General features: G+C 48.6%; 1 protein-coding gene and 2 long non-coding RNA genes across 3 annotated transcripts; 1 reads left to right on the top strand and 2 right to left on the bottom strand.

The window, feature by feature from the left end:
- Positions 1-55,093: 55,093 nt before the first annotated feature.
- LOC123107180 (strigolactone esterase D14) lies at positions 55,094-56,415 on the bottom strand. Its single transcript, XM_044529212.1, has 2 exons — positions 55,852-56,415; positions 55,094-55,727 (listed from the first exon to the last, which is right to left on the bottom strand). Exons 1-2 carry the CDS (start codon positions 56,193-56,195, stop codon positions 55,280-55,282), a joined length of 792 nt encoding a protein of 263 aa, XP_044385147.1. The 5' UTR covers positions 56,196-56,415; the 3' UTR covers positions 55,094-55,279.
- A 1,757-nt stretch (positions 56,416-58,172) lies between these two features.
- LOC123040740 (uncharacterized) lies at positions 58,173-64,911 on the bottom strand. The gene is made up of 3 exons (XR_006418251.1): positions 64,383-64,911; positions 61,865-64,291; positions 58,173-58,642 (listed from the first exon to the last, which is right to left on the bottom strand). It is a non-coding gene; the product is annotated as an uncharacterized lncRNA (long non-coding RNA).
- Positions 58,639-61,249, top strand: LOC123040732 (uncharacterized). The gene is made up of 2 exons (XR_006418248.1): positions 58,639-60,123; positions 60,201-61,249. It is a non-coding gene; the product is annotated as an uncharacterized lncRNA (long non-coding RNA).
- Positions 64,912-72,089: the final 7,178 nt, after the last annotated feature.

The following is a 72,089-nucleotide window of genomic DNA, read 5'->3' as shown; positions in this document are numbered from 1 at the left end:
TTCATCCTCCGTGTGGTGGCTCCACTGAACTTTGCAAAACTTGATAACCTTGCTACGGGTTACTCGGCTGGCATACTCAAGAATCTTAACTGGTTTCTCCTCATAGGTCAAATCACTGTCCAACTGAATCGCTTCCAGCGGCACTGTATCTCTCAGCGGTATATCAGCCATCTCCGCGTGGCACTTCTTTAACTGGGAAACATGGAACACATCGTGAACTCCTGACAATCCTTCGGGCAACTCCAACTTATAAGCTACTTCTCCCATATGCTCCAGAACCTTGAATGGTCCTACAAAACGTGGCGCTAACTTACCCTTAACTCCAAAGCGCTTAACTCCTCGAAGTGGAGATACTCGAAGATAAACTCGGTCTCCGACTTCGTAAACTGTCTCCTTGCGTTTAGAATCTGCGTAGCTCTTCTACATGGACTGGGCTACCTTGAGCCTATCGCGAATCAATTTCACCTTCTATTCAGACTCCTTAATCAGATCCAGTCCAAACAACTGTCGGCCTCCAACTTCATCCCATGACAACGGGGTTCTGCACCTCCTTCCGTACAAGGCTTCAAAAGGGGCCATCTTTAGACTTGATTGATAACTGTTGTTGTAAGAGAACTCTGCATATGGAAAATTTTCGTCCCAACTAGATCCATAATCTAGCGCAGAAGCTCTCGGCATATCCTCCAAAATCTGATTGACTCTCTCGGTCTGTCCATCTGTCTGTGGATGGAAAGCTGTACTGAATTCTAGCCTGGTACCCAAAGTTTTGTGCAACTGATTCCAGAACTTTGAGGTAAACTGGGTTCCTCTATCTGATACAATGCTCCTTGGAACTCCATGCAGACATATGATCCTGGTCATGTATATCTTTGCCAACTTGGCACTAGTATAGGTAGTCTTCACTGGGATGAAATGAGCTACCTTTGTCAAACGATCGACTACTACCCAAATCGAGTCATAGCCTGTACGATTTCTGGGCAAACCTGTAATAAAGTACATGCCTAGCTTATCCCACTTCCATTCGGGTATTGGCAATGGTTGTAGCAATCCGGCTAGCTTCTGATGCTCTGCCTTTACTCTCTGACATACATCACAAACTGCTACATACTCCACAATATCCTTCTTCATTCCGGTCCACCAGAAAATATCCTTCAAATCCAGATACATCTTGGTATTTCCTGGGTGAATCGAATATGGTGAATCATGGGCCTCTTGCAGAATCAACTTCCTAATCTCCGGGTCATTGGGCACATAAACACGGTCTTCAAACCATAGGGTATCGTGCTCATCCTCACGGAATCCTTTAGCTTTTCCTTTGCTCATTTTCTCCTTAATAGAAGAAATCTCCTTGTCAATCTTCTGGTCTTCTCTGATCTTATCCATCAAAGTAGACTGAATCTCCAATGCTGCTACATAGCCTCTCGGAACTATCTCCAAACATAGCTCACGAAGATTCTTGGCTAACTCTCTTGGTAAACCTCCCGTCATTAAGGTATTGACATGACTTTTACGGCTCAACGCGTCAGCTACTATGTTAGCCTTTCTAGGGTGATAATGCAATCTCATATCATAATCCTTGATGAGCTCCAACCATCTCCTTTGCCTGAGATTTAACTCCTTCTACGTGAAGATGTACTTCAAACTCTTGTGATCCGTGTAGACCTCACAATGGTTTCCAATGAAAAAATGTCTCCAAGTCTTCAACGCATGCACTACAGCTGCTAACTCCAAATCATGTGTGGCATAATTCAACTCATGAGGCTTAAGTTGTCGTGAGGCATATGAAACAACTCTTCCTTCCTGCATAAGCACTGCTCCAAGTCTAGCGCCGCAATACACCTCATAATCCTTGGTCTGATCTGGCAAAATCAACACTGGTGATGTAACCAAACGTTTCTTCAATTCCTAGAAACTAGCCTCACATTCTTCAGTCCATTTGAACTTCGTATCTTTCTTCAACAATTTCTTCATAGGCTTCGCAATCCTGGAGAAATTTTCAATGAATCTCCGGTGCGAGTCCAAGAAAACTCCGAATCTCTCCAACTGTTGTTGGGACTTCCCAATTTGTCATAGTGTCAACCTTGGTGGGATCTACTTCTATACCTTCTCCAGATATAACGTGTCCGAGGAATCCAACTTCCTTCAACCAAAACTCACATTTGCTAAACTTGGCGTCTAACAGATGTTCTCTGAGCTTTCCAAGTACCAAACGCAAATGCTCCTTATGCCCCTCTTCATTCTTCAAGTAAACTAGGATATCATCAATGAACACTACGACAAACTTATCCAAAAACTCCATAAACACTCTGTTCATCATGTTCATAAAATATGCAGGTGCGTTAGTCAGACCAAATGACATAATGGTATACTCATACAGCCCATACCTGGTGGTAAATGTCGTCTTAGGTATATCCTGTTCTCGAGTCTTCAGCTGATGGTATCTTGATCGCAGATCGATCTTGGAAAATACCTTAGCTCCTTGCAATCGATCAAACAGATCATTGATCATCGGTAGTGGGTACTTATTCTTGATGGTTACTTCATTCAATCCTCGATAATCGACAACAATCCTTAATGATCCATCCTTCTTCTCCACTAGAAGTACCGGCGATCCCCAAGGTGAAGAACTTGGGCGAATATAACCCTTATCCAATAACTCTTTAATCTGCTTCTTAATCTCTTCCAAATCCTTTGTGGGCATCCTATATGGTCTCTTAGATATTGGCCCTGTGCCTGGCAAAAGCTCAATCAAAACTCAATATCTCTATCCGGTGGCATGCCTGGCAACTCCGTCGGAAATACATCAGGGAAATCATTTACTACTGGTACTTCCTTCTGCACAACTCCTGTTAAGGAATTTACTTGAGTCCTCTTTGGCACATGCCGTGATACATACTTGATCCTTCTTCCTTCTGGCGTTGTAAGCAAAATTGACTTACTGGCGCATTCAATATTCGCTTCATACTTCGATAACCAATCCATGCCTAATATCACATACAATCCTTGACATTCCAATACTATTAGGTCTGAGGGAAATACGTAGTTACCAATCCTTAATGGTAACCGATCACACCATAGACTAGCCATATACTCTGCTCCAGGGGAGGTTACTAACATGGGTGACCTAAGGGCTTGGGTTGACAGTTTATACTTATCCACAAATCCCCTTGAGATGTATGAATGCGATGCACCAGTATCAAAAAGAACGAGTGAAGTAAATGACTTAACCAAAAACTTACCGATTACTGCATCCGGCTACTCTTCAACCTCCTCCACGTTAACGTGGTTCACCTGTCCCCTATTGAAAGGGTTCGGCTTCTTCCCAGAGCTTCCATTGCCATTTAGATTCTGGGATTCAGGAAATTCATTAGCATAATGCTAATGTCCGGTCTTCTGGCACTTAAAACAAGTGACTTGGCTCAGGTCTCTCTTGGCTGGGGTTGATGGGTTGGTGCGGTTCTGGCCGTTGCTTCCTCCATTCCCATTACCATTCTTGGGGCCATTATGATTGTGCGAGCTACCTCCTCCATGGGTATGCTGAAAGTGTCCTCCCGGTCTAGGGGTAAAACGTGGCTTCTGCTGAGCTCCAGAATTGTACTTCCCTTGTCCATACTTCCTCTTGCGGTTATCAATTTGCTGTTGCTTCCCTTCAATCATAAGAGCACGATCTACCAACTCCTGGTAGTTGTTGAAGGTTGCTACCGTCAACTGCATGCTCAACTCATCATTCAGTCCTTCCAGAAACTTCTCCTGTTTAGCTGCATCCGTAGCAACATCATCTGGGGCATAACGTTCTAGCTTACTAAAGTCCTCCACATACTGGCCAACTGTCCGCCCTCCTTGGCACAAGTTGCGAAACTCACGCTTCTTCATGGCCATAGCTCGTGCTGAAACATGGGCAGTATGGAAAGCCTGCTGAAACTGGTCCCATGTGACAGTGTCGATAGGGAAAGTGGCTGTGAAATTCTCCCACCATGATGTTGCGGGTCCTTCAAGATGATGTGTGCGAAACTTCACCTTTTCCGCATCTATGCATCCTGCCGTGGTCAACTCCCTAGCTGTCTTGCGGAGCCAATCATCTGCTACTATCGGCTCGGTGCTACTAGAGAACACCGGCGGATTTAGCCTAAGAAAACGGGCTAGGTGATCAATAGGTGGTGGTGGGTTGTTGTTGTTCCCCTGATTCTGATTCTGGACTAGCAACTGCATCAATGTGTTCTGCTGTTGGATCAACTGAGTGAGCTCCGGTGGGAAGGTAAATCCGGGGTCACGTCTTGGAGGCATCTGGGGGTTTAGAAAAGATGAGATTAAGAATAGAGGGGGTCTAGAGATAAAACACTACCCATATGCACATGAGGCAAAAGCAAACAATTTACTTCATTCAATCAAATAAGGGCATACAATCGATCCAACTATCGCAAAAGTGCTTGGACTACTATATTTACATGGTGGACTACTACTGATGAGGTGGTCTACTAGAAATATTCTTCGGTTGCACTCCATGATATCTGCTCCAGCTTCATCAACATAGTCATCATCACTATCATCTAGATCTGAGTCGGTGTCATCGATGATGATGTAGTCTTCAGGGTGAATTTCCTTGGGTTCTTTGTCTTCTTCTACTGGTGTAGGGCCTCCCATAAATATTCCGATCTTCTTGATCAGGTCATCATTCTTCTCCACTAGTACTTCGATTTCCTCTTCATAATCTTCACGCGTAGCCTTGAGTTCTTCCTCCAGTTCCTTGATTCTTGTTCTTGCCTTCTTTAGATCTATCATGTCGGCACACATCTGGTTCTCCTGACGTCGAATGTGCTGATTCAACTCATGTCGGCGCACAACTAGTAAGGTTGAAATTTTTTCCATTTTTTCCCTCTAGATCTTAAAAGCCCCGTAACTTTTTTTTGTTAGATTTTTGGGGATTTTGAAAATGTTTAACGGGGTTCCCCCGGCTAAATTCGGATGTAACTTTTCGAGTAGATGATTTTTCATATAAAAAACTTTTTAATCCGTGTTCGTATGCAAAAGTTATGCCTATTTTACAAATTCGAGAGAGATTTTGCAAATAAAGTCGAAATTCATATTTGTAAATTTTCCCAACAAGTAGACCACATATCACATGGGAAACTTATATTATTTTATTTTTTGACATTTCCTTCATTTTCTTTTATTTATTTTTAAACTGAAAAGGCGGTCCACAGGGGGGGTGCATTCGGTGGAATTTTTAGGCCAAGTTAGTAATGGCGCACTGTGGGAGTGGTGCGCCATTACTAGTTTTGAAAAAAATATTAAAAATGATTTTTTTTGAAAAAACTTAGTAATAGCGCACCAGTGGACAGTGCACCATTACTAGTTTTAACTAGTAATGGCGCACTATCCCGTGGTGCGGCATTACTAACATTTTTTTATTTTTTTCAAAACTACTAATGGCGCACGGTGGGTGTGGTGCGCCATTACTATGTCAACTAGTAATGGCGCACTATCCCACGGTGCGCCATTAGTAACAATTTTTTTTAATTTTTTTCCAAAACTACTAATGGCGCACCACACACCTGGTGCGCCATTAGTAATATATTACTAATGGCGCACCTGTATGTGGTGCGCCATTAGTGTCCATATTATCTGTAGCCCTTTTCCTAGTAGTGCAACCTACCGGGTCCACGTGCCATACCGGAATACAGTGCAGAGCAGCCGGGGTGAAGCACCCCAGTCATGGCACCGGCGTAGTAATGAGCAATGAGGCGTCAAATCACAAAGCTGCACCTTTCCTGCAGTTAAGTTGGAGGGACGAAGCAACCATCATTTCACTCGTTGCTGAATCCGCTTCTCCCTCATCTTCTTCAACTTAACCACGTGTTGCTTCTGCCGTTGTTCTGCCTCATGTGGGACGCGGATTAGCTTGGTAAAGCACTGACACATGGGACCGCATGTTAGCAAACCGCCACGACAACGTCCTCCGAAAATAAGAAGCCTAATCCTGGACTTACAAAGGGCTACGTAGCTGCTACGTATACTTTCCATCTAATTCATATATGCCCCCTGATTTTCAGGTGGGGTGGGCCTAATCCTCTCCTTTAATCCAATCAAATAGTCCCACATCACATCAGTTCGTAACTTTATGAAAACCATTACGTGGATGTAGCATTGCTCAAATAAGAAACCTCCCGCGCCATCTGCGCAGCAAAATCACCTCCTTTTTACTAATCTTGATTCTATAATTTTTTAGATGAATATAATTGAAATTTGTATAGATAGCACACAGGAGCAAAACCAAGTGGTACGGTTAAGGGCATCCACAATGTGTAGCCAAATATGAAAATAGCTTTTGGCGTCATGGGAACCATTGTGGACGGTGTTGCCAAAGCCAAAAAGATGGAACCGAAGCTCCCTGATTGATTGATTGATTGAAGGAATAGAAAAATGCAACGTCTCTCCTCTTTCTCCCATGCTTGGACGCATGTAGTACAGTATAGAGCACAGAGCCTACTCCCCTGTCCCTTCTATCACAAATCACAAAGTAGTGAGGCGTCAAATCACAAAAGCACGAACAAAGCAACCATCATTTCACTCTTCGCTGACTCCGCTTCTCCATCGTCTTCTTGGGGAAACCATCTCACCGCACTAGTACTCCTAGTAGTACTAGTAAAGGACTTCCTGGATGCAAATAAGGCGGTTTTCTCGGCGTGCAGGCGGCACTTGCGAACGACTTACCATGGTCTCCCTCAATGGTGTTCTCTGTCGGACGCACTTCGCCAAACCACCAAAAAAAAGATATCGTCGACGTCACCGCAATGGGGAAGGAAGTCAAATATAGTTACTACCTCCATTTTTTTGTACACAAGGCTAGTATATCAAAATTACAATTTGCAAAGGGCCACTAACACTAATCGAGGCCAAATTGATGGGGTTAGCAACCAAGGACATTAATATCCCCTGCATGCATGTAGAAGTGAGAAGGTTGGTTTGCATGGCGCTGCATTAATCAAGCGATGAGGAGTGAGATGGTTAGCTCTTTGGTCTTTGGAGAGAAAAATACGCATTAATTGACACGTGAAACGAGGATTTGTATCGATTAAATCCCGCGAAAGAAAACCCCGCCTTTCTTTTTTAACACTAGTACTCCTAGTACGTACGTACTTATCCCGTTTGGGTCTAGGCCTTGCATTGCCAAACTTCGCCACACATTTTTGCCAAGATTGCCTAAAGTTTTGAAAATGAGAAGGAGGTACACTTGCGCACGGATGTCGCGGTCGCACCGCACCCTCACACGGTCGCTCCTGCACGCAGCGGTCGCACCGCACCCTCACACAATCGCTCCTGCACGCTGCAAACCCAACCAAGGGAACGCACCCTCACTGACACGTGTTGTCGCATGTGAACAAACCAAACTCAGCCATCCTATCGCGGACACATAATTTTCGTTCATAGAGTATGTTTATCCAACCGCATGTTGGGGAGTATCCGTACGGCCCATGCGGTGGTCTGTTGGGGAAGAAGAAGAGGTGAGGAAGAAGGAAAGAAGGGTTAGGAGACGTAGGATATTCATCCAACTGCCTGAAATGGTAGACTGGCCCAAGTCAGGTGACTTGCATAACAAATATATGTTTTTACACAGCAAAAGATCCATAAAAACAACAACTTAAAGAAAAACTATCACTGCTCGCGGAAAGAGACGACCTCGTCATCTTTGGCTGCCGGCGCGAACCAGCCATCGCTGCCAACGTGTGTCTCCGCACCGTGGTTGTCCTCGGCCTCCAGCTACTCGTTCAAGCGGAGCATGCGAGCGCTCTGCACGGACGAGAGCACAGCCCGGTTCAAGTCGAGGACATCCGGTTCCGCCTGCAGGAGGGCCTCGATGGCAGCGGCATCCGCGCGCTCCGCGTCAAGTCGAGCCTCCGCCGCCTGGTTCAAGTCTAGGACGTCCGGTTCCGCCTGCAGGAGGGTGTCGATGAGAGCGGCATCCGCGTGCTATGCGTTGAGTCGAGCCTCTCCCGCCCAGTTCAAGTCCAGGACGTCTGGTTCCGCCTGCATGAGGGCCTCGATGGCAGCAGCATCTGCGCGCTCCGCCTCAAGTTGAGCCTCCGCCGCCCGATTCACATCCATGACATCCGGTTCCGCCTGTAGGAGAGCCTCGACGGCAGCGGCATGCGCACGCTCCGCGTCGAGTTGAGCCTCTGCCTCCCGGTCCTCCTTTAGTATCGCCATGTTGAACCGCTGGTTCACCTGCACCATGGGGGACTCGGACGCCGGCACGAAATCGACGTCCATCGTCTCATACCCATCGGGGGCCTTCTGCGCCGCGACCTCTGCCATGAACATTGGATTGGCTTCCTCCTCCTCGTAGCTTGGCTCCAGAGAACTCGGGGATTGGCCCACCGCAAAGCGAGCTTGGGAACGGAGGTCTGTGGCGCCGACCGCCGCCACGATTTCTGCGCGGCGCTCCGGCGTCAGCATCTTGTAGTAAGTGATCTTGCGACGCACCATGGATTTCCGGCTTACTAGGGGACACTTCATGCGGGATAGGGGATCGAAAGGTGGGGGAATGGGCTGGAGATTTGGTGTGGTTTTAGGGCAGTGGCTGGCGTAGGCCGAGCAGCGAAGGTTCTGGTGTGAATAGTGGTTCCGGTGATGACCGGTCAATCGGTTTTGACTGTACATCACTCTTATCGCGTTCGCGTTGCAGCCCGGCACGCTGGACCCTCCACGTCGCTCACCAAATGGAACGCACTTCGTCTTGCGTTTCGCTCGCTTGTGGGACCGCAGTTGAGAGCAAACCGACGTCTCTCCCCCTCCCCGCCCGCATCATTTATTATACCACCGCTCCCTCCTTTTTATGTAGAGTAAATAAAAACAGAGGGAGTATACTACGGATGAGGATCCCCTAACGTGGCCGAACCTATTGAGTAACTGACATGCGGGGCCTAGCAAGCATGGGGTCCGCCAGTAAGTGACCGAAAGGGAGGGTAAGGCAGGGATACCTACGTGAGAGGATCCACTTCCACTATACTACTTTCACCAAATGTTAGAGTAATAATATATGACATGCAACTTACACAAATGTTAGAGTAATAATATATGACATGCAACTTACACAAAGCATACAGGGTCTAATGTGTTTTTCGAGGCTAACTTTGACCAAATGTTAGAGTAATAATATATGAAATGCAACTTACACAAAGCATACAGTCAAATTCGTATGTGAAAGGAGTTTCCAATGATATAATTTTCACATTATACATCTCATGTACTATTAATCTTGTCAATAGTCAAATTGGAAACCATCTCGAGTACAAATCTAGGAGTACGTATGAATCTAACAATATTGATTGGGCGTTGTTGAATGTTGATACCTTTTTGATCAAAGTAGAGATACTTTGACTACACATAAAACTTATATGTAAACTAGAAAGGATACGAAGGAGTATATTGTACGTTCAAAAATGAAATGAACATTGAATACCCTTTATATATGATTTGCGGATGCTATGATCACCGGTTCAAAATTTTGAATCCGCCTTAGGTATCACGTGCCCCCACTCGTTCCCTCTCGATTTCATCTCGGGGTCCGGAGATCTATTGTAAGAGGACTAGGGTGGGTACATGCGAATGATACTCGGCGGAATGTTCAAATGAGGCATGCGGGAGGATGGACTCGACTGGAGGGTGACATGATCGATGGAGAAGAGGGTTGGAGAGGAATGAGAAATAAGCAAATGCCACATGATTATACTTGAATGTCTCAAATAAGCAATAAGTTGTCTCGCTTGGCCTACATAGTGAAAGGCCTAATGCGCAACACGGAGCACTGACGCTCGAATATTGCCGGGAAAACAGGGAAACCGACATGTGGGGCTCACCTGTCAGGACGACGTAGCGCAGACTAGTCCAATGGAGGAGCTGGCCCACGACCTCCTCGCCACCGACAACCGTTCATGTGGGTCATTGGGCCCAACAACGGGGCGCAGCTCCAGCACCACCTCTAGACACGGCGACCGCGGTGAGTGACACGCTCATATCGTCGCTAGACACGGTCGGTTTCAGTGTGCCGAGGGTGGCGTTAGTGCTGTGGCACGACCAACGGTATGTTTGGTTTGTGCCCAAGGTTGCCCGATCAAAGCATTGGGTAGACAAAATTTTAGTTGAGGTATTGGTTGCCCATGATTTGGTCTATATTGGCAAGAAAAATGAACTAGAGTTGGCTAGAGTTCATTGGCATGTCAAAGAAATGGCAACCATCCAAACAAAGACCAATCTTTGGGTCATGACCAAAATTTTGGTTGAGGTATTGGTTGCCCATGATTTGGCCGTGGCAAGAAAAATGAACTAGAGTTGGCTAGAGTTCATTGGCATGCCCAGAAAAATGGCAACCATCCAAACAAAGACCAATCTTTGGGTCATGACCAAAATTTTGGTAAGGTGCACTTTGGCCACAATCCAAACACACCCCAACACCCGGATCATCGAGGATGTACGGGGCGCTGTGACGCGTTCGCGGAGTGGTGTAGCGCGGCCAACTGCATCCTCTGGACCTGAGACCATGCCGGGTCATCTTGCTTTTTCAATGACATGCGGGGATCGCATGTGAGCAAAGGGAATCTCCAACGTTGCCACGACCGCAGCTGACTACCCTGGCACACCAAAACCCTCGTCCCTCACGCCGTCACGCGGTGCGTTCCCAGCCGACGCCTGTCGGATTTCGGGTTCCGGCAGACCCTTGAGGTTCGAACACTAGGGTGCGCGCGGAGATTTCGCCTTCTACCTACCTGCACCCATCCGCCTCGCTAAGATCTAGGCTATGGAAAGAACAACACAAGAGATACAGAGTTTATACTGGTTCGGGCCACCGTTGTGGTGTAATACCCTACTCCAGTGTGTTGTGTGGTGGATTGCCTCTTGGGCTGATGATGATGAGCAATACAAGGAAGAACAGCCTCGCGAGGGTCTGTTCTTGGTTGGGGGGTGAACTGCTAGGAGGAGTTCAGTCACCCTTCTCTCTCTCTCTCTCTCTCGCTCTCTCTCTCTCTCTCTCTCTCTCTCTTCTCGATTCTTTCTCCGACTTTGATCTTAGCTTGTTTCAGGGTTGGCCGATCCTAGATCCCCGATCCTCGGTGCCCGATGCCCCCTACCCTGGGGGTGGCTAGTCCTATTTATAGGCAATGGCCCTGGGCCTCTTCCCAAATATTGAGCGGGAAGGGCGCCAACAATTGGCCATTTTGAAGGGGAACATCTGGTACACTTATCCTGACTAAAGTTGGTCCCCGCCTGCCAAAGACTCTAGTGGTGACGCTAGCTTGGGCTCCACAATGACTTCCTCCCTGCCGTTGGACTGGTCTTGGTCTCGTTGCACCGAAACGGGCGCCTTTGCTTGATGCTCCTGCCTGCGCTTGCTTCCTTTGCACCAAAGAGGAAAGGAGGACACTGCGCAGGCTGGCGCCCGCCTGGCGCCCTTGGTCGTCATGGCTTGCGTCATGGGCACCTCGTGAGGTACCCCGCCTTGATCTCTCCACCTCCTCGCGAGCCAGCCTGATGAGGCTGTGCCTGAGGAAGCTCCGTGTCGTCCGCCCCGCGAGGCTTGGCCCCTCGCGAGGGTCTTGAGTCTGTGTTGATGAAGATGGGTCGTGCTGGGCCCCCTTTGAGCCACGCCGCAGGCAGGAAAGTCTAGGGACCCCCGTTCCCAGAACACCGACAGTAGCCCCCGGGCCCAAGGCGCGCCCGGACTCGGCCGTGCAGGGAGGCGAAAGGGCAAGGGCGAAGCGCCGCGGGCCCTAACAGCCTGCGGCCTCGGGCGCCACGTGGCGGTTGATTGGGCGTGGGCGGCACTGTTCCCCCACACCCCCTTATTTTGCGCCATGCTAGGCGGACTCGTAGTCGTACACAGCCGCTCCCCTTTCTGTTGCTCGAGCGCCCTCTGTCCTTCCTCCTCTCGAACTCCAGCTTCTATTTTCAACCCAATCTCGAACCTTCCTCCCCTTCCCATCGCCGTGGCTCCGACAAAGAAGGGAAGAGGGAAGAAACCCATGCCTCCGCCTTGCTCGCCGCCGTTGGTGGCCCCCGCCGAGGGCTTGGGCAAGGTCAGCTCTGCTCTGGCCACTATCTTCAACGAATGCGAGAGGACGACGGCCTGGCCCGCGTCCCACTTCTCCATCGACAGGATAGTCACCGAGGTCCCGTATTTTGCCGACGCCCTGTGGGAGGGTCTGGTTCCCCCCTTTTCTGATTTCTTCAATGTCGTGCTTTCCCACTATCAGATCCACATGATGCATATGGGTCCTGAATCCATCACCCTCCTTTGGGTCTTCGCCTTTGTTTGCGAGGCAATGATGGGCATCCTTCCTTCGGTTGCCTTGCTGCGCCACTTCTTCTCTCTGCGCCTTGTCGAACCTACCCAATGTTGGGCGTGCGTGAGCTTCGTTGCCGCGTCTGAGATAGCGGCCTTAGGGATTGACTTCAGGCTCCCTCTGCCCGCGGCTGGGTTCCGCGAGCGGTGGCTGTATGTGGATGTGGGGGTGCCCAGCCCCCTGATATCGGAGCCAACTTCGCCTGCTGTCCCCAATTCGGGCTGGGGCCAGGAGACGCTTGAGAGCCCCTGGCTCGTCTTCGTCTGGCACCGCTTCGCGTTCTTGAGGTCGCTTGGCGTGACAGCGCCCAAGGTGGTGAAGGAGTTCCAGCTACGCCGCGTTGCTCCTCTCCAACACCACTCCCACCGGATGTGGGCCTTCAGCGGGCGTGATGATTGTATGAGGCTCTAGGAAGAGGACCTAATGCCTGAAGTGCTGAGGACAGCGCTCTTGATCCTGACTGGGGACCCCAACCCTGGCAGCATCCAGCAGGGAGGGGCCTTGATGTACCTCTGCCAGAACAGGGGCGATTTTGTGAAGCAGATGCCTATCTTTGATGAGTGGGGGTCGTGCCCCGCCAGCCTCCAGGGGCCTCGCGAGAACCCAGTGATGGTGAATGCCCTTCCAGTCGGCCAAGGCGACTCTTCCTCAAGTGGCGGAGCAGGGAGGCATGAGGCGCCATAGGCCGAGGGGGCTCCCGGCGGGGCGACAGCGTCGGGCGATGCTCATGAGGGAGCAGCTCTTGGGGCCCATGCCGCTGAGGCTGAGGGTGACAAGCAGCTGCCCTCAGCGCCTGCGACTGAGGCCCCTGAGGCTCCAACTGATTCTCTTGGCGAGGCGATTGGCAGCGTGCATCAGGCAGGCGCCCCTGACGCAGATCGCCTTGACGCTCCATCTTCGTCGCAGGTTGATCCCTGCGCTCAACTCTTGGGCCGCTTCCGCGTGGACTTTGAGGCCCTCTGGAAGAGAAGGGAGGCCCTGGGCGACGATTACCCTTGTCGCCTGCTGAAGCGTAGGAAGTACTTCGCCACTGGTGAGTAAGCCTTCTCCTTTCCCAGCTCCCGATCCTTCTGTTGCTTTTACTGACCCTTGCTCCACAGGCCCCTTCCAGCCGAGCTCGCGGAGACGGCTAAGGTGCCGTCCCCCTTGGCTTCTCCCCCTCCACCGTCCTCAAGCGCTCCGAGCAGCAGAGCCCTTGTGGTGAGGGCGATCTGAGAGGTGAACCTCCCGAGGCGCATCGTGGCCCTGCGCACCTCGCGGTCCTCCTTCGCGGGCCTTCTCGTGGCATAGCCAGCCTACCGTGGGCTTCTCGCCTGGTCGTGGACTGCGATTGGCTGAGGCGCTTCCTGCGCTCTTCATCTGGGGACGGGCTGGCTCCAGGCGGGCTTCTGGTGTGGCGTGCCCGGCCGTCGCGAGGGTGCCAGCCCCCTGCCCGGAGGGGGAGTGCTGATTCGTGGCCCCTGGCGCTTGCTTGGGGCAGATGATGGTGTGGAAGACATGCTCGAGCGCGCCCGGGAGCGTCGCGCTCTCCGCCAAGGATTCCTTTGAAGGGCGGCTGATGCGGTGAGCCTTCTTGGTGAGGAGCTTGCTGATGAATATGCGCGCCTTGAGGCCGAGGGCCTGCACCTAGCTGCGGAGAGGCGCGAGATGGAGGGCGCCATCGCCCTTGCGCGCCGTCAGCATGATCTTGACGACTTAGAGGCCAAGGCGTCGCTGGTAGCCTCTCGGGAGGCCCGGTCTTGGGCTGCTGAGGAGGCCCGGGAAGCTGACCGGCGGCGAAAGGCGGCGGAGGAGCGGGCTCGGGAGCTCTTGGCCTGGTGCCACTCACCGGAGGAGCAAGTGGAGCTGCGCGAGGCAGCCCTCGCGTCGATGAAGGTGGCCTCTGGCGACTCAGCAGAGCTCCAGAAGCGTGAGGAGGCGCTAATGCTGGAAGCCGCCGAACGTACCCGTGAGTACGAGCGTCTGGAGACGAGGGAACGCTTGGTGACGCAGGCGGAGGATGATGTCGGTGCACAGGAAGCCCGTGTCCTGGAGGAGGTCGGACATCGGGTGGCGATGGCACTTTTTTAACCTCGAGCACAAGTTCGAGGAGAAGCTGGGGTTGATCCGGGCCGAGGCTGAAGGCAGGACTGCTGGCTTGAGGGCCAAGCTGGAGGAAGCGACACGGAGGGCTGATGCTTTCCGGGCCGCCCTTGAGGTGGCGCAAGGTGAGTTAACCACCTCCCAAGCTGAGGTGCTCCTTCTTCGCCAGCGGGTGGAGGAGGCTGAGGTCGTCGTGCGCCAGAATGCGGACGAGATACGTCAGCGGCGGATCCTGGAGCATGAGCACGGCCCCATGCTCACCACGCTCCGGGAGAGAGCCAACACAGCCTTGGGCAACATCTGTGAGGCGGCTGTTGGCGAGCCGCGTGCAGTCAACTACGCCGGCAACCTTCAGTTCTTCACCGACGTGGTGACGCAGCTGGAGGCGCGGTTGGTCCGGGCTGACAGGTTGGTGGAGGAGAGGAGCCGCGCCCTGCTCGGGCGCGCCTTTTCTCGCGTCTTCAGCCATCTCCGAAACATGGATCCCCACTTTGATTTCGACGCCGCCATCGCCCCAGTCCCCCAGGCCGTCCGAGATGACCTGGCGCACTAGGTGGAAGACAATGTGGATGCTCTTGTCAGGGCCTTTGCTTCAGACAACAACGGCGTGATCGTGGCTGCCGACGAGGGCGGTGTGGTGAACGGTCCTGACGCTGCTGGCAGCGACGCGGACAGTGATGGCGAGTTTAGGGATGCCAGCAACGGTTCGGGTGGTGCTCCTGAGGACGCATTGGGGGATTTATCCGACTAATTATGCGTCGTTCCTGCTTCCTTACCCTGCATGAATAGAACTCAGGTTTTGGCCTGATGGCTGTGAGAGCATTTTGGAGGGGGAGCCCCTCATGTAAAACTTGTGTTCATCGTATTAGTAGACGCTACATTGCCCATGCGCCCGCGCCAAGTGGTTGGCTTAAGCGATGCGCTGATCGGCTAGTTTACCTTTTTCCCGTGCGGGCCCTGAGGTAGCCTGTGGGAGGTTGTGGTGTCCCGAGTGTTCCCTGATCGAATCCGTAGGATCTGCAGTAAAAAAACCTCCTGAGAGGACGCGGCAGCGGCAGTCTGGGCTGCGCGCAAGCTAGGCCTGACCCGGCTCGCGAGGGGCTCACGAGGGGAGGCAGCTGAGGCGAAGTGGTAAGCAAAACGCGAGAAATTGCTCGAAAGAGACTAAGCACCCCTTCCCCGAACACACGCAAATCTCAAATTCGAATCCAACTTGAATCCAGCGGGGGAAAGTGACAACCAAAGGGAAAAGCAATGAAAGCAGACAAAAGGCCGCGTCCGGCACCTAATCTAGTCTTGGACGTCTTCTCACCAGCGTGGAGCTAAGTGCTGCCACTGGGCGTGGGAGGGAGCCCCAGGGCCTGAGGCCGGCACCCCTAAGACTCCGGGGCGTGTACAGCCCCACTCATTATTACGTGAGAGTGTCACAGGGCGGCGAGCTTCACAGGCACTGGGCCTTCTTCACAGGTACCGGCCTTGCTTCATATCGCCAGACGAGGGCCCCACCTTGCGCCACACTCTAGTGCCATCAACGACGACCGGAAACCAGGACGCCGCTGATGGGGTAGAGCGGTCGCCAGCGGTTCCCCCGACGACCATGAGTCCTCTGCCAGGGGCAGGCCCTGAGGCACCTCCCCAGCAGAGGGCCTACCTCCTGAGAACACCTTGCTCCGAACGCCGTGGTGGTGATGTCAGATCTCGGCCCCTCTCCTGCAGCCCCCTGCGCCCTCCTCCCGAGGGGTAGGGGACTGTGGGAGCGGGGCAGCTGCTCGCTGTGGCGACCTGCACCTCCTGCGATCCATGATTAGTGTATGCCTGCTCCTGAGGAATTAGCAGTACCTGATAATCGTTGCCTCCAGCGTGGCCAGTGGGACCGTCCCGGGGCTCCTGGAAGGGCTCAGCTTCTGGCGCCTCGTCCCCCCAGCTTGGGCTGAGGAGCGAGCCTTGTTCACCCTCGTGAGGGTGTCCTTGGTCCATCATGAGGGGCATGTATTCTTCTGGCGCCGTCATCCCGAAGGCCACGCCGTAGTGCTCCGCGTGCCACGCGGTCCTGCCTGACGCGCCCACCGTGGGGTGGTAGCGCGGCTGTCCACTGGGGCCGCGGGTCGCGTCGAGTCCTTCTTCTTTGCGGACCGGGAGCGGGAGCAGCGCCGCCGCCGGTCCGGTGCTGACAGCTTCGCTGGCGTTGGAGTAGCCTTGAGCCCACGGGCGCGTGCGGAGCCCCCGCGCGGGCCGCCCTGGGCTTCAGATGGGAGCTGGGTGCAGAAGGGGTGAGCCCCTGAGGCGGCGAAGCCCAGGAGCTCTGTCACCCGCTCCAGCAGCACATCGCGGCCGCCCTCCAGCAGCCTACACCGCAGCAGCTCTCGGGCCACCGTGAGCGCGGCCCTCGAGTTCGCCTGCTCCCGGTGGGTGTACGGTGTCGTGGTCGCGGCCTGATTGGAGGCCCTTGCTGCCGACCGTGCCTGCCGCGGTGTGAGAGCTGTCGAAGCATGTCCGCGTCGCCCGCGGCCCGCTGCGCCCTGCGGACCGCGAGCTTCCTGGGGCACGGGGTCGCCCGAGGCGAGCGGCTCTGCGTGGGCGGGCCACGCCGCCCATGGATCTGGGTTGCCCACCCGGTCGCCGGACATGGTGATGGCGACGCGACGGGACACGAAGCGGTAGAAGGTGGACTCCGGCACACCCCTACCTGGCGTGCCAAATGTCGGATTTCGGGTTCCGGCAGACCCTTGAGGTTCGAACACTAGGGTGCGCGCGGAGATTTTGCCTTCTACCTACCTGCACCCCTCCACCTCGCTAAGATCTAGGCTATGGAAAGAACAACACAAGAGATACAGGGTTTATACTGGTTCGGGCCACCGTTGTGGTGTAATACCCTACTCCAGTGTGTGGTGTGGTGGATTGCCTCTTGGGCTGATGATGATGAGCAATACAAGGAAGAACAGCCTCGCGAGGGTCTATTCTTGGCTGGGGGATGAACTGCTAGGAGGAGTTCAGTCACCCTTCTCTCTCTCTCTCTCTTCTCGATTCTTTCTCCGATTTCGGTCTTAGCTTGTTTCAGGGTTGGCTGATCCTAGATCCCCGATCCTCGGTGCCCGATGCCCCCTACCCTGGGGGAGGCTAGTCCTATTTATAGGCAATGGCCCTGGGCCTCTTGTCACATCCCTAGTTCTGACAATGCCTAATGCATGCATTAGAGTGTTGCTTCATGTTTAAATTTCATTTAAACCTGAAATGGGGATTGACTAAACCCTAGCACCAAATGAATTCAACTAGGGTCAAAATAAAATCTTTTTCATTAAACCCAAAATGCCCTCTAAAAATGTTCAACATTTCTAGTTTGAGGTGAAAGCATCTTCCAAAAATGATTTATATTTTTGCAGGACATATTGGGCTCTGAATTAAACCATATTGTATTTGACTTTGGGCATTTAAATACTATAAATAATTTAAATGTTCAAATAAATGTTGGAAAATTGTTAGGGGTCACTGAAATAATTCAGAAAACACCCATAACTGTTTCCAGGATTTTATAAAATGATTTGATATTTAAATCAAATCAAAAACAAATTGCAGAAAATAGAAAAGATAAAACAGAACAGAATTATAAAAGACAGAGAGAGAAGGGAATTACCTGGCGCCACTTACCTGGCCCAGCTGGCCCAGCCCCCCCCCCCCCAGCCGGCCCAGCCCACCTCCCTCCTTGTCCTCTTCTTCCTCTGCCAGTAGGCAGAGGCGAGGCGTGGCGCGCGCCCGAAGAGCGCCGGCCACCTCCTGCTTCGCCGTGGCAGCCTCCCTGCCTCCCTCCTCGACGCCCGGAGACGCCACGCCACCCCCTCGGACCCTCTCACTCTTCCTCGAGGCCCCGCCCCTCTGCTCTTTCTCTCTCGCCCGAACCCGAACACAGCCGTCGCCGCCGACTAGAACCACCGCGGCCACAGGCCCTCCCCCGCCTCGCCGACGTGTTCATGGCCTCCGTTTCAACCTCCTCGTCCTCCCCGTCGACTCACTCGACGCCGGATGCCTCAAAACACCGTCACCGGCCTCTTCTTCATCGCCGGCCGCCGCGGATCCCCATCATCGACTCGTCGCCGTCCGGCCTTCCCCGAGCCTGCTTCGGCGTCCGCTGCAACCGCCGTGAGCCACCGAACCTTTTCCCCTTCTCCGTTTCCTCTCTGGCACGCCGTAGCCGCCTCGCCCCTTTCGCCCGACTGCGTCGCCGCCTGCACTCACCGCCGACACGACTCCGGCGACCATTTGGTCCGGGCGTCGTGTCCAACATGTTCGCTGCCTCGCGTAGCTGCTGTAGGTGCCACGAACGCGATACCACGGCCGCAGCAGCCCCGTAGCCAGAAACAACCGAACGCCGGCGCCGCCTCGAGCTCGTTTCCGGCGAGCTCCGGCCGTCCCCGCTGCTGCCGCAAGCCTCCCTGGATGCGGGCGAGCCCCAGCTCCCCGCGCGTGCACTTGGCCGGCCGTTTGGTCACCGGAGACGCAAACCCGAGGCTCGCCACCGCGGCTGGCCTCGCCGGCGTCAAGCCGCCGGTGGGGTTGACCACTTGACCCCGACGGGACCCTCCCCTGTGTCCATGACAGGTGGGGCCGGCCTGTTAAATAGGTTAGGATTAGTGTTAACTAAAATTAGTTAGACTAACAGACACTGACAGTGGGCCCCGTAGCGGGTCAAAGCCCGAGTCAACGCGGGATTAGCCCCTGTGTCACTGACGTGTGGACCCCACACGTCAGGTTTGACCCTGACCGGCCCCTGTTGACTTGCTGACGTCATGCCGACGTCATGCTGACGCAGTAAAGTATTTCTGGAATTAAATAAATTAGGAAATGATTTATAATTCCAGAAAATTGTATAAACTTCAATAAATCATAGAAAATTAACCGTAACTCCAAATTAAATAATTTATATATGAAAAATTATCAGAAAAATTCAAGGAATCCATCTGTACCATTTTCATGCATGTTAGAACAACTTATAGCTGCTGTTTAGCACAAATCATATAAAGGGCATTTATTTAATCACATATGGAGTTTGAATTTGAATTTTATATTCAAACCAACTTCATTTAATCTGTTGCTAGTTGCATTAGCTCAAAACACATTCATATTGCCATGTCATGAGCATGCATCATATTGTGCATTGCATTGATTGTGTTCCTTTCTGTGTTGCCGGTATTTGTCCCCTCTCGATAGACGTGATACCGATGATGTGATCGTTGACACTGATGAAGACTCAATGTTATCTTCAGAAGTGCCAGGCAAGCAAAACCCCCTTGTTCATTCCGATACAATCCTACTCTCTCGCTCCTGCTCTCTTTTACTGCATTAGGACAACAACGATTCAACTGTTACTTGCTGCGGTAGCTGAACCCCTTTATCCTTTGCATGACCTGTCATTGCCACAGTAAATAGATGAAACCCACTAGCATGAGTAGGAGTTGTTTGAGCCCTGTTGTGCCTACTCATTCATGCTTGTTTGTCATGCCTGCTACTGCTTAGAGTTGAGTCAGGTCTGATTCATCGGGGATGAATCAGAGGCGTGTGAACATGTCCTACTGTGTGTGAGCTAAGTGTGTGAACACGATTTGGTAAAGGTAGCGGTGAGAGGCCATGTAGGAGTACATGGTGGGTTGTCTCATTGCAGCCGTCCTCAGGAACTGAGTTCTGTGTTTGTGATCCATGATCAGTTACTACCACACATTGGGCTCCGGGCGCTCCAAGCTCTCTCGACTTATTAATCAACATGATCTCTGTCCAGGAGTTGCAACTAGTTTCTGGTGTTTGTAGGTAGTGTTAGTAGTCTACCAAGTGGCACCCGGTACAGGTGGGCTTGGGACAGACTAGGCACAGTGGCCCGGTGTACCAAGTGGCACCCGGTTGGTGGGCTTGGGAACCCTGCACACATCGTTTGGGGCCGTAAGCGACACCCCGGCCGGATCTCCTTGCGGATGGAACCCGAATAGGCGATAAACCTGGACTAGAGACTTGTTCGGTTAGTCAGGTCGTGGCTGACTCCCTCGCCCGGCTTCCGCTTGAAGGTTGCCGAGGTACATGACGTGTACAGGGCGATAAGTGGCGAAAGCGTGTGTGAAGAAGTACACCCCTGCAGGGTTATCATTATCTATTCGAATAGCCGGATTCCTCGGATATGGAAACGTGGACCCCTTGTACAGTTCATAGACAAGTGAAAGTGGATACTCTAAAATTCGCAAGATAAGCGTGAGTGCTATGGATGGCGTTCTCGTAGGGAGACGGGAGCGGATCCATAGTGGTGTATTGATATGGTGGATATGTGGACTCGTGTGCGCCACCTCAAAAGAGTTACTTGCAGTCGTAGTTCAGGTTAGCCACCGAGTCAAAGCTGGCTTGCTGCAGTTAAACTCCACCACCCCCCTTGTTGATAATGATGCATGTGTAGATAGATCTGATGTAAGTCTTGCTGGGTACATTTGTACTCACGTTTGCCCATTTTATGTTTTGCAGAGAGACTTCAGTCTCACTAGTAGTTCCGCGTGGACTTCGACGTTTAGCTTGATACCTCAGCTACGATCTTGTGCCCTCGGCAGGATCTGATAGATAGTCAGGCTTTTCAGCCTTTTTCATTTATAGACGTCTGTACTCAGACATGATAGCTTCCGCTTGTGCTTTGACTTGTATGCTCTGAGTGTTGGGTCATGAGACCCCTGTTTGTAATATCTCGCTCCTCGGAGCCTATTGATTAAAATATTTGAGTCGTAGAGTCATGTTGTGATGCCATGTTGTATTTGCACATATCGAGCATATTGTGTGTATGTTATTGAAATGCTTGGTATGTGTGGGATCTGACTATCTAGTTGTTTATCTTTAGTAGCCTCTCTTACCGGGAAATGTCTCCTAGTGTTACCGCTGAGCCATGGTAGCTTGCTACTGCTCTGGAACACTTAGGCTGGCCGGCATGTGTCCTTCTTCGTTCCTGTGTCTGTCCCTTCGGGGAAATGTCACGCTTTGAGTACCGGAGTCCTGTTAGCCCGCTACAGCCCGGTTTACCGGAGTCCTGCTAGCCCAGTGCTACAGCCCGGACCCACTTGCTGATGACCGACACGTTCGAAGCTGGGTCATGAATGCCTGTCCCTGTAAGTCTGTGCCACTTTGGGTTTACGACTAGTCATGTCAGCCCGGGCTCCTTATCATATGGATGCTAGCGACACTATCATATACGTGAGCCAAAAGGCGCAAACGGTCCCGGGCAAAGGTAAGGCGACACCCGTGGGATACCGTGCGTGAGGCCGCAAAGTGATATGAGGTGTTACCGGCTAGATCGATGTGACATCGAGTCGGGGTCCTGACAGCGTTGGTATCAGAGCTTGACTGCCTGTAGGATTACCAAGCCAAACTGGTCGAAGTTGAGTCTAGAAATTCTTTAGTTATATAAGGGAATTGATTGTGGGATGGAACGTAAGGCTCTTTTTACTCCTTATACCTCATGGCCTTCTGATCTGAGTCATCATCTTCTCTTCTACGGGGATTAAGAACTAGGCTATCTCTTCTTTCCATCAGGATCACGTGTTACTAATCCGTAGACTTATAGATTGTTGGACTTAAGCCTCGTTTCAATTCCTACTACTTTTGTATGATTATTGTTGATCTCGAAACCTTGATATTGTGCTTCTGAGTGGTTATGCCACCATTTTTGTGAATGTCTCAAATCTTTTCTGAGCATTTACAGCCGTTATGCTGTCCGAGTCATCCAAGGTTTCTAAGTAGTCTGATGCATTTGCAAATCCTTTCTTCCCGTTTCAATGTTCCCATGGGCCAGCTCAATCACACTAATTGTTGAGTTGAGGTATTCTATTGCCTTGACATTATGTTGAAGTTACTATTATGACCTTAGGTGTCTCAGGGGATCATCTAGTAGCCTAGCCATGATTTATGCTCCAGTGTGATGACTCTGGCCGTCATTATCGAAAGCATCCCGTGATGCCATTTAGTAGTAGGTATTCTATCCCTGGGTTTTGAACCCGAGATTCACCCTACTTGCTTCATGTTGATAGTTTTGCTCGTTCCTTTAGGTTATTAGTAACCTTTGCATTAGTCCTCGATGTTCGTGGTATTCCTTTCTTCCAAATACTATGAACCGCTTATGGCAGATGTTCCTCGCTGATCGAAAGATCACAATCAGAGTGCTCTCGATGGGTTCTCGATTCTACATTGTGACTCTGCCAGTTCTACCTTTCTGCATGGGTTTTCCGGAAGAAATCGGTGGAATTCGTTCGACATGCTAAACCATGCAACCACAACTCAGAAAATTATATGTTCCTTGAGTTGTTCCTCTTTAGTTGTCTTCTGACCCTCGTCTATCAATTGATAGTCAAGATTATGTGTGCATTCGTTCATCGATGCCTATTACTCTTGTGGTCCGTCAAGCCATTCTATCGCGGAATGACTAGGAGAAACAAACTCCAGTACCTCTTCCATATCTAGGATTGGGTCAAAGCAATTGTGCTCCGCAGATCAAAATGCCAGCCCAGCTTTTGATTCTGTTCTACCCTGAAGTATTACCGTCTTTATGTCAGGATTTTCATGAGAATTGCACCGGCTCTTGTGAATTCTTGATGTAGTGATACTTCTCGCCATTATTATTCATCCCTCGGTTCCGTGTTGTCGCAACCGGGATGCCGACAAGTGAATCGTGATGTGTGAATTCAATACTCCTAGCAACCTTGTTGCTTGGTAGTTAATGGGAAATAATTTCATTCTTAGCGTGCTGGTTTTGAATCATCATTCTAAGGTTGATCATGCTACCTAGTCCTTGTTCTCGGTGCACTCCTCGATCGATGAGTTAGGATTATTCAAATCTTCGCTCTATTGATCATATCGTCTTGCCTCAAAAAGCAAGATTGTTCTCGAGCTTAACAACATATCGGTGGTTCGTGAATTTCCGAAGATCTTCTCAGAAGTATTACCAAGTTGTCACCCGACCGCTATGTTGAGTTCGTGATCAAGTTGGTTTATTCCTGTAAACCACCCTTTCTCCAAGAATCCGTGTTGGATACCCTGAGCTAGTTGAGTAAGCTAAACAACAACTTGGAGAGTTGGAAGATAAAAGCTTGTCCGACTTAGTTCGTTCCAAAGGGATATTCTTGTGTAGTGTGTGTTGAAGAAAGATGTTATCTTCATCGATTGGTCCCTTGTGATCAGTTGCTGGACCTATTGTCTTATCAATCCTTTGATTTGAGTGTGGGCTATCGTCAAATCAAATCAGTACCAACGATGCTCGTAATGTTGTCTTATTCGTGGTGGATCCCTCGAGCATACACCATTACGTCTTTGGTCTGACCAATTCTATCACCTTGATCACATAGTTATGGAATTCCATCTCCATGGGAATCTGGATGAATTGTTGCTGAACCCATTGGCAACATCCTTATCTCCTCCATGATGTTGCTGAACATTAAGCTAGTGTTGGAAACTTTTGAAAGCATTTTCTTCATGCTAGCTCATGAAGTATTTGTTTGATGAAAGGAGTGACTTCCTCTTATACACGTGCATTTGGTGAAAGTTGCCGCCGTGAATTTGAGAAAGATCGTTATGTTTCCTTTGGAATCATCCCAAATCAGTCATGCACACGTGCGAAGTATTCTGTAGTCTGGAGACTTGCAACCTTCATTCTATATGTGTCCCTAGCACACCAAGCCACTGATTGACTTGTTCAAGGAAAAGAAGTCTATGCTTGGGATCTAATCCATGGACTTGCGTAAAGACTTCGATATCCTCGATGATGGTTCCCCACCTGAACTCGGTAGTGTTTAATTATAAGACTACTACATGGCCATGCTTGTCTGGGACAACGTGTTTCACATGTTTGTAGCAGAACCAGCTCATGTTTTGGAGCTTGCTATCGTAGTTCATTTCCTGAGAATCTCGCAACGTCATCTCGTCGATTTGTGTTGCAAACTTTCATTTTTCTTCCTAGACTCGATGAGTCTGGAATATCCTGACACCAACCAGATCTGAGTCTCAGGCAAATATGATGGTTGGAATATTTCCCAAGAACTATAATATTGGTTCCTCGATAACCGGTAAAGTGGATGTCGTGGCCAACACACCCAGCCGGAAGACTTATTATTGTAGTATCTTGTTTGAGGAAGTTGGCCACCTTCCCATAAGGATTTCGTAGGATTTACCTCTGTAACTGTTCCTTATGGATTCTATTGCTCCCGAAGTCCGACCTTTACTTGATGTTCTAGTTATCAAACCATATCTATGAATAGGTTACACTAGCACGTCAAGGAGAACATTAGAAGCGGAGTGCTAAATGTCTCTCGGTCGATCATCCAGATTTTGTTTCCTTGGCCTCGCTAGGGTGAAACCTGAGTTGATGTTATCTTCCTTTGCATCTGCATCTTCCATCACCATTCATCATGGTAGTAAGTTGTGTTACCGGACCCTTGACACGGATGTTGGTAAAACCTTGATGATTATGGAATTGCTCAAGTTCTTGAGAGCACGCACAAGCGCTACGTGTTATCATCGGCACTAACCGGGATTGCTTCTAGTCTCGTCGGTTATGCTATGACCTATTCAAACAGTGAATTCACTCACTATTGTTGGGTTCTTCCCTAGTTACCAGAATCATTCCCATCGTTTGCATTTTGTTCCCAGCTTGCACCGCCAATGTGCCATTCTACCATGGGTCTCTTCCATTTCCGGTGATGAGCAAACTCATCCATTACGTTGTCTTCAACAAGGTAATCCACATCATCCAAGTCCGAGTATGCCATTCTACCGACCCCCTCCAAACGATCGCTCGAGAATTGTCTTAGGCTGGTTTAAAGAGTTTCAATGATCTCTGAATCAAAAGTAATTCTTTTGCCACTTAAGGAAATATCTCTACGAGTCACCTTCCCTAAGGTGTATCGTTATGGTATTAAGGCAACTCAACTCCTCGCTACGTGGACAATCGTTCACACCTTCCTAGGTGTGGAATTGTTGTCTACCTAGTGAACCTTCATCATCTGCCTCACTCCATTCTTATGGATGTGTGCTTCGTCCCTCAGCTCGAGAGATGTTGCTATGTCTCATTCCGTGAGGTAATCCTGAGTTGTTCGACCTCCGAGAAGAACGATTCTTTTAGGGTCTTTCCTTTCCTCTCGTTGTCATGTTAGTTGGAGTTCTCAGAGCAAGACTTCGAGAAAATGATGGTGAACAAATCAACGTTCAGTTGAAGTGCAACCTGGATCGTGAAGATTATACTAGTTGCGTTTACCTTTCACCTTACCCTACGCTTGAATCTCGAGACGAGATTCTTGTTTAGTGGGGGTGAGTTGTCACATCCCTAGTTCTGACAATGCCTAGTGCATGCATTAGAGTGTTGCTTCATGTTTAAATTTCATTTAAACCTGAAATGGGGATTGACTAAACCCTAGCACCAAATGAATTCAACTAGGGTCAAAATAAAATCTTTTTCATTAAACCCAAAATGCCCTCTAAAAATGTTCAACATTTCTGGTTTGAGGTGAAAGCATCTTCCAAAAATGATTTATATTTTTGCAGGACATATTGGGCTCTGAATTAAACCATATTGTATTTGACTTTGGGCATTTAAATACTATAAATAATTCAAATGTTCAAATAAATGTTGGAAAATTGTTAGGGGTCACTGAAATAATTCAGAAAACACCCATAACTGTTTCCAGGATTTTATAAAATGATTTGATATTTAAATCAAATCAAAAACAAATTGCAGAAAATAGAAAAGATAAAACAGAACAGAATTATAAAAGACAGAGAGAGAAGGGAATTACCTGGCGCCACTTACCTGGCCCAGCTGGCCCAGCCCCCCCCCCCAGCCGGCCCAGCCCACCTCCCTCCTTGTCCTCTTCTTCCTCTGCCAGTAGGCAGAGGCGAGGCGTGGCGCGCGCCCGAAGAGCGCCGGCCACCTCCTGCTTCGTCGTGGCAGCCTCCCTGCCTCCCTCCTCGACGCCCGGAGACGCCATGCCACCCCCTCGGACCCTCTCACTCTTCCTCGAGGCCCCGCCCCTCTGCTCTTTCTCTCTCGCCTGAACCCGAACACAGCCGTCGCCGCCGACTAGAACCACCGCGGCCACAGGCCCTCCCCCGCCTCGCCGACGTGTTCATGGCCTCCGTTTCAACCTCCTCGTCCTCCCCGTTGACTCACTCGACGCCGGATGCCTCAAAACACCGTCACCGGCCTCTTCTTCATCGCCGGCCGCCGCGGATCCCCATCATCGACTCGTCGCCGTCCGGCCTTCCCCGAGCCTGCTTCGGCGTCCGCTGCAACCGCCGTGAGCCACCGAACCTTTTCCCCTTCTCCGTTTCCTCTCTGGCACGCCGTAGCCGCCTCGCCCCTTTCGCCCGACTGCGTCGCCGCCTGCACTCACCGCCGACACGACTCCGGCGACCATTTGGTCCGGGCGTCGTGTCCAACATGTTCGCTGCCTCGCGTAGCTGCTGTAGGTGCCACGAACGCGATACCACGGCCGCAGCAGCCCCGTAGCCAGAAACAACCGAACGCCGGCGCCGCCTCGAGCTCGTTTCCGGCGAGCTCCGGCCGTCCCCGCTGCTGCCGCAAGCCTCCCTGGATGCGGGCGAGCCCCAGCTCCCCGCGCGTGCACTTGGCCGGCCGTTTGGTCACCGGAGACGCAAACCCGAGGCTCGCCACCGCGGCTGGCCTCGCCGGCGTCAAGCCGCCGGTGGGGTTGACCACTTGACCCCGACGGGACCCTCCCCTGTGTCCATGACAGGTGGGGCCGGCCTGTTAAATAGGTTAGGATTAGTGTTAACTAAAATTAGTTAGACTAACAGACACTGACAGTGGGCCCCGTAGCGGGTCAAAGCCCGAGTCAACGCGGGATTAGCCCCTGTGTCACTGACGTGTGGACCCCACACGTCAGGTTTGACCCTGACCGGCCCCTGTTGACTTGCTGACGTCATGCCGACGTCATGCTGACGCAGTAAAGTATTTCTGGAATTAAATAAATTAGGAAATGATTTATAATTCCAGAAAATTGTATAAACTTCAATAAATCATAGAAAATTAACCGTAACTCCAAATTAAATAATTTATATATGAAAAATTATCAGAAAAATTCAAGGAATCCATCTGTACCATTTTCATGCATGTTAGAACAACTTATAGCTGCTGTTTAGCACAAATCATATAAAGGGCATTTATTTAATCACATATGGAGTTTGAATTTGAATTTTATATTCAAACCAACTTCATTTAATCTGTTGCTAGTTGCATTAGCTCAAAACACATTCATATTGCCATGTCATGAGCATGCATCATATTGTGCATTGCATTGATTGTGTTCCTTTCTGTGTTGCCGGTATTTGTCCCCTCTCGATAGACGTGATACCGATGATGTGATCGTTGACACTGATGAAGACTCAATGTTATCTTCAGAAGTGCCAGGCAAGCAAAACCCCCTTGTTCATTCCGATACAATCCTACTCTCTCGCTCCTGCTCTCTTTTACTGCATTAGGACAACAACGATTCAACTGTTACTTGCTGCGGTAGCTGAACCCCTTTATCCTTTGCATGACCTGTCATTGCCACAGTAAATAGATGAAACCCACTAGCATGAGTAGGAGTTGTTTGAGCCCTGTTGTGCCTACTCATTCATGCTTGTTTGTCATGCCTGCTACTGCTTAGAGTTGAGTCAGGTCTGATTCATCGGGGATGAATCAGAGGCGTGTGAACATGTCCTACTGTGTGTGAGCTAAGTGTGTGAACACGATTTGGTAAAGGTAGCGGTGAGAGGCCATGTAGGAGTACATGGTGGGTTGTCTCATTGCAGCCGTCCTCAGGAACTGAGTTCTGTGTTTGTGATCCATGATCAGTTACTACCACACATTGGGCTCCGGGCGCTCCAAGCTCTCTCGACTTATTAATCAACATGATCTCTGTCCAGGAGTTGCAACTAGTTTCTGGTGTTTGTAGGTAGTGTTAGTAGTCTACCAAGTGGCACCCGGTACAGGTGGGCTTGGGACAGACTAGGCACAGTGGCCCGGTGTACCAAGTGGCACCCGGTTGGTGGGCTTGGGAACCCTGCACACATCGTTTGGGGCCGTAAGCGACACCCCGGCCGGATCTCCTTGCGGATGGAACCCGAATAGGCGATAAACCTGGACTAGAGACTTGTTCGGTTAGTCAGGTCGTGGCTGACTCCCTCGCCCGGCTTCCGCTTGAAGGTTGCCGAGGTACATGACGTGTACAGGGCGATAAGTGGCGAAAGCGTGTGTGAAGAAGTACACCCCTGCAGGGTTATCATTATCTATTCGAATAGCCGGATTCCTCGGATATGGAAACGTGGACCCCTTGTACAGTTCATAGACAAGTGAAAGTGGATACTCTAAAATTCGCAAGATAAGCGTGAGTGCTATGGATGGCGTTCTCGTAGGGAGACGGGAGCGGATCCATAGTGGTGTATTGATATGGTGGATATGTGGACTCGTGTGCGCCACCTCAAAAGAGTTACTTGCAGTCGTAGTTCAGGTTAGCCACCGAGTCAAAGCTGGCTTGCTGCAGTTAAACTCCACCACCCCCCTTGTTGATAATGATGCATGTGTAGATAGATCTGATGTAAGTCTTGCTGGGTACATTTGTACTCACGTTTGCCCATTTTATGTTTTGCAGAGAGACTTCAGTCTCACTAGTAGTTCCGCGTGGACTTCGACGTTTAGCTTGATACCTCAGCTACGATCTTGTGCCCTCGGCAGGATCTGATAGATAGTCAGGCTTTTCAGCCTTTTTCATTTATAGACGTCTGTACTCAGACATGATAGCTTCCGCTTGTGCTTTGACTTGTATGCTCTGAGTGTTGGGTCATGAGACCCCTGTTTGTAATATCTCGCTCCTCGGAGCCTATTGATTAAAATATTTGAGTCGTAGAGTCATGTTGTGATGCCATGTTGTATTTGCACATATCGAGCATATTGTGTGTATGTTATTGAAATGCTTGGTATGTGTGGGATCTGACTATCTAGTTGTTTATCTTTAGTAGCCTCTCTTACCGGGAAATGTCTCCTAGTGTTACCGCTGAGCCATGGTAGCTTGCTACTGCTCTGGAACACTTAGGCTGGCCGGCATGTGTCCTTCTTCGTTCCTGTGTCTGTCCCTTCGGGGAAATGTCACGCTTTGAGTACCGGAGTCCTGTTAGCCCGCTACAGCCCGGTTTACCGGAGTCCTGCTAGCCCAGTGCTACAGCCCGGACCCACTTGCTGATGACCGACACGTTCGAAGCTGGGTCATGAATGCCTGTCCCTGTAAGTCTGTGCCACTTTGGGTTTACGACTAGTCATGTCAGCCCGGGCTCCTTATCATATGGATGCTAGCGACACTATCATATACGTGAGCCAAAAGGCGCAAACGGTCCCGGGCAAAGGTAAGGCGACACCCGTGGGGATACCGTGCGTGAGGCCGCAAAGTGATATGAGGTGTTACCGGCTAGATCGATGTGACATCGAGTCGGGGTCCTGACACCTCTTCCCAAATATTGAGCGGGAAGGGTGCCAACAATTGGCCATTTTGAAGGGGAACATCTGGTACACTTATCCTGACTAAAGTTGGTCCCCGCCTGCCAAAGACTCTGGTGGTGACGCTGGCTTGGGCTCCACAATGACTTCCTCCCTGCCGTTGGACTGGTCTTGGTCTCGTTGCACCGAAACGGGCGCCTTTGCTTGATGCTCCTGCCTGCACTTGCTCCCTTTGCACCAAAGAGGAAAGGAGGACACTGCGCGGGCTGGCGCCCGCCTGGCGCCCTTGGTCGTCATGGCTTGCGTCACGGGCACCTCATGAGGTACCCCGCCTTGATCTCTCCGCCTCCTCGCGAGCCAGCCTGATGAGGCCGTGCCTGAGGAAGCTCCGTGTCGCCCGCCCCGCGAGGCTTGGCCCCTCGTGAGGGTCTTGAGTCTGTGTTGATGAAGATGGGCCATGCTGGGGCCCCTTTGAGCCACGCCGCAGGCAGGCAAGTCTGGGGACCCCCGTTCCCAGAACACCGACAGCGCCAGCTGCCTGCTTTCATGTCGTCCGTTCGTATGTCATTGTTAAGAGGCTCGGTGCCCGAGGAACCAAGTCCGGAGACTTAATGACGCACTCGGACGCTTGGCCTCACCGGAATGCGCTACTTAAAGTGGCAACGCCCAACTAACCTCCACACCATAGCACATCCTCCTCCTACCTGGCACCACATCCGCCATGACCGCAAGTGCGAACACTCTGCGGGAGAGCTTGTCTTCGGGGATGAAGCTCGAGGTCGCTGCCCTCGCTCAAGTCGCCTCTCGCGACGCAACAGCGGCGTAGCCAGACGCAGACGCAACCGCACAAGCGGTGGCCATGCTGGCGGCCGACGACGGGAGCACCGTCAGCCACGCGTCCTACTTGTCGCCGTCCAACGTCCGGCACCGCCGAGGTCGGGGACTCCGCTGAGGATTAGTAGGGAATGGGAGGCGGCAGGGCATGGTGTGCCAACTGGCCGGTCCGTATCCCGTGTTCTACTCTTCCTCGCCGGAGACCGCACCTTCACTTCACAGGTCTTGAACCCCGCCCCCGTACATAGAGATCGCAGATGGAGGACGTCGGTCGCCGCCATAGAATAGGTTTAGGGTCGGGTTTCTTTTATTTTTCTGTCCTATAAAAGTTCAAAATGTAATGAAAACCTGCCGTGTTTGCATTAATCTCGGCCGGTGTATATGAACTTTCACAATAATATACATATTGTAGGAGTACTAGCAAGATGCCTGTGTGTTGCACGGAAGATCAAGATCTTATGGGAGAAAAGGATGAACGAGGGAAAGCCTTATCTGCAAATGTGGAGAGGAGTGCGGATAAATTGTCATAGTTTCCTTCCTACCCGTTAGATATAGATCGGATGGCCTATATTGCAGGATGACAGGCACACCATCATCACCAACTCTGCTTTTTATTGAACTGAGACAAATCTAACATGTGAAGTAAAATAAACACATAGGGTCTATACATACACAAATTATCTTAGGCACTCCAATAGTACGTCCACTACACATTCACGCATTTCACATCTTTCTACATCTACGGGAACCTATGAAAGGGTACGTAAATTGCCTCTCTCTCTCCTCCCCTGATTTTCATGGTGGTGGGCCCCTCCCTCCCCTCAATCTACAATCAACAGCTCACACATTTCACATTACGTTAATTATGTAACTGGGATTACATAGGTGTAGCATTACTCATCCTAAAAAACCCAACTAAGCCAACCTCCCAGCATATCGCGCGGGAAAAGACCCGGCCACGCCGTTTTAGTCGGGATTACCGGATTACTAGTAGTAGTATCGATGGGTCGCGCGAAGCAACAATTTTTTTTGAGGGGGCGAAGCACCTAGTTTAAAAGGAAAAAAAGGCGGTACACTCACAGCACTCCTGTCACGGTCGCATTGCACCCCACACACGTTCGGTCCTGCACACAGCTCACGTAAATGGAACGCGCTTCGGCTTGCCTCTTCACTGACACGTGGGACTGCACTTGGAGAAACTGACCATGCGCCAAACTCCCCCCGCCCACCGCGCGAAAATCCTCCCCCCCCCCCACACCCAAAAATTCCCCCCAAATCCGATTCAACCGCCCTTCGGCCAACTAGCCAATAATATTCCCCAAACCCTCTCCCTCTGTCCCCCTCCACTCCATTCGCTCCGCAAAAGCCGCCCTCCCCGCCGCGCCGATACGTCGGCGCCGCAGTTCGACGATCCCCTCGCTCCCACAATAGGCTCTCGTAGACTGTCGTCCTCTAGCCGCGCCGCCACCTCTGGCTACGTTCTTGTGGAGGCGCACGGCGGTCAGCGCCGCCACTGCTGGCGACGTTCGTGTGGAGACGCACGGCGGTTAGCTTCTCCCATGGTACGTGCATTCTAGACTGAGGCCCCGTTCATGTCAGTGTAGCGTTGAATGTTAGCTGATAGACGCTGTTAATCTCACTATTTGCCAAAGTAGTTTACTATCAATATGCTCTGTTTAAGAAACTTCCTTGCCCTGTTCTGCACTCAATCTGCTTAGCTGAGATGGCATGCCAAGGCCGATTAGTTGCTAAAATATCCTGCCATATATTTATTGTGACGTAGATTGCCATGGTCTAGTAGCCAATCTGTTAGGTGAAATAGCTCTACACTGTTTTATACTCGATCTTTGTTGCTGCGATTGCCTTCGATAGTATGATGGTTGTGTGCTCGGCCTCATTGACTGCTGAAACAGCCTGCCATAATTTGGCACTCAAATCTGTTTGCTGAATTAGCTTTACATATATTTCGTTACTTGGATTTGCTCGTCCAAATATATTGCCATAGCTTTAGACATCGACCTAGGTATTTTTTTCTGGACTTCATAAAAAAGCATATATGTTTTCCTGTAATATCTAGTAGAAGAACTAATTTGTATGTCTAACAGATGAACAGGACTTGGATAACTTCTGCTCGAAGATTCTCCGCTGCATATGTCGAGGGGGTTGAAAACTTCATGAACTTTATCAGAGCTGAGTATGGTGGTCCGTAATCAGATGTGCTCTGCCCGTGTAGCAGTTGTATGAATTCAGTTACAAGACCCCAGTCAACTGTGCAAAATCATCTACACTTGTATGGGATGTCGGTCACATATACTAGGTGGGTTCATCATGGTGAAGCTGTGAACGTCAATGTTATTGACTACGTGGAAGCAGCAGATCACCATCTTGATCTGCCTGATGCTCAGGTGGAAGAGGAGGAGGAGGTGGTGGTGGCGGAGCCAGTGAGTTTGACCAACATTGAAACAATGCTACGAAATGCTCGTGCATTCCGTGAACTTTCACCTGCAGAAGAAGAATGGTGGGCCCGCATGTTGGAACAATGCAACGTTGCTGTCACCCCAGGAAATAAGCTGTCAGTATTCTCAGCTATGGTCACCTTTCTTCAGGTGAAGACATCTGAGCGGATGACCAACAAATCATTCGATGCGATGTTGGCTGCTTTCCACAAATCTTTCCCAGATGCGTCTGAGCTGCCACACACCTACAGTAAAATGAAGAATTTCCTTCGTGCAGTTGGAATTGGATATGATATGATCCATGTTTGTAAGAATAATTGTGTTCTGTTCCGGAAGGATTATGCCAACTTAAGTGAATGCCCGAAATGCAAATCATCAAGATGGAAAGATGGCGATGCTGTGAAGAGGATTCCTCATAATGTTCTGAGACATTTTCCAATTACACCAAGATTGCAGAGGTTGTTTCATGATGCTGAAACAAGAGAGGATGTACTGTGGCATTCTAGGAACCAGGAGTACAGAGATCAGAATGTAATGAGCCATCCATCTCATGGTAGTGAGTGGAAAAGCTTCAATGATAAACACAAAGAGTTTGCTGCTGACCCGAGAAACATTAGACTTGGCTTAGCTTCAGATGGATTTAACCCATTTGGCCACCAGAGCGCCACATATAGCATGTGGCCAGTGCTTGTTATCCCTTACAACATGCCTCCAAATGTCTGCACCAAAGAATCAAACTACATGATGGCCTTGCTCATCCCAGGTCCAAAAAGTCCTGGAAAGGATTTTGATTTGTTCATGGAGCCTCTTGTGGAGGAACTTCAACAGCTATGGAAGGGTGTTCTCACTCGAGACCTATATAGCAGCCCACCAGCTGATTTCTTTCTGCGTGCTATTATAATTTGGTGCATCCATGATTATCCGGCTTTGGGCACTATGTCAGGGCGAACGACACATGGTTACAATGCATGTGTTCGCTGTGACAGGAATCCGCTGTCATACGCAATACTTAGCAAGATCTGTTACATTGGACACCGCCGTTTCCTTGCCAAGGACAAGCCGCATCCTAGAAAATACCGAAGACATGTGTTCAATGCAAAGCATGAAAACCGTGATGCGCCAAAGAGGCTCACCGCCGATGAGTTGCAAGTGGAATTAGAGAAGGTCAGGCATATTACACCAGGAAACCATCCTGGTAATGGTAGCGGGAAAAGGAAGCGTGGCAGGGTAGAAGAGAGATTATTGTTTACCCGCAGGTCCACTTTGTGGGACTTGGAGTATTGGAAAGATTTGGATCTGCGGCATAATCTTGATGTGATGCACATCGAGAAAAATATATGTGACAACATTATCGGCACACTTCTTAATATTGAAGGCAAGACGAAAGATACCTTAAAATCTAGGATTGATTTGACACACCTGGGTATCAGAAAGGATTTGCAGGTGCAAGATGAAGGTAAACCACGGGATATGGCACCAGCTGTGTACGTCTTGGACAAGGTAAAAAGAAAAGAATTCTGCGAGGTCCTGTCACGTGTGAGATTCCCACATGGATTTGCTTCCAACCCTGAAAGGAGAGTCAGTGCAGATGGAAACAAGGTACAAGGGTTGAAAACTCATGACTGCCACGTCCTACTTCAAAGGGTTTTACCTGTTATCCTTAGAGGATTGGGCCGCCCTGACTTATACAGAGCAGTTGCAGAGTTGGGACAATTCTTCAGGGAACTCTGCAGTAGGAATATCAGGATAGATGCTTTGGAGCGTCTTAGAGACAAGATACCAACTATCCTATGCGACCTTGAGAAGATATATCCTCCAGCCTTCTTTGATGTGATGGTGCATTTGGCTGTTCATCTACCTGATGAGGCACTACTTAGAGGTCCAGTACAGTATGGCTGGATGTACCCTATTGAAAGGCGGCTAGGCACTTTCAAGGGCTATGTTAGGAACAGAGCTAGACCCGAGGGTTCCATTGCAGAGGCCTACATTGCTACAGAAGCGTTGACATTCTGCTCAAATACATTGAAACAGCTGATCAGCTTAGCAAAGAGGTGGGTGAAGACAATCCCGGGCTCAATGTTTTCGATTATTCTGTTCGAGTTACAGGGAAGAGTCGACAAGAGGACAAACCTAAAGATTTGGACAAAATGGTTTGGTATGTGTTGAATAACTGTCCTGAGATACTACCTTATATCAAGTAAGTGCAGTACTGCAGCTTATACATCGTAATCTACTAAACTTGCAGCACATTCTTATATATTTAGATGTTTGACCGGATCACTATGTTGTGCAGCATCTACAAAGAGGAGTTACTGCCGCAAAATCCAAGAAACATTGACAAACTGGTTATGGCAGGATTTGCGAAATGGTTCAAGAACCATGTAAGCTTTTGAAGTGCACTGTCAGTTTTTTTAATATATTGAGTACATAAGATGATCAGCTTGTCTATTTTCTAACCATAGGTTAAGAAGATGCGGGAGGATGGGCAGGCAGTTGATGATGCCCTTTACTCACTAGCAATGGGTCCTGATACTCGGGTAAGACATTATGAATCTTGCGTTGTTGGAGATGTGCGCTACAACACCCTTGCACGAGACGAAGGCAGGAAGACACAAAACAGTGCCATCATGAGCACGGATACGTATGACAAAGAGACAACTGAAATGTATGCTAACATAACAGACATTGTTCAGTTGCAGTATATCTCCAGTTTCGAGGATCATCGGTGTGTGGTTCTGTTGTGCTGTCGTTGGTATAACCTGTTTTCCAGGATCGCAAAACCCAGAGCTGATGATTATTTCAAATCCATCAATGTCAAGGCGGCGTACCAGACCAACGAGCCTTTTATTTTGGCAAATCAAGCAACACAGATATTTTTCTTGGAAGACACATTTGCACGTAGCGATGACTGGAGAGTATTGCAAAGGTTTGAGCAGAGGAATTCGTTTAATGAAGTTGCACAACAAGATGATGCTTACACTGCTCCTGATGTACAAGATAACACAGATGTTCCTAATATCTTTGAGAACCATCACGTCAATGACGCCGGCGAAAAGATTGCCTGTCGTGCTGTGGACATACAAGAGTTGATCAAGAAGAAGCCAACGTTCGAGGACGTTGAGGACGAAGAAGAAGATGACACCATGGGGAATTACGATTCAGACTGATACACATGGCGAAGATGTTGACGCTGCTGCTGCGGATGATGATTACATTGCTTTTGTCGTATTTACGTGTCAGAAAATGTTTTTTATCTACTATGTGAAATTGTGTTTGCTATGACAACTGAAACCTAATGAACATGTTGTTTAGTATTTTGCTGTGAGAACATTACTTGTTATGTATGCTGATTTGTGTTTGGTGATTGTATGACAACTAAAACATGATGACATTGTTGTTTAGTTGTACTCATATTTGGCTGTGAAACTTGAATTTGATGACATAGTTTGTTGTTGGACTGCAATTTTCTCGACGTCTTCGAATGAGAACAAAGCTGACCCGACAGGGCCTCTGTTATTTATTTATTTATATGAGCAAAAGGGGATACCCCCTGATTTCCGTTAATAGAAATCATTAGATGTTCACAACACTACGCCCAGCCTGCTACACAGGTTTCATTCATTACTAGTTTCAGCAAAGTGCTCATGTCGTAGCCACTGAATACATCACGAGTGCTACATACACTGCAAATAAAGAGACAATCATCCTACAGAGCACATCGATTTTGCCCATTATCTTCACAAGCTCTTTCATCTCCTCATTGCTGTCAAGGCCGTTCAGCAGCTGTTGCTTGGCCATGATCAGAGGAACTGCATCTTTAACCTTCTGCTCTGCATCTTCCTCTTCTGCCGTTCCTTCAGTTACTTGTCCAACACCCCAACCTGCTGGTATTGGGATTCCTCGGCTAACCAAATAATCAGCGTAGTTGCATTCCCCCACATCAGCAACTTCCCAGAAATACAAATCACACGAATCTTCCCTTTTCTGCACGAATCAAATTGGAAGATCATCAACCAAACTATTAAAAAAATCAGCAACTGAAAGCAGCAGAACAACACTTAAACATATTATTACCCCATGATTCGGGCATTTGTAGAAGACTCGGCCAGGGTTGCGGATTGTGGTTGAGATGCGACGGATGACTCTGCGTGATTTGCAGCAGTGGCACCACACCAACGGCAGCGGGTTGCGATGAGCAATCGGCTGCGGTGCGCGTGCCGGCGGGGGTGTGATGAGACCCACAGGCGATGGTACGGGTGGCGACTTGGCGCATATCTGGTTGTTGCCTGCTGAAGAGCAGGTGGACGAGCAGCCAGCGGACATGGTTGCTGCGGCCAGAGCTTCTGATGCTAGGCAGAGTAAGTAGAGAAGAGGAGAAGCGAACGTTGGATATGTCAGTTTCATTACTTGCAGAGTAGCATAGCACCATATATAGTCATAGTCTAGGTTTGGATTCGAACCAGCTACAGGAGCACGTCTTTCTTTTTTCTAAAACTCGGCAACGTCTCTTTACTGGTACACTAGCTTGTTTTGTACGCCTTCCCAAGTCTTTGATTTTCTTTCCCTTTTTTGCGAGGAAGGAAGGAGGAAAAAGTTGAGAGTTCCTGGGACTCGAACCCAAGACCTCTCGGTTGAAAACCAAGGGTGCTATTCACTTATGTGGCGAACGTTCCCTGTGAGGAGGACGGCAGACGAACACATTTTCCTCGCAGTTTTCTTCCTATATATAAAAAAGTATGCTACTTGGTGTCCTCTTAGTCAACACACGATTGTGCTAACCTTGACCGTTGGATTGACATTCAACGTTTGTCGCGTTTCTTCAGTCTCTTCTTCCTCGAGCCGCCAAAGCCAAACCAGCGCCGACGGGACCGCCTGCTCCCACCTCCAACGGCTGGCTGTGATCTTCCCCGGCTCCTGTTTGTTCCCATCCGAGGCCTCACCATCGTCCTCCGCCTTGGTTCGCTCGCCGCGGCGCCGCCCTCTAGTGTTGTCAACATGGTCAACGACCGAGAGGAATAAGGAGAAGGCTGTAAATGGTGAGGATGACAGTAGGGACCTAGCAGCGTGCGCAGTAATTTTGTATTTTCGGGATGGAGAAGGGTATCAACTGGGTTGTGTGGGACCCGTGGCCCGTCTAGCCCAGGCTTTTATTTCATATGTTTAGCACATGACCAGCCCAGTTTTTTTTCCTTTCTGAAAATGGCTAGCCAGCTATTTTGTTTTTTGCAGAATAACCAACATAGGCCTACTTGCTTTTCTACGCTCTGCTGGGCCGGAAATCTTCCAAGACGAGGAGGGATGCATTTTGCCCAGAAAATGGGCTATAAGTAATAAGAAATGGGCTATAAGTAATAATAAATGGGCTGTAAAATGAAAAAATACAGCAAACAGGCAATTAGTTCCAAAATATTGTTTTCTTTCGGATTTTGATATTTTAAATTTCATTGTTTTTGTGCGGGTAAAATTTCATTGAATTTAAATTAAGGTATATTTAGATTTAAAATTAATTTGAATCTGGCTAGAAATTTCGGGCTGTATGCTGTTTGGGACAGATTTGGAGGCTGACTTGTGGGTCTACTAGGTTGACGTGTACTTTGGCTTTGTCAACTTAGTCCACAAACGATTCTAGCAGCAGTGACCGTTGGATGTTAATCCAACGGCCGTGCTGCTTCTTCAATATCCGATCTTCTTGCTCCAGCCGCCCAAACCAGCTCCGGTGGGACTGTCTGCAACCGCCTCCCGTGGCTGGCTGTGCTGCCGCATAGGCCGCACCGCCCCACCCAACTTCATTGCTGGCCAGGCCATTCCTCTACTCACCCACACCTCATGTTATTTTCCGGTGACGGCAGCCGGACCAATAAACCCTCGTACTCCCCACCGCGTGGGCAACCATTGCCGAGTCTTCCCCGGCTCCGTGTCGTTCCCTTCCTAGGCCTCGCCGTCGTCCACCGCCATGGTGCTCTCGGCGCGGCCTGGTCAACGTGGTCAACGAACGACATCCATCGGCTGTGGACTGTACGCGCAAAATAATGATTCCTCGACCTAATAGCTGGGACCCACCGGAAGGGCCTGTGTATTTCGCAAAAAAATGTTCCCCCCGCTGACATGTCGGACCCACCAGCTATATCTTCGCACGTAAGGAAGTCCCTCGTTATTACGCACAAAAAATGAATACCCCCCTGCTAGCTGGGACCCACCATAGTGGGAGGATGACTTGTGGGCCAACTAAGTTGACGGGGACGGAGGGCTTTGTCAACTTAGTCAATATGAACGATTCTAGCTCCAGTGACCGTACGATGTCCATCCAACGGCCGTAGTGCTTCTTCAACCTCTGGTCTTCTTGCTCCAGCTGCCCAAAGCAGCGCCGGTCGTGCCGCATGCTCCTGCCTCCCGTGGTCGACAGTGCTGCCGCGGAGGCCTCACCGCCCCTACTATTCCCACCCTGGCCAGGCCCTGCGGCGACGGCAACCTCACACCGCAGCCGAACCAGTGAACCCTCGTAATCCTCTCTGCGCGGGCTTCCACTGCCGCGTCTTCCCCGGCTCCGCGTCGTCCCCTTCCTAGGCCTCGCCGTGTCCACCGCCATGGTGCTCTCGGTGCGGCCTGGTCAACGTGGTCAAGGAACGACTTCCATCGGACGTGGACTGTACATGGAGAGGCTGACAGCTGGGTCCACGGCCGCAGCTAGGAAGTGCCTCCTTATTATGCGGAAAATAATGGTTCCTCCACCTGACAGCTGGGACCCACTGGACGGGCCACTATATTTCATGGAAAAACGTTTCCCCCTGACTGCTAGGACCCACCAGCTTCGTCTTCGCATGCAAGGAAGTGCGTCCGGGCAAAAAAACAATTCACCCCCCTAACTGCTGGGACCCACCAACTACACCTTCGCACGCAAGGAAGTGCGTCCGAGCAAAAAAATGATTCACCCCCCTGACTGCTGGGACCCACCGGCTACATCTTCGCACGCAAGGAAGTGCGTCCGGGCAAAAAAACGATTCGCCCCCCTGACTGCTGGGACCCACCAGCTACATCTTCACAGGCAAGGAAGTGTCTGACAGTCGGGACCCACCTGGTCGAAGCGTACGTAGCGTTGTCATTCTGGTAGCGAACGTGTACGTACATACTGGTCGATGTAGAGGCACGCATGTGTCGTAGTAGAGGCATGCATGTGTCATAGTAGGGGCGCGCACGTAGCATGTACACGTACGTAAAGCGGCCAGGGTGCAAGAAAGAAAATACGGCCACGTATGTGTACATATGGGCGGGGTCTCGAACGCCTACTCGCGCATACGTACGGCCAGGGCTCGTGTACATGGCTGGGTCGGAACGGCAAAACAGCGTCGTCGTGTTCATGGGGAGGCAACGGAATGCGTCGTGTTCATGGGGAGTCAACGGAATGCGTCATGTTCATGGGGAGACAATGGAATGTGTCGTGTTCATCGGGAGGCAACGGAACGCGTGGGAGCCAACCGGATGGGTCGGAACGAAATGCGTGGTCATGTTCATCGAGAGGGCTTGGACGGAACAGGCGATGGAAACGAGGCCTGGCGTACCACAGAACGGAGGAAACGGCCTTGTGTTCAACCGGCCACATTCGAAACGGGATCCTGTTCATCGAGAGGGGTCTGGTGTACCGCAAAACGGACGAAATGGACCTCCTACGGTCGAAACGGGGGTCCTATTGATCGGGAGGGTTGTGGCGTACCACAAAACGGACGAAACGGACCTCCTACAGTCGAAACGGGGGTCCTGTTCATCGGGAGGGGTGTGGCGTACCGCAAAACGGACGAAACGGACCTCCTACGGTCAAAACGGGGGTCCTGTTCATCGGGAGGGGTGTGGCGTACCACAAAACGGGACTCCAAGGGATACTATTCACCTCCACCGTCGACCTCCTCCAGCCTCCACGGGCTACCGTCGACCTCCTCCAGCCTCCACGGGCTCCTGTTCATCTAGCCTCCACCACGTGCTACTCCACCGGCTACTGTTCAACCACCCCTCCACGGGCACCCCTCCATCGTCTACTGTTCATCCAGCCCTCCACACTACGGGGTCCTGTTCAACCACCCATCCACGGGCACCCCTCCATCGTCTATTGTTCATCCAGCCCTCCACACCACGGGGTCTTGTTCATCCAGAGGCAACGCCACCGCTCACTATTCATCCAACCCCCCCCCCCCCGCAACACTCACTGTTCATCCAATCGGTCGGCTTTAGTTAGCAGCAGTAGCGAAGGAATCGCTCGACCGGGTTCAGTTAACAGCCATCGATCGATCGCTCGGGTTCAGTAACGCGTAGCCTGCAGTGCAATCGCTCGGGTTCAGTTAGAGCCCAATGCCTCGCTCGGGTTCAGTTAGAGCCAACGCCTCACACACAGCGCGTACGTGTATGAGAGAAACGCGCATCGCTCGGCCCCTGACCTCCCACCGTAACCGGGAACTCCCTGAAATTTTCCTCCCCCTCGCTTCTACCACGGTTTTTTTGTCATGGACGGCCCAAACAATGTCATGCAGCTGCGTCTCCGTCCCGCCCAGGACAAAAAGCCCATTTTCTGTCATGCTTTTTTGTCACAGAAGTAGGAGCCCACCACATCTATGATGATACCGGGTTTTGTCACAATTATCGTCATAGAAGTGTCATATGTATGATAGAAAAAAATTTGCTCGGCCCAAAATGTCATGGATGTGTCTTTCTTTGTAGTGCTAATAACTCTCATCCCCAAGGTCAACTCCCCAGAGACAATTAGTGATTATCGCCCCATTACACTACTCAATTGTTATCTTAAGCTGATCACCAAGCTCTTGGCCAATCGACCTCAACGTGTCATCCTGTAGCTGATCCATCTTAACCAATATGGCTTCACCCATGGTAGAACAATACAAGATTGTTTGGCTTGGGCCTTTCAATACATCCACCAGTGCAAGACATTAGGGAGAGGAATTGTTTTCCTCAAATTGGACTTTACCAAGGCCTTTGACACAATAGGTCGTGAGCCAATGCTAACCATCATAAAACATATGGGGTTTAATGATAAGTGGATAGACCAGATGCAATGCATTTTCTCCTCCGGAGGATCTTCAGACCTCCTTAATGGTGTCTATTGGTGTCAAAACCAGCCGATCTCGGGTAGAGGGTCCCGAACTATGCGTCTGAGGATCGAGGGTAACAAGGGACAAGTGGGACACAATGTTTACCCAGGTTCAGGCCCTCTTAATGGAGGTAAAACCCTACGTCATGCTTGATTGTATTTGATGAGAATAGAGGTTACAAGAGTTGATCTACCTCGAGATCGTAATGGCTAAACCCTAGATGTCTAGCCTATCAGAGTTATGATAGCCTCTACGGACTAAACCCTCCGGATTATATACACAACAGAAGGACCTAGGGTTGTACGTAGCCAGTTTGTGGGGGAAGGAAATAACATATCTGGACACCAATCTTGCCATCCACGCATAGGGGAGTCCCATCCGGACACGGGGAAAAGTCTTCTGCTTGTATCTCCACAGCCCATCTGTCCGGCCCATATCGAATTACCCGGACACCCGAGGACCCCTTAATCCAAGACTCCCTCAGTAGCCCCTAAACCAGTCTTTGATGATGATGTGTTCGGTACGCGGATTGTCTTCGGCGCGGGTTCCTCCTCCCGAATACTTTTAAAACAGTCCCCTAAACAAATGAACTGTATCCGGCTCTGCACAATTGTGGCAACCCTTAGCCACGAAGGCAAGATATCCAAACAAAACAGTGTCTCTTTACTGACAACTTTTTCGGTGAAACGTCAAGTTTGGCTCTTTAACTTCAAACCATTTTCATGCCTCCCGCTTCGCATTTCCAGGCATAGCCTCTATTGGCATGTCTTGTCAAAACAGAGATCGTGCCCGCCCATTACGGGATCCTCATCAATATAGTTTTTGGGTAATCCAACCATGCTGCTCGCATGATCTCTTCGGTAACAAGCAAGTTTTAAGGCTTGATAGGGGGCGTTTGCTATTTCACTGTCTATAAGAGGGTAAAGAATCCTCCTTTCTCACCCACGCCTTCTTTTTGCTCCTGCCTTCCCATCTTCAAGCTCCAACGCCCAAACTTTAATCCTTCCCACCATCACCAACCTCTCCAGCCATTTCTAGATCCAGTTCTAAGGGCAAATGGAGGCCTCCTATGTCATGGAGAAGGACATCAAGGAGCTCTGAGGTGCGGGCTACCTGCCCGCGGATATCGCGCACCAGCTTCCCAATAAGGATCAGATCATCCCCACCCTAGAGCCCGACGAGAGGGTAGTGTTCATCCCCCATTTCCTCCGAGGTCTAGGGTTTCCCCTTCATCCCTTTGCCCAGGGCCTCATGTTCTATTATGGACTAGATTTCCATGGTCTAGCCCCAAATTCTTTCCTTCACATCTCGGCGTTCATCATGGTGTGTGAGGCTCTACTCCGTATCTCCCCACACTTCGGCATGTGGCTTAAAGGCTTCAATGTGAAGCCGACGGTGGTCGATGGGTAGCACACGGATTGCAGCAACGCTATGGTGAGCAAGCTTCCCAATGTCGTCTGGCCCAAACGGGCTTTCGTGGATACAGTCAAGGTGTGCTAGCAGGAGTGGTTCTATATTACCGAACCCCGCAACGCCAAGTGGGGGACCGCATTTGACTTCAGATCTGGACCCCCGACGAGACTCACCTCATGGACCACCAAGGGCCTTGATTTGGGGTCCCAGCCAGAGGTGACGATGCTGCAAGAGCACATTTCCAATGTGTTGAGCAAAAACACTAGAGTTACCAACGTGATCCAGGTGATGCTCTTCCGCCGTGTTCTCCCCTGTCAACTCCGGGCCTCCGCTATGTGGGAGTTCAATCCGGATGAGCCTTGCACCCTAAAGCGCTTCTTCGGCACCACTCACAAAGATATATGGAAGCAGATTTTCAAGGCCCAGAAGAATTGGCCCATGGAGGCCGAGGACATCGGGCTCGACATCGAGAACCCGGCCTCAGTGGTAAGCATGACCCTTCCAAAGAATTATTTTATTAGCACTTCGGATGTGATAAATATTATATTTTTCCCCTTTTCACACAGGGTTGGATGAAGAAAGCGGAGCAGATCGACTGTCCGACGCCACTGCCGGAGAATCCAGCCACTCCCCAGCTGACGGAGATGCTGGTTCCGGCACCGTATCAGGCACCGGAGAAGAAGGGCAAAGAGGCCAAGGGTGGCCCTGGCCACAAAGGTCCTTCAGACGCCATGTACAGAGAAACCGAAGCCCTCTCCTCCCACGAGGGAGACGAGGAAGAAAAAGAGGAGGAAGAGGAAAGCGACTCCCCCCGCAAGGAGAGGAAGAAGAAGAGGACGACCTCCAAAGATCTGGAGGAGGAGGCATCCAAGAGGGGGGAAATCATCCTCCAAGACATTTCGGACTTAGAGTCCGGACAAATCCGCAAGAAGCTACCTAGGGCGAAGCCCCTGGCCGCATTGTAAGTGTTCGGATACTCGTTGTTTATTTTTAGTCCTCCCTTTCTGTTATATAAGTTATTTTGCTATGTGCTCTTCAGCCCTCCATGCGAGCTTTCGAACACTCCGCTATCGAAGGGGAGCTCTCTGCCGCCCGAGATGGCAGAGAGAGAGAGATGCCGCCACGTACCTCCTCACCTGTCACCATGGATGAAATCGAGGTGTTGTCCAAAAGGACCTCTCCAGGCCGCGGAGGGGTGGGGAAGGTTGTCGAGAAGGCGCATGAGGGTAATACCTCGGTCGCTAAAGACATAGGGGAGGCAACCCCTATGCCAACCGACGGTGGGGATCCCCAACAATCTGGGCCCCAGTTGGACACCGTTCCGGAGACCAATGCGGCTCCAGGATCAGGCGAGCAACCCCCTTCAATAGAGGGGGGAGGAACATCGGCTCCATCGGCAACCTCCACGAATCCGAAGGCGTCGAACACTCTAACGGAAGCACTGCAATGTGCTTCCATCGTGGAGGAGCACCACACCATGATGGGTGCGGTAGTATAGAAGGTTCAATCTGCTAAGGGCGGACTGAACAAAGCCTTCCATAGCCTATTGTCAGGCTTTGAGGTATGCGACGTAATGTTCTAAAGCATTTTTTGTTTCGTATAGAGGAATATACATGTATATAGACAGTAGCCCCTGAGCCTCTGTCTGGTTTGAAAAGCCAGACAGAGGATCCATATAGTATTCGATGGAGTTGACATATTGTTCTATTGTTGTAATAGGCTTCCCTGCTGGCGGCGACTGCCCAGGCCGCAGAAGTGTCCGAACTCAATCGGAAGCTTCAGTTAGCCGATGAAGAGATCAATCGTGTGAACAAGCGGTTTGATGAAACGCAAGGTATGCGCATAGTGTTAAAAGTGTAGCTATATCTCATAAGTAATAGCTATATTCAGAGACTAACTCATGTAATGTTTCGATTATGAGCATAGTTGGGGAAGCCGAGGCCGAGATCCTCAAAGGCGCCCTTGCTAAATCCCATCAAGAGGCGAAGGCTAACAAGGCAGCCGCTGACTAAGTAGCTGAAGAGCTGAAAACCGAGCAAGCCGCTCGCCGCCAACACAAAGCTCGGTGGCTAAAGTCGAGCAGGAGCTAAAGGACGCCATCCTCAAATGTGAGGAACTGGAGGAGAAGACTTTAGCCCAATCGACCGAACTCACCAAGGCTCTTCAGGAGGCTAAGGAGGCATGGGTCAAGTCCCAAGGTGCTCGCGAGGAGATCCGTCAAGCGAAGCAGATAGCAGATGTTAAGGCCTTTCTTTTGTAGAGCATATTCGGAGGTCAAAGATATTCTTTACTCACTCGAGGTGCGGAGTTCTCCAGATGCATTTTCGGATCTGCCGAGGAGTGTTGCTGATGCTACATAGTTCTTCCGAGCCCAGGAGGGGAACTCGACCGAGAAGCTGCTCCGGTCGCAGCTTCTTGCGCCGGAGCATCTGACGCCCTTGAACGACCAGATGAAGCAGCCGATGGAGCTGCATACGGTGGCCGGTTTGGCCATGAAGGATTTAATAGTCTGGCTATGGCCAACTGAACCCATTCCGAGTAGCTACTTTGGTTTGGTGAGGTGATTCGTCGATGCGTGCCTCGGGTTGATGCTGTGAAGCGCTCGGCGTGCATAGAGGGAGCTCGGATGGCCTTTGCCCGCATCAAGATGCATTGGGCAAAGATGAAGGCCACTGACATGGTGACCGCGGGCCCGCTCAAAGGCAAGGACCACCGCAAGCTAGAGAGATACTTCGAAGACATCCTGGCGGGTGCCCGAATGGTGGAGGGACAATGCTCAAAGTCATATTTGAGTAAATGTATCTGGCTGTAAAACTATGTTTGCGAATCCTGGGCTTGTAGTATATTTGCGCCTTTTAAATGATTTTCCTCCCATGCGGCCATTTTTCTGAAAGTTGCCAGTCGTCGGCTTTAGCCCCCACATAGATGCTACGGGGGTGGTCGACGTCGCACGTGGTCACACTTTATCCAACGTCTTGGTCCATGAAGGAGGTGTACGCGACGCAAGCTAGGCAATCGTACTATGCGGCTTTAGTACTTTCACTTAGCCATAGGAGTTTGACGGTGGGGCTAAGTACTAGCCCCTTGCGTGTGTGGGGCAATCCAAACTAAGGTGCCTTTTCCACACGGCTAGACAAAGACCAGCCCCTCGTATAACACGGAATAAACCACCAACGATTTGTAGTATGAGACTAAGTCGCTGAATTGCTGACCGGCTCTCGCCTTATCATGATAGTCATTTTTTGGCTTTCTCTACTGAGGTATTTGACCGGACGAACCAGAAATACAATCACAATAGTTCTCCCTTTACAACCTTTGCCGAACGAGCGAAACGTAAGGTGGTAAGCACAAGAGTCGGGCAACCCAACTATAGACCAAAGACATGATTCGGAGCCGCTGCATATAGTGCAATATTCGGGACACCGAAGAGTACCCTATAGGTGTTCGGACTTGAGAACGTGCGGAGCCGAATACGGCCCCCGGTGTTTAAGGCTGGACTAAAGCACGTGTGGCAATCTGAAGTGAGGAAGGGATACAGATGACAAAAGAAATTAGTACCAGACAAAAGTGGTAATCAACTATTTCCTTTATATCCTATATGATACATCGAGACGTGTTATTACAGATAATGCCATGAATATTAAGGCTATTTTACATGCCGGGAGTTTTACACAAGGGAAAGTTTTACATAGGGCTGTTGGAAAAAGGTAGCAGCTTGAAGATCCTAAATGTTGCACTGCTACACGTCTGCGTCGTTTCTCCTTGGTTAGAAATCCCTTGAGAGGAGAAGTCGATGGTCATCTATAAGAAAGGGGAGCTTTAGAGAGTAGCCATTGTACAACCGCAGATTAGGCAGGTTTTAATGAACATGTAGTTAAGGAAAAAGAAAGAGAGAAGGTTAAGGTCCAAATAGGGTCAAGCCGTACTATAGACCTTTTTCCACAGTATGCCTCTGATGTTACCCAAGGTATTTTAAGTGCGTAATTGTGCACGCGCGGTATCTATGCCGCAACCTTATGGGGCGGTCGGCGGAGGCTGAACTGCTAATCAATCTCCGGATCTGCGGAGCTCTCATGCTGTAATGTGGACCGGACTCGCTTGGCATTGTCAGGGGCCTTAATGGCCGAAGAGTTGTCCGGCTTAATGAGGTCGTTCTGTACCTCGGCCGCAAGGGCCACGGTGTGCTCCTCAGTACAGAGGAAGCTTTCCGTATTTCCATTGACTGTGATGACGCCGCGTGGTCCAGGCATTTTGAGCTTTAAATAAGCATAATGTGGGACCGCGTTAAAGAGGGCAAAAGAAGTTCGTCTGAGCAGTGTGTGATAACCACTGTGGAAAGGGACGATATCGAAGGTCAAGTCTTCACTTCGGAAGTTATCTGGAGAACCGAAGACCACTTCCAATGTTAAGGAGCCTGTGCAACGGGCCTCCACGCCGGGTATTATTCCTTTATAGGTAGTATTGCTAGGCTTAATTCTTGATGGGTCAATTCCCATCTTACGGACAGTGTCTTGATAGATCAAGTTTAGACTGCTGCCGCCGTCCATAAGGACTCTAGTAAGATGGTATCCATCAATGATGGGATCGAGTACCAGGGCCGCCGAACCTCCATGACAGATACTAGTTGGGTGGTCCCTGCGATCGAAAGTGATCGGACAAGCCGACCATGGGTTAAATTTTGGGGCGACGGGCTCTATGGCGTAGACGTCCCTTAGTGTGCACTTGCACTCCCTCTTTGGGATATGTGTGACATATATCATGTTCATTGTTTTCACCTCGGGGGGAAACTTCTTCTGCCCCCCTGTGTTCGGAGGACGGGGCTCATCACCGTCCTCGCTTCGAGGCCCTTTCCCCTTGTGTTCGGTATTTAATTTACCGATCTGTTTAAAAACCCAGCAGTTTCTGTTGGAGTGGTTGGCAAGCTTGTCAGGGGTGCCATGAATCTGGCAAGGCTTATCTAGTATTTTGTCCAAGTTGGATGAATCGTCTCTATTTCCTTTGAATGGCTTGTTCTACTGACCGGGTTTGGAGCCACTGAATCCGGCGTTTACCGTTGTATCCTCGGTTGCTTCGTTATTGTTCCGACGGTTGTTTTTGTTACGTCGTGGCCTTCCATTGCCATCCCTGGCCTCAGAGGTGCCGGGGTTGCTAGTGCTATTGCTTCTACGAGCCAACCAGATGTCTTCTCACACGCAAAAGCAGGTCATAAGTGCAGTAAGAGCTGCCATAGTTTTTGGCTTTTCCTGACTGAGGTGTCGGGCGAGCCATTCGTCATGGACGTTGTGCTTAAAGGCCGCTAAGGCTTCGGCGTCCGGGTAGTCAACAATTTGGTTCTTTTTAATTAAGAACCGAGTACAGAGTTTGTGGGCTAACTCTCCGGGCTGCTGGACTATGTGACTGAGGTCGTCAGCGTCTGGTGGCCGGACATATGTGCCTTGAAAGTTATCTCGAAAAGCATCCTCCAAGTCCTCCCAACTACCAATGGAGTTCTCCGGGAGGCTATTCAGCCAGTGTCGTGCTAGTCCTTTTAGCTTTAGGGGAAGGTATTTAATGGCGTGGAGATCATCGCCACGAGCCATATAAAGGTGGAGAAGAAAATCTTCAATCCATACGGCGGGATCTGTAGTACCATCGTATGCCTCGATGTTTACGGGTTTAAAACCTTCAGGAAATTGGTGCTGCATTACCTCATTGGTAAAGCACATGGGGTGTGTGGCGCCTCTATATCGGGCCACATCACGGCGGAGTTCGGATGATGTCCGTATTCGGTTCTCGACCCGAACTTGGTGATGATTATCGCGCCACGCTTGATGGTCGTCGTCTCGTGTTGGAGCACATCCCCTTGATCCGTAGATTGATCTGGTATGGCAGGCTCTATTGTCCAGGTCCTGATGTAAGTCATATCTGTAACCCGGAGCCGATGCCTCTTTGTCGCTACGGCGGGGTGGTGCGGGCTGGTATTCGGCATAATGAGCCGCTTTGTCCCGTTCATGTGGTGGTCGGTTTGGTTCATCAGCATGATGGTATCTAGACGGATTTGGCTCAAGGGCCTCGTCGTCGAATTGTGGTAGTAGCCTGCATTTTGGGTAGCTCTTTGTTGGGCGCTCAAGGCCGTATTCTTTGGCAGCCAGGACCTTGGTCCATCTGTCGTTGAGCGTATCTTGTTCGGCTTGAAGTTGTTGTTGTTTCTTTTTCAAGCTCCTTGCAGTGGCGATAAGTTGTTTCTTGAAGCGTTCTTGTTCGAAGGGTTCCTCTGGCACGATGAAATCTTTGTTGCTGAGGCTGACGTCCTCCTCGGAGGCCAGTAGATAATTACTGTCTTCCGAATCCTCACGATCACCGAGTTCGTCGGGGTTAACCTGTCTCTCCTCCCATTCATCCTGTGTGGACGCAAGCTCGACGGGGTCTTCGAGGTCCTCGGCATCATCCGGAGTGTTGTTATCTCCGGTGCCGGTATTGCTATCCTTTTCACAACGGGATCGTGAGCAGCGTCGCTGACGTTGGTGCTTAGGTGGCGCCTCGACAGGCTTGTCCTTAATTGGATCTTGAGTGCCATCATCGTTCTTCTTTTCAGGTGGATCCACCATGTACACGTCGTAAGTAGAAGTGGTCGTCCAACGCTCGGTGATGGGCGGGTTTTGGCCTTGTTCGGCTCTTGCATCGTCGTCCATACCGTCGATGTCTTTGGAGGTGTAATCCAGCATGTTGGTTAGGTCCTTGACAGTGGCTATTAAGTGGATGATGGGTGGGATGAAAAATTCCCTGCTCTCAGCCCCTAGTTCGAGCTGGGCGTAGTTCGGAAGTGACGCTTCCGTGATGGCGAGAGATCGCATTAAGTCTAGAGCCTCGTTTAGGAGCGAAAACTAGACGGGTGACTGAGGATCTGCGGAGCTGGGCCTGGTGAACACCACCTGACCATGCTCAATAGACGCAGACCTCGAGAGTTCGGAGTTGGTCTCCAGAGATGAGTCTGGTTTCCCAATGACAAGGGGAGTCCTATTGGACTCTAGGCCCGCCCATAGGATGGTCACTTCTGGGTCTCCGGCAGGTAACTCCATAGAAGGGGAGAGATCGACAGGGTTTGCTCTCCCGTCTTCAGACGGGGTGGCCCGCTCTGGATTTAAGGCGAGGGCGGGTATGAAGGTCGATCCCTGAGCGGAGTCTGATGGTGGATCAGGCGGGCTTCCTTCATGTAGATGAGGAGCGGCGGCTGAGGCCAAGAATCCTTCGAATATCAAATCTCCTCGGATATCAGTGATTTAATTAAGGTTTCCGAACCAGATATGGTTACCAGGGGCGTAGCTGTCAATCTGCTCAAGGTGACCCGTTGAATTGGTACACAGAGAGAAGCCGTCAAACACGAAAAGTTGACCAGGGAGAAAGGTCTCCCTGGAAACAGCATCGTTGCTAATGACAGGATGAGCCATTGATCCTTCTGTTGACGACATAGCAGAACACTCAATGAAAGCACAAATGTCCGTGTCAAAACCGGCCGATCTCGGGTAGGGGGTACCGAACTATGCGTCTGAGGATCGAGGGTAACAAGGGACAAGTGGGACACAATGTTTACCCAGGTTCGGGCCCTCTTAATGGAGGTAAAACCCTACGTCCTGCTTTATTGTATTTGATGAGTATAGGTGTTACAAGAGTTGATCTACCTCAAGATCATAATGGCTAAACCCTAGATGTCTAGCCTATGAGAGTTATGATAGCCTCTATGAACTAAACCCTCCGGTTTATATACACACCGGAAGGACCTAGGGTTGTACAGAGTCGGTTTGTGGGGGGAGGAAATAACATATCTGGACACCAATCTGGCCATCCACGCATAGGGGAGTCCCATCCGGACATGGGGGAAAGTCTTCTGCTTGTATCTCCTCGGCCCATCAGTCCGACCCATATCGAATTACCCGGACACCTGAGGACCCCTTAATCCAGGACCCCCTCAGTGTCCCCGGCCGACCATTTCATTGCCGCAGTGGGGTCAGACAAGGGTATCCCCTCTCCCCCTCATATTTGTCCTAGCATCCAACCTCTTGCAATCCGTCATTAATGAGGCTTACAGACGTGGTCTGATTGAGCTGCCTTTCCCTTTCCTGAGCCAGAATAAATATCCGGTCATTCAATAGGCCAACGACACGATCATCGCTCTCCCTGCCTGCCCATAGCAAGCCACGATTATCAAAGGGATCTTATGCGACTACGTTGCCTCGATCGGGCTTAAAAACAACTTTCATAAATCAACTTTGATCCCTATCAACCTTGAGGAGGAAGACACAAACACCATAGCTCGTATCTTCGGTTGCTCTATGGGCCAAATGCCTTTCACGTATCTTGGCTTGCCTTTGGGCACCTCCAAACCCACTGTTCAAGACCTAATGTCAATTGCATGCAGCACTAAGAGACACCTCACCTCATCCGTTGCTACGATGTCTTATGGAGGCAAACTAACATGGTTAAACGCAATAGTCACGTCCCTCTTGAGATTTGTCATGTGCACTCTCAAAATCCCTCCCAAGATTGTTGATGCCAGATAAGATCATGCGCAGGTGCCTATGGACTAAGAAGACTGATCAGCGTGAGAAGTGCAATTCCTTGGCCGCATGGGAAATGGTTTGTGGGCCCAAGAAGCATGGTGGACTTGGTGTCTTAAATCTTAAAGTTTAGAATGATACCCTGCTACTCAAGTTCTTGCACAAGATCTACAATAAGATAGATATACCCTGGGTTGAGCTTATCTGGAACACCTACTACGTTGACAAGATTCCGCATGCTACAGATCCAGTGGGCTCATTCTGGTGGCGAGACATCCTCAAGCTCAATCCTATTTATCGCGGGATCACACAGGTCCAGGTGGTTGATGGCACGACTGCCCTCTTCTGGAAGGATCTATGGCTTCACAACAGCCTTGGGGATAGTCATCCATGTGCTTTATCCTTTGCTAAATAGGAAGATGCCTCGATTAGAGATTTCTTGGAGAGCACGACACTACATGAAGCTTTCCATCTCCCCCTCTCTCCCCAAACCTTGGAGGAAGTACGTGACTTGCAAAACCTGTCCAGGAGACTAAGCCCGTCCTCCACAACTAATGATATTTGGCGCTATGTCTGGGGGAAAGTGGATTTCAAAGCATCTGACTACTATAGGTTCTGTTTCAAGGATATTCAAGCGCACCCCGCTTCCAAATGGCTTTGGCAGTCCAAGTGCATGATGAAAATCAAAGTCTTTGGCTGGCTACTCCTTCATGACAGACTCAACACTCATAACATGTCGAAACGACGTCACTACAATATTGGAGATGATTTTGATTGTCTCCTATGCGGGCAACCCATTGAAGAAACAGTACACCACATAATCTTTCACTACACTTTCAGCTGGGCGTGCTGGACGAAGTTAAACATAAACTGGCCTGCCCCCACCTCCCAACTTGAAACAGTTCAGAGAGGCCGTGAATCTTGGCGTGATTCATTCTTCATGGAAATATTCTTGACGGCAGCCTGGAGCTTATGGAAGGAAATAACTAACAAACATTTCAGAGGGGTGGGCCCTAGTATACAAACCTGGCTTAACAGATTCAAAGAAGATTTTGCTCTCCTAGAACATAGGGTTAGAGAGGCCCATAGAGCCTCTGTGATCTCCTTTTGTAATACTCTTACCTGATCTTTCACCCCACCCCCACCCCTATCTTTTGGTGCTTAGACAGTTTATATATATATATATATATATATATATATATATATATATATATATATATATATATATATATATGAGAATATAGTAGGATTCTCTCCTACTGTCTTTTCTCTCAATTTTTTTTAGAATTTGGCGAACCGAAGAGATCCACCAATGGTTTTTCTATACACTTTTGGAAAGCTTAGAGATGTATTTCCTTCACTTTAACTATATGTAAGTCGCTTGAAAATCAATTTTGGGTCAATCAAACTTTTAGCCATTGAATTTTTTGCTTTGAGATTCATGTTTTTTTCTGGACTGTTCTGAGTTGTTTTGGGTTGGTTCTTTTGACTCACCACAAATTTGGGCCAGTCAATTTCTTGATGGGCCGAAGCCCATTACCTATGTGGCCCAGCCCTCCCCTCTTCCTTTTGATTTTTCCTGTTTTTTATATGTGTTTTGTCTTTTCATTTTTTCTTTATTAGTCGGCCTTTTTGTTGGTATTTTGGGATTTTGTGTGAGTGTAAACATATACACACAAATACTACAAAATATATACGAAAATTCCATTATTATATGATTATTTTTTATATAACATGAAAAGTGAAATTTCAGGGCAAAGTTGTGTGCAAGTTTTTTTGCTCTTTTTCTTATTAAAGAGTAATACCAATGCCACAAATTCATTGTTCCTTGTAAACTTCATTTTTTTTATTTTTTTTCTTCTTTAAGGGTAATACCAATGTCGCTAATTCATTCTTTCTTAGGAAACTCCTTTTTGCAAAAATTCCACTATGATATGCTTATTCTTTCATATTTAAAAAAGCACAATTTTTGTGTATGTTGTGTACACAATTTGTTATTGTTTGTTCCAGATTTGTTTTTATTTTCTTTCTTAATACCAGTGCCACTAATTCATTTTTCCTTGGAAAATCTTATTATTTTGATTTTGATTAAGTTTTTGTTTCTTCTTAAAGGATAATATCAAAGCTACTAATTCATTATTTCTGAGAAAACTTTATTATTTTCTCTTTTTAGAGTTTATTTCATCTTGTTTCTTCTATTATACGGTGGCTGTCTCGGTTGCATGCAAAGTCAGATTCGCTATATTTCAACTTTCAAATATTCTTTTCTCGCGTGGGACCTATCTATTTCTTTCCCAATTCATCATCTACCCTGAGCTATCCACGCACTGCGACTCCAGACCGGCGCTCCGGCCGGTCGAAGCAATCTACGGACGCATGCACGCACACATCACACTCTGCTGCATGAACAGCACACCACGGCGAGCCGGAGCTAGTTAGCTCAAGCGCACATCCAACCAAAGCTAGCTAGCTAGCTAGCTCACGCACGCAGACGCGCACCACGTCATACCACACTGCACACATACACTGCATGCCAAAAAGAAAGAAAAGTGACTGACCTAAATCACAAATTCAGGCGACTGCGTGGTTCAGTCCCTGTTTCCTTGGTCCTAATGTGAGTGTTATAAGCAATATCATACATGTCAACTAGATTTTTTTTATGATGTGACACATAATTAAATACAAAAAAGAGAATGTGATATTATATAATGATACCATATCATATTAAATGTTGTATTACTTTATATTATGCATGACAAATAATAATGCATCTAAGATAATAAGTTATGATGCTATGCTACAGAAATAGAATCATATATTGATATCATATGCATGATAGTACTAATATATGATACTCCTTGTTACGGGCAGCCTTACAAGACCCCAGTATTTTTATTTTCACAGAAAAACTTGGAAAGCACGAGGATTACAAGCATGCATGCAAATAACTAGGCGACGAAAGCACTAAAAAAGCAAAGTAACGCAAACTTTTAATTCACATTCAACAAGGCCATGGGAATCCATTGCTGGTTGTAGTAGCTCAGCGGTCGAGCAAGATGGCCTCAATGACCCGGACGAACTCCTTTGGCGCGGTGAGCTGTGGGAAGTGGCTGGAGGACTGGATGACCACCGAGGCCGCGCCGCCGCCACCAGCGCACCCGGCCAGTCGGTGCTGCATGTAGCGAGCAACTGCGAGCGGCGCCACGGCGTCCTGGGTGCAGTGCACGATGGTGCATGGTGCCTTGACGTCCGGGAGCACGTCCCGGACGTCGCAGGTGAGCACGGTGCGCATGACGCGGAGCGCGGTGGCCGGGCGCATCATCGCCAGCTGCTTGGCGAACTTTGCGACGGCCGCTGGGTGGTCCACCCCGACCACGGTCTCGGCGAAGAGCGGCGCCCACTCGGTGAAATCGGTCTCGATGGCTCCGAGCATGGCGTCCACCTCTCCGCGGCCGAATCCGCCCTCGTAGCCGTCGTCGTTGATGTACCTGTTCCAACGTACGTACAATTAAAACGGCCATGGTTCAGTGACATCCTTACGGCCATTTCATTTCTTCTGTTTATTTAAATCATGTACTAGTACGAAAGCTGGGAATGTGATCTGAAGAGAACCTAGGTGACGCCCCAACCAGCACGAGGTGGGTGAATAGGTCTGGCCTTGCAAGCGACGCAATGCAGCCGATCATGCCAGCCATGGAGTGGCCCAGGAACACTGCTCCCCTCAGCCCGAGCTCGTCCATCAGCGCCACGAGTTCGTCGGCGAAGTCGTGGTACGAAAACCGCCGCTCGGAGCACCCGCCGCCGTCCGCCACGCCGGAGAAGCTCCAGTCGAAGACGACGACCCGGAACTTGTCCGCCAGCGACGGGACGACGTCGTCCCAGACGAACCGGCTGCCCCCGTAGCCGTGGGCGAGCACCAGGGTCTCACCGACGTTGCCGAAAACCCTCGCATTCATCTCGATCAGTAATTTGAGTACAGCAGTGAGGAGCACGAGGCTACAATATTGCTTAACTCCCGTGCTAGCTTAGAGATGAGAACATATGGCTACTTCTGGCCTCCATTTATAGGGAAACCCCAAGCACCAAGATAAGATCGATCGACCAGAGAGGGAGGAGGGGAGGCAGTGATGCCCTTGTGAGAATTATTAACTGGGCACTCAGATGTGTACAGCTGCATGTGACATCCAGATGGCTACAACTATACCGGAGCAGAAGAGACCACTGCATGCCTGCCTCGAAGAGTTTCCTGGCGGTTGTTTATCGTGCGTCTGCATCGATGGTGACGAGGGGCTAAAAAGGTGTCACTTGGAGTTTTGCGTGTGCACAATGCGCGGTGATGGCGACGAAGGCAGATTCCGTGAACTGGAGGGTTAGGTCTCCCGATGGTCCGATTTTGTCGCAGTTTGACACGGGATAGTTTTATGCCGATTTCTGTGGACTGTGTCCTTCTCGCACTCCACGAAATACTGAAACCATGTATGTCGAGCAATGCTAGACATACGTAAGCTTACGTTCAGATCTTACATAAAAGCTGATGTGGGATTTGTTAATTGGGTCAGGATTAGCAGCTGAGGCCCACACCGGTTAAAATCAGGGAGAGAAGGGAATTTTATGGAAGGTTAAGTAGGCCTACGTAGCACCTTTCGTTGGTATAGTATTATTGATGTATGTCACTTGCATGGAAACAAAGGATTTGTATATGCCTATGTCTCTGTCGTGCCGTTGTTTCCGTGACACGGAAGCTGTGCGTGATGAATCAGTTTCCCGTATTAATACTCACCGGCCCATCATTAAATCTCTCGACGAATGTTTCAACGAGCCACCGGTGTGTATATTACTTCAGGTACGGCTGCAGAGATCCTTCTTTTCGTTAGTGCGAACAGTTCAGAGATAGAAAGCTTTATTACCCTTCGTAGTCCCATTTTCTATGTAACTAGTAGAAAGCTTTACTTCAGATAACAACGCACGGGCTACAATACATATACATGAATCAAACAAATGATTAACATCGCCTCCAAGGTCGACACTCATTTCTCCCTCGTACGCCTGGACGTATTCAGGCATCAAACGGGCGCCCATTATGCTTTTGAAAATCCAATCATCTTAACAATCAGGGCTCCCCAAATTCAGCACATATGCGGGGAGAAATGTGGTTGTCTGGACTATCCAACATGTTATCTCCAATACACTGCCCCATCCCCACGATGCACCCTTCATATTTTGTCCTCTATTTTAAACCAGATGATGCTCACTTCTCCTTCGCCATCTCGCCCTCTCTCCTTCACACCGGACTTCCCCAGAACCGCCCAGATCCCCTCCCCCTGTATTCATGACGATCCACCACGACCATCAAGGTGGATGACGCGTGCTCTGCCCATGACACACCCTGAGCCAAAAAGGCAGATCTGATGTCTCTTGAGCCATTGTCACGTTGTAACATATAGTTGAATGATGTGCATTACAACGAAAGAATAATATGATGTTTGTTGTTGGGCATGCGACTGGTACACCACCATGTTCGTCATTAACTCTTGAAGCAACCAACCAATGCATATACCCTTCTATCGTAACCAAAAAATTATATGACTTGATGAAAAAATATATATGAACCACTCGTTCATGCAATTTATTATAAAGCCATCTCTAATGAAATCCAATTTCCTACATTATCTAAAGTTGGAAAATTATTCTACTAATAGTCGTACCACGGGCCTCAGTTTACAAGTCATTCCTAGTATGAAGATGCACAAAAGTTATCATACATATAGATTATGTATGACATACCAAATGAGGAGGTGGTGGAATTGTTGTAAACCATCATAAAAGGCATATTATCTCATGTTTCTTTAGTTTGTATGACTGTCCCAATGGGTGTTAGATTAAACGGTCATTGATCTAGTTGCAACCTGTAAATATGTAAATGTCCTTTCATCAACAATAATCATCCTTGATAAAATGAAGGGATATCCACATGTCTATCGGTATTGTAGCATCCCAAATTAATTGCTCTAAAATAATTGGTGTACTAAAATAAGAAAACAAAATACACAACAATACCACACTATCACTTCCATAATTCAATAAGAGACCATAGTGCTCAACAAGGGAAACACCCAATGGAAATCAACATTGTGCCCTTCATGTTCAACTTCAAGGTTTCAACCAATATGATTCCCCTTGCTACAAGCAATGAACTTTAGTTGCCAAACCAACAAATCACAATCCAGCGATAACCAGATCCAGAAAATCACATCTCACCATGAAACTGAATCCCAAACAATAAACAACCGCAATGGACTTGTGCCTCAACGTAAGGGTGGATCTGAACAGCCGATGTCTGATCATTGGCTTAGGCACACTCCATAGTTGCAATAGGTTATTACATGTCTCTGTTAATTGTAACCTGAAGAAATACCTAGCAAGTGTCAGAGTATAGTTGCAATAGGTTAAGTAAAAAAGCAAATCAGGGGGTGCAAACTATCACGTGCTTTCCGCTGAAATTTTTGTCAAGAGAGATAATTAAACTAAGCTAGTATTGATAAGTGTTGACCTGTCATTGGTTTTACGTGGCCATACAAATTTTTTTGAATGAAAAGTAAAACACCCATAGTGATAGCTCTAGCCAACAACCAAAAATGTAGTCTCGAAGGATATAAATGAACATGCATAGTCATCATATTCAATAAACTGTTAGACCACAGGCGACCTAGAAAAACTTTGGAGATTCTCAAGTTATATGGATTTTCTAGCTTATAAGTCTGCACTACTGCTCGGTTTTGTATCTTGTAAAAATTGGTGTGATTTTGTTTACAACACGATGTTTAAGTGGCACCTCCATATAGGATTACGACCTTCATTAATTTCACACATGCAACCTTGCACTATTCTTGTGCCTCGAATAGAAAGACAACAAGGAAGCTTGCTTGCTCAAAAGAAAATATACAATATGGAAATTTTACACTGTAATTTCAAGTCCAATTTAGACAGCTCCAAGTCAATCAAATATACAGCTCATCATGACAGAACTGTTCTGTTTATGAGACATATCTGTAGGGTATAGTACAATAGTACACCCAAAACCAGCTCTAGAAAGAAAGCACAATGGTTATCACCAAAAAGTCCCCCGCATCGCCTCCTAGGGGCGGCTCGGGCGGAAACCCCATCCACCACCGCCGGTCCCCTTCCACCCTCCTCATCCCCTCACCGCCGCCGGCGCACGCCATCAGGCAAAGCTCGCTGGCGGCCGACGGTGGTGGGACCTGGTCCTCGTGCACTCGCGGCGGGGAGGAGCGCTCCTCCCCGTGGTTAACTTGATCTGGATCTACGTGGCGCGGTGGCGGCTGGTCTCCGGCGGCGCTCCGGCGGGCTGTGGCAAGGTGGCTCCTGCTTCGTGGTTCTCCGGTGCAGCGTGGGGTGGCACCAGCGCAGGGCACGGCGCGGGGCGCGTGCGGCGGTGCTACGGGCCTGATCTGGGCCGTGCAGGGCCTGCAGCGTGTGCGTGCAGGGGCGGCGTGGAGCTCGGCCGGTGCACCGGCAGCCGGTTCTGGCGCGTGAAGGTGCAGCGGTGCTGCTGCTGTTGGTGGTGGTGGCTTGCGGCCAAGGTCGTCGAGGGGCGCGGCCAAAGAGCGCCCCAGCCGTGAGTGATGCAGATCCGGTCTCCGGCGGCTGTGCTGGGATGCATGGGGCGCGCTGGTGTTTCTGTTGCTTGGCTGCAGCTCGGAACCACGGTGGTTCTTGGCTTCGGGCAGCGCTCCTCCGTTCCTGTCGGCATGGTGCTTGGCAGAGCACGGTGGCTTGCGCTGCATCCGGTGGCTGTGCGTCCGGAAGGCCATTGATGGATCTGTCGCCTCGTTCTGGTGGTTGGCTGCCGGTGGTCTCCGTGAGGTGCGGTTGACTGCGGTGGACCGAATTTGGTCACGTGCGGCAGCGGGCTGAATGACTCTTGCTCTGTGGTGGTGCAGGGAGCAACGATTCGTAGTCTACCGGTGCTCCTCGGAGGTGGTCTGCTCACTTGGGTGAAAGCCACTGCTCCTGCCGGAGTCGGCGATGGTGACGCCCTCGGGTGCTGCTTACCTCCTTGGAGGCATCGTTGTCATGATGACTTCCCCTTCGAGGCTCCTGGGGAAAACCATGTTCCTGGTCCGTCTGGAACGGCTAATGGCGGCGCATTTCGCGTCGCATTCCTTCCTGAAGGCATCAGCTTGGTGGATTGTGTGGTGGCTGCTCACTGCGGGTTGGACGGTGGCGGTGGCACGGCCAGCTTGCGCTGGTGTGCTTGGAGAAGCGATCCGGGTGTAGACTCGGCTCCTTGATGCCCTTCGGCTTCGCCAGCGGTGCCGCTGTTGTGATGTAGACTCGACTGCGTGTGACTCTTCGTCCGGGTGTGGACTCGGTCGTTTGTTGCCTTTCGGCTGCACCAATAGCCTTGAGGCATCATGGATGGTCTCGGTTGATTGGAGCTCTTCGTCTACGGTGGTGGTGTTCTCGTGCGTCTCAGGTTGGTAATGGTTGCTCAAGATCCTCTCATGATTACCGTTGTGTTGCGGCGAGCTTGGTGCTCTTGGTCTTGTCTCGACTCATCTTTGCTCAAGGATGGCGCAAGATGCCTCTCAAGCTGCTATTCGTTCCGTTTTTCTGTGGCGGAGCCCGAGTCAAGGTTCATGTCTGGGATGACACTCGTTGATTGTGGATGCTCCTGAGTTGTGCCATGGGGCCCGTATGCCCGCCGATGCGTTCTGCTGTTTGCAAAGTCCTAGTATTGTGATCTCTCGACGACACCCCACATCTACTTGTGTCTCTCATGATGATGGTCTTATGTCTGCCAGCTAGGATGTGCCTTGTACGGTTTTCGGCCCGGTTTCCCTTATAAACGGGGTCAATTTGTTAAGGTTTTCGATCCGGTTTTCCTTATAAACTAGATCACCACTCTGGCATCTGGCCACTTTGAGTAGTATATTCTGGTGGGGAAACTCCCCCCGGTGAATCTCAAAGAAAAAAACAATGATTATCACGTGTCAATCTTTGGTGGTTGATGAAAATTCTTCCTAACTGTAGCAATCAGTGATTAGCATATATAAAATCAACAAACTCCCTACACCCTGCTACACATGGTTTGGTACTATGGCTACTATGTTAGTTCACATCATTCATGAAATGGACCAAATTATGTTACCAACATGCTACACGAACTGAAGGCAATGAATTAATTAGAGCATCGATTAGGCATTTGACAATCATGAAAATGACGCGATGACAATAGGGCTAGTGATCTGAAAATGAACTGATGAGCTATATATGGATGTTCACTAGTAGCCTTGAGCTTGACAACATGTCGGTTAAAGTGGGGGTCATCATTGGGCTAGCTATAGAAACCCGCGCTACTAATAATAAAAACTTAAAACACACGACAAAAAACGTCATTGAATGAGATGTACTTTAACTGGTCCTATCCAAATTAATTGCCACACGTGCAGATAACAAGTGAATGGAATATAATGTGTGTTTCCTATATACTTAAAGCTAGGAAATCATCTACAACTTATTCAGAAATGAGAGATGTTTATGCCTTTATACATATGAAATGTACTAATATGAAACTAAATAAATTAGTGCTAACACTACAAACCTGGATGTTGAATAAATTACTACAAACCTAAATTCGAATAAACCAGCTGGATAATGGTAAACAGCCTTGAAGATTATGTACTTCAACTCATGGTTATGCTGCATCCATCACCATATGAATAGTTTCAACGCTGGACAATGAAACAAAACTATCAGTATTAGAATAGCCAGAAACACAATTGTTAGTATTAGAAATCAATTGATTCATCGACCAATCATCATATCCATGTCTACAACATGGAAAACAGCCGCGTCTAGAACAAGAAAATGGCATACACATAGCAATTGCTTTGACAAAATCTGCTTAATAACAACTACAGTAATGTAGAACAGCAGTACCAGCATCCCATCATGCACATAGACCACTATGAGAACTCACTGTAAATCCTTATTAGGCTCTGAAAGTAGTCAGGTTCGTTGACTTCAATAGCTAGAGTCGCACTTGAGGCACCCTTGAGATTTTTTATCCTGGCCCAATGAACGACACATTTGGTATAGTGTAAAAAAGGGCAACCTGGTGCATGTAGCTCCCGCTTGCGCAGGGTCCAGGGAAGGGTCCGACCACTTTGGGTCTATAGTACGCAGCCTTTCCCTACATTTGGTATAGTGTCCCGGTGATTTATCTGGGCGGTGATTTATCTACTACACGCAGGAGCTGCACGACATCCCCAAGTTGTTCTTCGATCTATTGCGGCTAGAGATCCTGGTGGACATCGGTGGTGCTGCCGCCATTGCCGCCCCCCACCGACGCAACCCCGCCAACTTAACGCACTGATGCCCTCACCCTAGGTTGCATCCTCCATGCCCATTGAAGTCCTGTCAGTCCTCACAACATTGGCGGCATGAACTGAAGAGATGTTAGTCCTCACAACATCAACGACGTGAACTGAAGAGCAGTGGCAGACGAAGCTTAGACTCTTGCGTAGACGATGTTTGAGATCAGAGGAATAAAAATATTCAGAGGACTAACACTTCATTGAGAGCAAGTCATTGGAGCTGAACATGCCTTGAACTTAGGCTCTCCTTTCCTCATTTACATATATATATTTAGCGTTCCTCAAGGTCTTGATTTACTTTCTTTTTAAGCAGTAAAATAATAAAATAAAAATATGTTGTACAATAATAGTAAAAATATGTTTCTTTTACATTTCCATCGGAATCATGCTATCCAATTAACTATTATTCCAGGTTTGTTTCTTTTGCATTTCCATTGGAATCATGCAATCCAATTAACTATTATTTCAGGTTCTGTTTCTTTTGCATTTCCATCAGAATCATGCTGTCCGATTAACTATATTAGGCTCATAGCAATTGAGAGACCCACAAAATTTACATTGCCTATCACATTAAGGAAAACATACTTACGTGACAAGTATTAAGCTAGAAAATTATACTAATTGGCTGATCATTTGTCGATCAGCTCTGACTAAACTTAAATCCCGGGAGCAAATATGTGACCATATATTTCCGACCATTAGACAAGATTCTTGCATAGATAATCAACCAACAAATAAGGAGGATCGCCCATGAAGAGGTAGCAAAGAATACCATGCCAAAACAAATTCTTGGAACACCCAGTTGTAGACTATAGCTAGGAGCCAAAATAAAATATATTTCTTCATTCTTTCACCATGCAAGCAAGTATTGAGATCTGCTATTAAATTGGAAGTTGTAAATATATAAAACATGTAGAGGGAGATGTGTTAAGAGAAAGAAGGTACCTGACTAAAGAATTCTAAACAAAATAATCCAATACGGTGAAATGTGTCCCATGATTTACTCTCATCTAACTAGAACAATGAATCCCATGCCATACCTACTGATATATTATGACTTTAACCAGCACAATGAATCCCATCAACAAACATAACTATCCAAACTTGCAGGCTCCTCTACTAATATGCTGGAAATGAGATACTCAACAATAAACATTTAAGAAGACTACTATAAAGGCAAAAGTAAATTATGGTAAACACCATGTACTTATCTATATATGCAGGGGGGTGCCAGATCGCGAATGGCTGAGGGAGAGGTAAGATTTAGATTTACGGCATCCCAAAAATTATGTAGATCATTCACCCCATCGCTTCAGAGATGCCCTCCTATATTTTACATGAGGCTTAGGCTTTGCAGCTTCTCAGTACAACAAAGCATAGTACATCAAGTTGCATGAGATTAGGTTACGATGATTTATTTTTGTAGAAAACATACTATGTCTCCATGGATCAGAAGTTTAGAACATGGCAATGTGCATAAACTGTAACTGAAACCTGAAGCTGTACTTAAGCATTTGTAGTATAGCTTAAAAATGGAGAAATATTGATGTGTACTGAAGTCTAAAGTATCAGACTACAAGGAGACATATGTGCCAACTCTCCCTGAAATGAAATTAAACTTAAGCTCCCTCTGCAAATGGAGTTCACAAAACCTGCAAAAGGGGATAAGGAACCAAATGAAATCCTAACTGATTGAATCTCCAAATCGAAAAATAAGAAGATTCATGGTCGATCACGACATACTGAAGCCGCCGGTGGCAATGAGGTGACCGAGGAGTAGATTGTGTAGGGCAGTGAGGGAGGGTGGCAGTCACGAAGGTGCGGCATCCGTGGTTGGATGCATCGGCCATGGCTTCCTCGAGCTCATGGAGACAGACCTGTACCTCAAGGTCGGTGGCGACGACGTCTTCTCAGCAGATTCCCTGGGCGTGCTTTGCCTCTTCCACTCCCACTGCAACACAAGGAGGGTCTCGGGGCTGCTCCATCATCGACCTCGGTAGTTGCTGGGCATGTGGGCGTGTAGGCCTACCAGGAGACGGCGGCGTCAGGCCATCGGTGTTGGAGCAGGAGGCAGCGAAGGGAATGGGTATTCTGGGGAGGGTCGAGCCGATCCACCGGATGGAGGAGAGAAGCGACTCCGGTCGCCGGCGGCTGGGTACGAGAAAAACCGGAGTGGGGGTCGGGCGTGGGGTGAGACATCCGTGGGGCTTTCGGACGGAAGGACGGCGGCGGCGTGCGCACGAGTAGGGGACCCTCGCTCGGGACTCGGGAGTTGGTGAGCCGTTTGTTTTTCCTTTGGTGAGGAGGCTGCATCGGTTTTCTTTAGCGTGGCTGCATCGTTAATTTGGTAGAAAGAAAATTGCAAACGGCAAGCGAGGGAAGTTTCCTTCTCTTTCCTTTTATCGTGCGCGATCTCTTTCCTTTTACTATGCGCGAATAGAGGTGAGACCGATCGAGCGAGGCGAACGTACGAAATGAAACGACTACCGACCGACCGTCACAACCGCAGACTCCTTCTTTAGGTTTAGGAGTAGAGATTATTTGTTTCCTTAAAATCTGTTATTTGTTTTCTAAAACAAATTGCATTAATGAAAAATCGATTTATTTAGATAAACTAGGAAAATTAGATCCGTGATCTTTTGTATGTTAGAAAAGTGTTGATTGCAATAAAAGAGTAAAGAAACAAATAAACCGATATATAAGAAACCAGTATGGTAAGGTGATTGGTGGTGGGACAAAAAAAACCAGACGAAAAAAACCAGACGAAAGTGGTGGACTATTCAACCAACTCGTAAACCGATGAAGTGGGGGGAGGGGACGAAAAAAAATCTACAAAAAAAAACCAACGAAGGCGGGACGAAAAAAACCATGACAGGTGGGACGAAAATTAACCGGCGGAGACTACCAACTGCTCCATTAGAAATAGAGATAAGAGGCCAAGTCCAGCGTTATATCACACCGTACGCATGAGTCCCACTTCGATAGACCCCCACATTAAACGTATAAAGGACAATATAGACCTTTCACAAATCATATCCGCTTTTGTATGTAGATAAGTTGTATTGTAGCCCAACTCATATTTGGCGCTGGTTATAGGCTTTGTCCTGGGCTCGGCCCACTTACATTTTTTCTTCCTATTTTTAGCTTAAAAATAGTTGCACCACTTAGGATAAGAACTCAGTACCACGAGATCTCAAAAAAAAAGAAAAAAAAAACAGGTTTATGTCCTACCAGAGTCACCACCTGAGATAGATTACTTGTTGTCCATAGTTCCAAATCTTTTTCTTCTTGTTGCCTACATTTCCGGTTCTAGTTTTACATGGTTTTCCCGGACGATTTTACTTTTAGTTTTTTTATGCATGGTTTTCGCTCGGTTTTTTCTCTTACTTTTCCCATTTTCATTTTATATTTCCTTTCCCTTTTTCACTTTTATTTGTCAGGAATTTTCCTTTGGGTTTGTAAGTTTTTAAAAATTTGTGAAACATTTTCCAAAATCTGCAAACTATTTCCAAATTTGTGAATTTTTTCCACACTCGTGACTTTTTCAAATTCATATTTTTTAATATAACTAGTAAAAAAATTCAAATGCGTAAATGTTTTTACAAATCATTATCTTCTTAAAAATTTAACCCATGGTAATTGAAAATTCACAAAAAAATAAAATCAAACTTGTGAACCTTTTTCAATTTCATGAGATTTTTTAACTTTTACTCGTGAACAATTTTAAAATGCGTGAGCTGTATTTCAAACTTCTTAACTTTTCGAAATTCGTGAACTTTATTCAAAGCTAGCGGGCAAAGCGAGCGAGCTTGCGCAATATTGGGTCGCAGCCCACTGGCATGCGCGCGAGCGCTAGCTTCCTAAATGGCGCTTAAAGCGTTGACTACGAGCTCCTCAACTAGACCTCGCCATGCACATGCATTTGTTCAAAATTTCAAAAATTATTTTCGTGAAAAGAAAGAGCAACAATCTGAAACGATATTTTTTTGGTATTGTTTTAATAAACATCAATATTTTTGAAATTTGGAAAAGAATTTGAAAGCGTGAATATTATTAGAAACTGCCCCAAAGGAATTTGAGTTTCTGAACAAGTTTGAAAATGGGAACATGTTTTTAATTTGTGAACGAAATTTGAAAACAGGGACATTTTTTGAATCGTTGAGCTTTTTCAAATCCATGAGCACTTGCCTCGGCTCAACAGCAGCCCGAGCGGACCGGTGTCATCTCCTAGTTCGGCCGAGGCCTAAGTTTTTTCTTTCTATTTTCTTTTTCTTTTTTTTCTGCTCTTTGTTAATTCATTTTCTCCCTTTTAAACTTAAATTTTCTTTTTGAAACTTGTTCACAACATTGAAATATATTTTGGAATATCAAAATAACAGTTTCAACTAACTGTATTACATTATGACTTTTTTCCTTCAAATATTTATTAAATGCTTTGAAAAAACATTGACTGAGTTCAATTTTCTCCCTTTGTACTTACTCTGTATTTGTTACGTTAAAAACTTGTCATAACAGTTTATACTATTTGTTTACATTATGATCTCAAATACTTTTTTCCTTTAAAACCTGACATGATGCCTATCATGGGCATACCCACCTACTCAAAAAAGTTAGGATCATTTCAAGAATGTCCAAAATAACACAATATTTAATGTAGGGTGTCCGGGTAGGTCATTAGGCTCTGTTTTGAGAGCATGTTGTTTCTCGACATGCGTTAAATGAACATAACGCATTTAGGTCCATTTGATGTTTGTGAAAAAGTGCTATGAGACCACCTCTTCCGTCTTAACCAAAACCCTCCGTTGTACATGATGTACATGTGGACATTCATAAATACACAACTTTTGTAGGCAACTGGGCATGCCCATTCTAGTACTACATGCAAAATTTCAACGAATTTAGACACCGAACACACGTTGTGTCACGTTCGGCCAATATTTGAGGGTTTTTTCACTGGGCAAACCATAGAAAATGCAAAAATGTCAAAAGTCGATAGAACTTGCCATGGATGCATGCCATGATGATTCTAGTGTGTGGAAAAAATTTAGGCTCATCTGATGCGTGTGAAAAAAAGTTCACCAGTGTTGAAAAAGCTATCATTAATTTTAGAAAAAGTTCTCAAATTTGAAAAAAAACATCAAATTTGAAAACACGTTCACAAATTTGAAAAATAGTTCATTGATTATTATTTTAAATAGTAATTGAAAAAAGTGTGCACATTGCCAAAGAAAAGGGGAAACAAAAAGGAACTAGAAAGAAAAGAAAACGAAAATGAAAAAAAGGGAAAATAAAAACTGAACAAACTAATGGGAAAAGGAGGGAAAAAGAAACAAGAAAAAGGGAAATAAAAACCGAACAAAATCATTTGAAAAAAATGAGAAAAAAGAAACAAGAAAATAGGAAAAAGGAAAAAAGAAAAGAGAAAGGAGAAAAAGAATGTAACGACGTCAACTAATCGTGGTTGGTCGGTTAGCACGTCGAACTTTGGACCAAGAAGTTTCAGGTTCGAATCCTGACATGCTAACAATTTTTTTTGCGGGTTATAAACTCTGGAAAAATAATATAAACAGGCCGGCCCAGCTAAAGAAATAATATATAAACGGGCTGACCCAGCTCGCATGAAGAGGTGTGCGCCCGTTCGTACAATGTATACGTATGCGACGGGAAAAGTCTGAAAAAAAACATATAAGGCGAGCAAAGAGTTCCTAACATATGATCATCATGCCCTTTCTGGCGTTTGGTTACTTGCATCGTTTTTTAGCACTTTGATTGGATACTTGTCCCATGTGAGCCTGGTTGAGCTAACGCAGGCAAAAAAAATCATTATCCGCACTTAGTGTGGTTACATGCATATAAGGCTGCCTGCATTAGGGGAGCATTTTTTTGCCTGCCGTTGCGTGCATTGGCTAGGCTGATGCAAGTGCCCGGTGTTTGGTTGCATACATGCAATGTGATTAAGAGTTAACACCTAGACATGACAATAAAGTTACAGTAGAGTTCTTAACAGTGTGCTCGCGATGGCGGCGTCAGTGTAGGCTGAGGAAGAGGTGACCGAGAGGAAAAACGCCGGGGGGGGGGGGGGGGGCGCCGGGCACAACAAGGCGTCCATCCAACAAGGTTAACAACTACGCATAACACTAGACGCCATGGCGATGAGGTGGAAAAAGACGGAGGGGAAATGCAGTTTGCACGCCATGGCCGCGTCATTGTAGGAAGACGCCGAGCAGGAGCCCAAAAAGAACAACGCTGGCGACGACGCCAGTGTAGTAGGACACAAGCAAGGAGATCGAGAGGAATGACGTCGATGATGGTTTAGTGTAGCAGGACATGGCAGAGAAGATAGAGAGCAATGACGATCACCCGAGTGTAGTAGGACGTGGGAGAGAAGACAGAGAGGAACGACGACTGCCCGAGTGCAATAGGACGCGGGAGAGGAGGACCGGTGGTGGCACTAGTGCAACGGCACGCGGGAGAGGACACCGAGAGGAACAACGCCGACAGTGACGCCACTGTAACAGGACATGGGAGAGGAGACTGAGACTAAGGAGTGTCATTAACAAAGATCACACATATGCATATGTACGTTCCACAAGCAAGAGGTTAGATCTACTCGTCTATTATCATCGAAACAGAACATTTGCACACGAAAGTCATGTGAAACTGCAAGATGAAGCTATTAGTCTAAGGAAATTTCAAGCGGTCGACCGTGCGAGACGAATTTGACAAAATTCGCCCAAAATAGCTGCAAATATGAGCACGCAATTGAAAATTTACGGTCGGTGAAACTATGAACTGGTCACAAAAATGGAACCATAACATCAATGTTCATCTTTTCTGTGTAAAGTTTATTCGAATCAAAGCACCATTACGTAGATTAGAAGGGACGGAAGAAAGGAGATTAGAGAAGGAGCTTACTCGAGGTGGAAGAAGAAACAACGTACATGCTCTATACTGGGCCGCATGCTCCCGTGCAAGAGGACTCACCACATGCGTTCGAGGTGGCTCAACTCGGCCTGGCTCATTAGAAGTTGCCGATTCGACCGCTCATAGCGGGCATGGCTGGGGAGTGCTTTAAATTCCGTGCGGACCAATATTTGGATGCGACCCATCCAACTAAACGGGCCAAATTCTTCCCGTGCGGGTCTGGTTGGAGTGGATGCGGGCAACCAAACACACCACTTGTGTATACTTATACAGGGAGTACAGAGGGCACGACGCCACGATGGCGATTGTGGGTTAGCCACGATCAAGAGAGGGAATGTGTGTGTTGACTGAAAAATTGCACACATGCATGCTACACCTTTTTTTAGAGAAAAGGTCAGCGCCCGGCCTTAAGGATAAGAACCTTACAAATGAAGAAACAAGTAAAAGGAAAGAGGAGGCAAATGAGTAGTGACGCATGACCACCAACAAGGTTACAAGGCCAACTATGATCTATCTCAGGTTGCAACGTGGCAAAACGGCTAAGCTATTCGCTAGAGGAATCACTGGCTATGCCGACGGCTTTTGATCCGGCCGGCATAGCCTATGCCAACGGTGTCCGTCGGCATAGATAGCGTTGGTAAACCTCCCTTGCATGTCGGCATAGTAAAGCCGTCATCATTGATCACCCATGCCGATGGTTTTTGATCTGGCCACCGGCATTTGTTTGTTTTTTGCTTCTGCCCTTCAATTAAAACAACTACAGCAGCAAAGGTAATATATATATAAGAGCATCACCATCACACATTGCATCATCCAAACCAACATAGCATCATCCACATATATATCATCACAAAAATCAAATATATAACATCATCCACATAGCACGGAGTCATCCACATCACACACATATGTATCACACAAAGTATACCAACTAAAGAAACTACATAACATGAAACCCTAAGGAAGAAGATCGTCGGCCGACGAGCACCGCCCACCGCCAGAACCCAAAGTCCACCTCCAAATAGCATCATCACTACAAAATGAAGAATCACAACCGTTTAGGATGGCATTAAGCATGGCATTTTGTCTAGTTCTAAGTTTGCAGCATCAAAAATGTTGTAACTATGAAAATTTGCATATTGAGACTAGGGTACTTACAAAAAGAGGTGATCCATAGCTCGTGGTAGAAGCACCACTAGCATTACCACCTGGGATACGAATTGGGGTGACCGTGCGGAGTTCCGCAATGGACTTTTCCACCTGGTTGTGGTAGGTTAGCCCCATAGGAACATTTTAAAACAAAATTTGGGCCCAACCTATCACAAGATTCCCTCTGGGTTGAACCTCCGTCGCAGTTTCCCCCTCTAAGTGCTGACGGTAGTGCCTTCCATGTAGGGGGCACACTTCGGAGCTACGTGTTGGGTGTTTGAACCAACCACCACACTTTAAGACATGTATGAGGAACCAATGCTAGTTTTGGTGGGATGTTCACCCTCTCCACAAGCATCGCCAGTGTTCTGTTGGCTTCGAAAAGGCCCAAGGCCCTCCTCCTCCATGTCAAGTATTCCTAAAGAGGATGTGCAACCTGCCAGTTCTGTTACACGTGAAGTGTTTCCTGAAGCCACCCCTTCAAGTACTGCCACTGAGTCTGAAGTCAAACATGCCAAAGACGTTCTGGCTGCATCAGCCAATGAAAATCAAGAAGTCGTTGCTGCAATCACCACCACTGAGTTTGTGCAACCTGAAGTCACAATGTCTACCACTCCTTCCGCTGAAGCCGATACCACTGAAGCCAATGAAACTATTGTGGCTGAAGACAATGCTCAGCATGAAGCCAGTGAAGTCCATGTGGTTGAAGACAATGCTCATCTTGAGACCAATCATGGTCTAGTCATGGCAGAAGATAAATCTGGGCCTGAAATCCTACTCGTGCATGTTCCATGGCCAAATATTGTCCCTCCTAAAGTACCTGGACCCCAATACGAATTCAACATCCATAACAGGCCCCAGACTCAGAAGTCAATGCCTCGACTTCTTAGGCTCCGTAGTGCTGCATCTATAGACTGCACTTTCAGTGTGCTTAGCTTCAGAGAGCACAACACCTTCTTTGATAGTGACAAGAACCCGTATAATAAGCAATCCATATCATCTCATAGGTTCTGGAGCCACCTGCAGCACAGCTACTACACATGTGTGCTATACAATCAAGATTGGATTCATCCTCATAGGCGTCTCGATCTGGAAGCTATGACTGGCCTACCATGCTTTGACTAGGCATTGGAATGCTTCCGAGATATTTCCCTCTGTCCTTGAGAAGGAACACTGGAACGGGGAGTTGACTCTCAAATTTTATGCAACACTTCACATTTCAGGCTACAACAGGGATCCAAATACTTGGGTTATTGAGTGGATGACAGGAGATGTACACCATAAGGTTCACGCTCAAGAGCTTCGTGAGCTAACCAACCTGCGCATTTCTGAAGATAACTACAATCCCGGTGTGCTGCCTATGAAAGAGAAGTTGAG

This window comes from Triticum aestivum, chromosome 1A (assembly GCF_018294505.1).
Source record: "Triticum aestivum cultivar Chinese Spring chromosome 1A, IWGSC CS RefSeq v2.1, whole genome shotgun sequence".
In the NCBI taxonomy this organism is placed as follows: Eukaryota; Viridiplantae; Streptophyta; class Magnoliopsida; order Poales; family Poaceae; genus Triticum; species Triticum aestivum.
This window is presented reverse-complemented; position numbering and strand designations above follow the sequence as displayed.

Coding starts and splice junctions, on each gene's coding strand:
- LOC123107180 (XM_044529212.1), bottom strand. CDS start 56,195: ATGAATGCGAGGGTTTTCGGCAACGTCGGTGAGACCCTGGTGCTCGCC. Junction 55,728..55,851: donor CTGGTTGGGGCGTCACCTAG/GTTCTCTTCAGA, acceptor ACGTTGGAACAG/GTACATCAACGACGACGGCT.